The sequence below is a fragment of the Saimiri boliviensis genome, chromosome 11, assembly GCF_048565385.1.
Source record: "Saimiri boliviensis isolate mSaiBol1 chromosome 11, mSaiBol1.pri, whole genome shotgun sequence".
Classification (NCBI taxonomy): Eukaryota; Metazoa; Chordata; class Mammalia; order Primates; family Cebidae; genus Saimiri; species Saimiri boliviensis.
This window is the reverse complement of record NC_133459.1, coordinates 12,022,908-12,092,479: the sequence shown is the minus strand read 5'-3', so window position 1 is coordinate 12,092,479 and position 69,572 is coordinate 12,022,908. Positions and strand designations below refer to the sequence as shown.

General features: G+C 47.2%; 4 protein-coding genes across 4 annotated transcripts; all 4 read right to left on the bottom strand.

Moving 5' to 3' along the window:
* Nucleotides 1-7,004: 7,004 nt before the first annotated feature.
* LOC141580376 (PRAME family member 20-like) lies at nucleotides 7,005-11,437 on the bottom strand. Its single transcript, XM_074381480.1, has 3 exons — nucleotides 11,067-11,437; nucleotides 9,795-10,376; nucleotides 7,005-7,615 (listed from the first exon to the last, which is right to left on the bottom strand). The coding sequence occupies exons 1-3, from the start codon at nucleotides 11,351-11,353 to the stop codon at nucleotides 7,054-7,056; spliced, it is 1,431 nt and encodes a 476-aa protein (XP_074237581.1). The 5' UTR covers nucleotides 11,354-11,437; the 3' UTR covers nucleotides 7,005-7,053.
* Nucleotides 11,438-19,269: 7,832 nt separating this feature from the next.
* On the bottom strand, nucleotides 19,270-23,952 carry LOC141580209 (PRAME family member 20-like). Its single transcript, XM_074380084.1, has 3 exons — nucleotides 23,582-23,952; nucleotides 22,313-22,894; nucleotides 19,270-20,120 (listed from the first exon to the last, which is right to left on the bottom strand). The coding sequence occupies exons 1-3, from the start codon at nucleotides 23,866-23,868 to the stop codon at nucleotides 19,559-19,561; spliced, it is 1,431 nt and encodes a 476-aa protein (XP_074236185.1). The 5' UTR covers nucleotides 23,869-23,952; the 3' UTR covers nucleotides 19,270-19,558.
* Nucleotides 23,953-31,959: 8,007 nt separating this feature from the next.
* On the bottom strand, nucleotides 31,960-36,311 carry LOC141580210 (PRAME family member 20-like). The gene is made up of 3 exons (XM_074380085.1): nucleotides 35,980-36,311; nucleotides 34,707-35,288; nucleotides 31,960-32,521 (listed from the first exon to the last, which is right to left on the bottom strand). The coding sequence occupies exons 1-3, from the start codon at nucleotides 36,264-36,266 to the stop codon at nucleotides 31,960-31,962; spliced, it is 1,431 nt and encodes a 476-aa protein (XP_074236186.1). The 5' UTR covers nucleotides 36,267-36,311.
* Nucleotides 36,312-59,884: 23,573 nt separating this feature from the next.
* On the bottom strand, nucleotides 59,885-64,240 carry LOC141580375 (PRAME family member 20-like). The gene is made up of 3 exons (XM_074381479.1): nucleotides 63,909-64,240; nucleotides 62,636-63,217; nucleotides 59,885-60,446 (listed from the first exon to the last, which is right to left on the bottom strand). Exons 1-3 carry the CDS (start codon nucleotides 64,193-64,195, stop codon nucleotides 59,885-59,887), a joined length of 1,431 nt encoding a protein of 476 aa, XP_074237580.1. The 5' UTR covers nucleotides 64,196-64,240.
* Between the last annotated feature and the right edge of the window lie 5,332 nt (nucleotides 64,241-69,572).

Below are 69,572 nucleotides of genomic sequence, written 5' to 3'. Positions count from 1 at the left end.
ACGGTGGCTCATGCCTGTAATCCCAGCATTTTGGGAGGCTAAAGTGAGTAGATCTCTTGAGCTCAGGAGCTGGAGACCAGTCTGTGCAATATGACGAAGTCCCAACTCTACCTGAACTACAAATAATTAGCTGGACCAGGTGGCATGCACCTAGACTCCCAGCTACTCTGGGGGCTGAGTGGGGAGGATTGCTTGAGCCCAGGATGCAGAGGTTGGCAGTCAACCAAGATTGCATCACTGTACTCCAGCCTGGGTGATAGAGTGAGACTCTACCTCTTAAAAAAAAAAAAAGAAAAAGAAAAAAAGGCCGGGTGTGGTGGCTTACGCCTGTAATCCAAGCACTTTGGGAGGCTGAGGTGGGCGGATCATGAGGTTAGAATTCAAGACCAGCCTGGCCAACAGGGTGAAACCCCACCTCTAAAAAAAATTAATTAAATTTTTAAAAAAAGGAAAAAAAGAAATCTTTGAGGGCAAACATTGCTCACTCGTGTCCATATTTGATGTGCTTCTGCCAGAAGTGTTTACATATTTTGTAATTATCAATCCCTCCAAAGGCAATCTACTATTTGTAAAATTGTTAACTACTTTGTCTTCGACTATATGACAAGTTCTAGTAGAGGTATATATTACTGTGAGTTGTTCTGATATAAACTCTGAAATAAACACAAAAGAATTGACCAACTTTTAAAAGCAGGAATAATAAGCCAGTGTGGTGGCTCACGCCTGTAATCCCAGGGCTTTGGGAGGCTGAGGTGGGTGGTTCACAAGGTCAGTTCAAGACAGGCCTGGCCAACATGGTGAAACCCCACCTCTGCTGAAAGTACAAAAATTAGCCAGGCGTGTTAGCACGCACCTGTAGGACAAGCTATTCAGGAATCTGAGGCAGGAGAATTGCTTGAACCCAAGAGGCAGAGGTTGCAGTGAGTTGAGATTATGCCATTGCACTCTAGTCTGGGGGATAGAGTGGGACTCCATCTCCAAGAAAAAAAAAAAAAGAATATCAAATGTACCCTGTAAATATGCAAGTTTTATGTATCCATAATAATTTTAAAAATTGTTAAGACTAGGCACGGTGGTCCATGCCTATACTTTCAGCAGTTTGGGAGGCCAGGACAGGAGGAACACTTGAGACTAGGAGTGTGAGATCAACCAGGTCAAGAGTCAGCCCAGGTTCACCTGAGTGAAGCATCAGAGAACTTCCTGGCCCACATGGGCTGCATACATGTAGGTCAGCACCCTGGACAGGTTCCTCTTTTGTTTTATCTCAGTGTAAAGTTTTTTTCTTTTATAAAGACGGGGTGTCACCATGTTGGTCAGGCTGGTCTTGAACTCCCGACCTCTGGTGATCCGCCCACCTTTGCCACCAAAGTGCTTGGATTACAGGTGTGAGCCACCATGCCCAGCCTTTCAGCATGGTTTCTTAATATCTAAAAATGGAGAATTAATATCACTGATACATAATTCATCAAACATATTTTAACCAAAAATATATAATGCTTTTAAGTAAATAAAAACACATACAATATTATAATAAGACTTTTATATTAAGGAATGCTGCATCATGATAACTATCTTTTTTTAAAAATACTTTAAGTTCTGGGCTACATATGCAGAACATGCAGGTTTGTTACATAGGTATACACATGCCATGGTGGTTTGCTGCATCCATCAACCCATCATCAACATTAGGTATTTCTCCTAATGCTATTCCTCCATTATCCTCCCACCCCCTGCTATCCCTTCCCCACCCCTATCCCCCAACCCCACAACAGGCACCTGTGAGTGATGTTCCCCTCCCTGTGTCCATGTGTTCTCATTGCTCAACATGCGCGAGAACATGTTCACACTTATGCGTGAGAACATGCAGTGTTTAGTTTTCCGTTCTTGTCAGCTTGCTGAAAATGACGGTTTACATCTCTCTCCATCACATCTTTGAAAGCCCTGACAAAAACAAGCGATGGGGAAAGGATTTCCTATTTAATAAATGGTGTTAGGAAAACTGGCTAGCCATATGCAGAGAGCTGAAACTGGATCCCTTTCTTACACTTTATGCAAAAATTAACTCCAGATGGATTAAAGATTTAAACATCAGATCTAACCCTATAAAAAAAAAAAAAAACCTAGAAGAAAACCTGGGCAATACCATTCAGGACATAGGCATGGGCAAGGACTTCATGACTCAAACACCAAAAGCAATGGCAACAAAAGCCAAAATAGACAAATGGGATCTAATTGTACTAAAGAGCTCTGTACGACAAAAGAAACTAACATTAGAGTGAACCGACCACTGACAGAATGGGAAAAAATTTTCGAAATCTACCCATCTGATAAAGGGCTAATATCCAGAATCTATAAAGAACTTAAAACAAATTTACAGGAAAAAACAAACCCCTCCAAAAAGTGGGCAAACGATATGAATAGACACTTCTCAAAAATAGGACAGTTATACAGCTAACAAACGTATGAAAAAAGCTCATCATCACTGGTCATTAGAGAAATGTGAATCAAAACAACATTGAGATACCATCTCATACCATTCTAAGTGGTGTTTCTTGATAAGAGAAGGGAGATGTTATTTATGAGAAGATATCTCATTGATACGAATTAGTTTTCCAAAAGATGTATTTTTCTATTAATGTGGGCTAGAAATACTTAGAATATGCTGTATGCATTTTTCCAAAAGGGAAATTGGACCCAAGTGCTTTAATTCAGTAAAACCCACTAGCCATCATGAGGACAGGCATGGGGTGGTGATGTCACGAGGCTCCTGCAATACGCACTATGGCCATTCCCTTCAAGGTCAGGGGGCAGCCCCTTGTGCAGTGAAGCCGTTCCCTGGCAGGGCCAGTGAACAGGAACAGATTCCTCTAGATCTGCCCATTTGGGGTCAGCTGAGTCTCAGTACCTGAGGCGCGGCGAGGGATCCTGAAAAGAGGGTAGACTTCAGTAGCTCACCATTACTGCCCACACAGAATGTTCCAGGCCCCAAGTGTGCATCTTTTGTGGATGAACTTAGTGAACAGGCACGGGAGAATTAAGGAAGAACTAGATGAGAAGTGGAGGAGGGGTGGGAATTAATCAAAATGATCAAATTTCACTCTGGATGCCTTGACTTCCTACAGCTGAACCTCAGTCACAACTTAGTACCTCTCATCAGTAACTAGAGATTTCTGATGTATAAATGGCTGACATTTTTTTAATAACCACCCTCGCAGGGATTAACTCATGCCATCAATCTATAACTTCAGGTTCTATTTCTAACTCTAGGACAAAAGTCCCTGAAGGCCTCATGGACGCCCAGTCACCCAGTACTGCTCCCTGCTGAGTCACTGTTGCTTTATCCACTGACAGTGAGCACCTGCCTGAAACGCACAGCTCTGTCTTCCTTTAAGATGCACCTGACCGGGCTAGGCTGCCCATGCCTGTAAACCCGGCACTGTGGAAGGCCGAGGTGGGCAGATCACTTGAGGTCAGGAGTGACCTCAAGGAGGCCAGCCTTGCCAAGCTCATGAAACCCTGTCTCTACCAAAAAAAAAAAACAAACAAACAAAAAACAATTAACCGGGTGTGGTGGCGCACATCCATAACACCAGCTACTCAGGAGGCTGAGGCAGGAGGATCACTTAAACCCAGGAGGCGAAGGTTGCAGTGAGCTGAGATTCTGCCACTGCACTTGGGCCTGAGTGATAGAGCGAGACCCTGAGTCAAAAAAAAAAAGCACCCACGTCCTTGATTTTAGGGCCCAAGTGTCCGTAAGGGCGAGTATCCAACCCCCTTAACCAGGCCTTCCCTAGGAGCAAGGATGGAACTCCAGTTTCTCAGACGGCCATGCACCACAGGAAGGGCAGGGGTCAAGCCCAAAGAAGACCCTCTGGGGCCGCCTTACTTCTCTGAGGACACGCATCAGCTCAGCCCAAATCAGGGTGAGGATCTCCCAACTGACATGACCCCTGCTGTCAAGACTCTTCAGAGGGGCAGGGTGCGTCTCCTGGCCTGCCTCGCTCAGCCCGCCTGTGTGACACAGCAGGCCTTTCAGAGCCTTCACAGGCCTCATTTCCGTAAAACTAGGAAGTGGTGAGCCGGGAGCCGCGGCTCAGGGCAGACAGGATGACCCTGAGTTGCGTGTCCTGAATCCCACAGTCCTGTAAGAGGAGGCTCTCAAGACTAGCTAGCAGCAGCTTTCTCTAGCAGGGCTCCCAGGGGCTCGAGATAGCTGGTCCACGTTGCTGGTCACCCAAATACAAGTTTGTTCCCATCAGTAGATGATGGTCAGCATTCAAGGTGCTGTATGATGAAGACTCAGATCATTGCTGGGCACAGTGGCTTGCACCTGTAATCCTAGCACTTTGGGAGGCTGAGGCAGGCAGATCACCTGAGGGCGGGAGTTTGAGACCAGCCTGACCAACATGGAAAAACCCCATCTCTACTAAAAACACAGGCCGGGCACAGTGGCTCCAGCCTGTAATCCCAGCACTTTGGGAGGCCGAGGCGGGTGGATCACCAGGTCAAGAGATGGAGACCATCCTGGTCAACATGGTGAAACCCCGTCTTTACTAAAAATACAGAAAATTAGCTGGGCATGGTGGCGCGTGCCTGTAATCACAGCTATTCAGGAGGCTGAGGCAGGAGAATTGCCTGAACCCAGGAAGCAGAGGTTGCGGTGAGCCAAGATCGCGCCATTGCACTCCAGCCTGGGTAACAAGAGCGAAACTCCGTCTCAAATAAATAAATAAATTAAATTAAATTAAATAAAAAGCAGGCAAGATCACTCCTAATCCATGAATTATTAGCCATTGCTCCACTAAACTCTAACAGCACTGTGAAATATTACGGACGGCAATCTCAGATCTCCACTTTTTTGAGAAAAAAAAAAAAAAAAAAAAGTCTTCTCAGCCAGGAGCGGTGGCTCATGCCTGTAATCTCAGCACTTTCAGAGGCGGAGGTGGGTGGATCATAAGGTCAGGAATTGGAGACCAGCCTGGTCAATCAATATGGTGAAACCCGGTCTCAAAAATAATCCCAGCCACTCGGGAGCCCGAGGCAGGAGAATCGCTTGAACCCCAGGGGACAGAAGTGCAGTGAGCTGAGATCATGCCACTTGCACTCCAGCCTGGGGGACAGAGTGAAACTGTCTCAAAATTTAAAAAGGTCTGGTGCAGTGGCTCATGCCTATAAACCTACCACTTTGGGAGGCCAAGATGGGTAGATCACGTGAGGTCAGGAGTTCAAAACAAGCCTGACCAACATGGTGAAACCTGGTCTCTTCTAAAAATGCAAAAAAAATTAGCCGGATGTGATGGTGGGCACCTGTAGACCCAGCTACTGGGGAAGGGGGATGGGGGGGGGCGCTGAGGCCCGAGAATCACTTGAATTCGGTAGGCGGAGCTTGCTGTGAGCCAAGAGCCTGCCACTGCACTCCAGCCTGGGTGACAGAGCGACACTCCTGTCCCCCCAACCCCCACCAAAAAAGAAATGCCTTTGCAACCTAAAGGTTGAAAACAATGGGAATGGGAGTTTCCTATGGTCCCACACAGCCCACAATCTCAGTTCCATCAGTGAACCCAGTTAGGAGACTAAAGGGACTCCCTAAATTAGGTTCCATTGTTGCAGGACTTCCTTAGTTCGGCTGAAGACTGGGTCCTTGTTCGTCCCATGGCCACAAAAATTCAGGCTTGCAGACGGTTTGAAGGGTGAGTAAAGCAGGATTATACGGCATGAAAAGGAAAAAGACGGAACAGGAACTCTCCTCAATGCCAGACTCCACCGCCATGCGGAGAGAGCTACTCCCGAAGCTCCACCCCGCTGCGCGTTCCAACAGTGTGCAGGCTGGTGAGAGATTCTCCAGGCTGGTGGGAGATTCTCCGGGGACCCCCCAACCACATGGCTATCTCACCATTATGTTCATTTAAAAACAGCCGGGAGCAATGGCCTCTCACCCATTTTACAGGTGCACGCCTGTAACCTCAGCACTCTGGGAGGCCAAGGCAGGTGGATCACCTGAGATCAGGAGTTTGAGACCAGCCTGGCCAACATAGCAAAACCACATCTCTACTTAAAAAAAAAAAAAAAAATTAGGCGGGTGTAGTGGTGCCTGCCTGTAATCCCAGCTACTCAGGAGACTGAGGCAGGAAAATTGCTTGAACTCAGGAGGCAGAGGTTGAACTCATGAGGCCATAAGCCGAGATCACGCCATTGCACTCCAGCCTGGGTAACGAGAGCGAAACTCCGTCTCAAAAAAAAAAAAATAAAATAAAAAATTAAAAAATTAAAAATAAAAGAACCAGGCATGGTAGCTCATGCCTATAATCCCAGCACTTTGGGAGGCCCAGGTGGGTGGATTACCTGAGGTCAGGAGTTTAAGACCAGCCTGACCAACATAGTGAAACCCTGTCTCTACTACAAATCCAAAAATTAGCTGGGCGTGGTGGTGCATGCCTGTAATCCCAGCTACTTGGGAGGCTGAGGCAGGAGAATACCCTAAACCCAGGAGGTGGAGGTTGCAGTGAGCCGGGGCAACAAAAGTGAAACTGTCTGCAAACAAACAAACAAGAATGGGAGGAAATTGATTACAGTAACCAAATTTCATTTAAATGCCTTGATTTGCTGGAGCTGAATCTTACTGATTGCAAGACTCAGTGCCTTTTGGTTTTTTTTCATCAATAACTGAAGATTCCTGAGGCTTCAACTGGAAAACAGGTTACTTGATAATAAGGGCACCAGACAGCTTCCACTCAGTTTCCCTTTATTTCTGTTTCTTGGCAACCATCCATGCAAAGGCAACTCCCTCAGGCATTTGCAAGCCTGAATTCCACTCTAGACACTCAGATTCCCGTTTTTGACTCTATAGGATACAGATCCCCGAAGTCTCATCCAATCCATGTCAGTGTTTCCCCAAGTCCAGCCCCTGGTTCATCACTTTTCCTTTTCCACTTTCAGAACCGTGTCTGGAACGATGGGTTCTGTGCTCCCTGGAGGATGTGCCTAAGACCTACGTTTTAGTCTCCAAGTGTCCAGAAGAAAGCATTTGATACATCCACGCAAACAGGCAGATATTCAACAGCTGCATTGATTTACCTCCAGGTCATAAAATGCCCTGTGGCCACAGTGAGGGCAGCAGGTGGTACAGAACAAGACCCTGTTGGTCTGCCTCAAGGCCTTCACTCTCCCCATCAGCTCAGCCCCCAGTTGGGCAAACCTCCACCGGCAGAGAGCACCAGAAGCATCATAACTCTCCCGTGGGGCGGGATACAGCTCCAGGCGTAAGTTGTTCAGTCTGATTGTGTGGGACAGCAGGTTCTCCAGGGTGGCCATGGAGATGGGATTTCCACAAAAGCTGAAGGTGGTGAGCTCAAAGCAGCGGCTTAAGGCAGGCAGGATGGCATTGACTTGGGAGTCTTCGATCCCACAGTCATCTAAGTCCAGGGACTCCAGGGTGACTGCCACTTTTTCTAGCAGAAGTTGGAGAGGCACAAGACTCATATTGGCCAGGCTGATGCCATTCAGGTCCAGGGTCGTTAGTTGACTGATGCTGGGGGACTGGGACAGATGCCTCAAGTCCGATTCCAAAAGCACACAGTTCGTTATTGCGAGGGTCTTTAACGGGGTCTTCAGACAGCTGGGGAGAGAGCAAGAAGTTAGTTCTGGGGAATCATAGGGGTGAGTGAAGGGTGGTGGGGGATGACTTCAAGGTGATGGACGAAGACCATTTTGCCCAAGCCCAAGGTCATTCTGATTGATAGTCAACATTTAGGATGCTGCGTGATGAAGAACTTTGCCACTGAGGTCAAGTCCATCTTAGGCCTGATGCAGTAACTCACACCTGTAATCCGAGCACTTTGGGAGGCTGAGATGGGTGGATCACTTGAGGTCAGGAGTTCGAGAACAGCCTGACCAAATGATGAAACCACATCTCTACTAAAAATGCAAAAATCAGCCAGGCGTGGTGGCAGGCGCCTGTAATTTCAGCTACTTGGGAGGTTGAGGCAGGAGAATCACAAGAACCCAGGAAGTGGAGGTTGCAGTAAGCAGAGATTATGCTGCTGCACTCCAGCCTTTGTAACAGAGTGAGACTGTGTCTAAAAAAAAAAAAGAAAAGAAAAACAAAGAAAAATTTCATTTCCTCCTGAGTCTTTTCACCATCATTTATAGGAATGGATCAAGTTCACAGAATCCCTGAAGCTCCCTTTACTCATCCTTCAGGGATAAAAACACATCTCTGGGCCACGGGAGCCCAGAGGGGACACAGGCTTACGGACAAACCCAGGCGGGATTCTGCAACATCAGCTGGGGTGCCCAGGCTGCAGGGGTCCCTGACACGCCTGTCTAATCCGCAAACCATTTATCAATTTCACCAGTCTTTGTGCCTACTCTCTGACCTTCTGTTTCCTAGGTAATTAATTTACCTGGAGCTCAAAACAATCTATTGTGACCGGGAATTAGAGATGAGGTAATCCTAGCACTTTGGGAGACTGAGGTGGGTGGATCACCTGAGGTCAGGAGTTCAAGACCAGCCTGGCCATCATGGTGAAACCCCACCTTAAAAAAAAAGGGGGAAAAAAAAAAAAGAGATGAGATCATTTGTGTTCCCCAAGCTGTTGAGCACAGAGCTTGTATTATTCTGAAACGTGCAGGTTTGATGAGCATTCCCCTCTTCAGTGCCCACTTCACTTCCCCACTTCCCAACATCTTTTTAAAACTAATCTCGTTTGGCCTGGCATGGTGGCTCAGGCCTGTAATCCCAGCACTTTCGAAGGCCAAGGCCAGGAGTTCGAGACCAACCTGACCAACATGGTGAAACTTGGTCTTTACTTAAAATACAACACTTAGCCGGGTGTGGTGGCGAGTGCCTGTAATCCCAACTACTCAGGAGACTGACAGGAGAATCCTTTGAACCCAGGAGGCGGAGGTTGAAGTGAGCCGAGATTGCACCACTGCATCCAGCCTGGGTGACAGATCGAAACTCTGTCTCAAACATAAATAAGTAAATAAATAAACAAACAAATAAAAATTATCTTGTTTGAGCTGGGCATGTTTGCTCATGCCTGTAATCCCAGCACTTTGGGAGGCTGAAGCAGGGGGATCACGTGAGCTCAGGAGTTTGAGACCAGCCTGGCCAATATGGTAAAGCCTAGTCTCTACTAAAAATACAAAAATTAGCCAGGTGTGGTGGCCCACACCTGTAATCCCAGGTGCTCAGGAGACTGAGGCAGGAGAATCACTTGAACCCGGGAGGTACAGGTTGCAGTAAGCCAAGATCACGCCACTGCACTCCCCCTGGGCAATCAAGTGAAATTTCATTTCAAAAAAAAAAATTTATCTTGTTTGTTTTTATTTTTATTAATTCCTATTTTTAGTTAGCAGTCTTGCTGTGTTACCCAGTCTGCTCTAAAACTTCTGGGCTCAACTTATCCTCTTTCCTCAGGCTCTCAAAGTGCTAGGATTACAGGCATGGGCCACCATGCCTGACCTATTTTTCATCATCTTAACTTAGACACGCGTCCTCAGGAGGAATTCACAAACAGAGCCTCCCTAGAGCTGAACCCTTCAGTAGCCAGCTTCCTAGCATGGCAGCCTCTCCATAGCATCTACCCCCACTGATCCCTCTGCCTTTATTGGAATGGTTGTGTGATACCCATTTCAGGACAGAGCCGCCCACAGGGGAATGCATGGACATTCCACTGTCCCCTTCACCGTCACCTCCTCATAGGCGGTCACAGTAGATGCCCACTAGCGTTTACTGTGACCTGGCAAGGCTCTGCTGCGGTCTGCAGAGAAAGCTCACCATCCTTCCTCACCTGAGCAGCTGGGCCAGATGGCCTTCGAGGAAAGAAACACAGTTCATATACAGCTTTTGTAGGTGGTGCAGCTTGAGGAACTGAGAGGTGACCTGGGTAACAAACTCCTCCTTCTGTTCTGGGGAAAAGTAGAAAGGGACGTCGACGTTGGAGAGAGCGAGCTTGTGAAGATTCCTCATCTGGCCCAGGTATGGGGTAAACTCTGCCAGGTCGGGCAGTCGCCACCTACAATTCACTTCCGCCTCCTGGATACACTCTGGGTTCACCATATTCAGGATGTTTTGGACTTTGTGGAGGGGCGTTCCCAAGACTTTCAGCTTCTTACAGCACAGGTGTAGTAAACCTTCCCTCTGCTTGACCCACAGAAAGAGGCAGGTGAGGCATTCATCCAGAGTCCTGTTCTGGAGGCAAAGGTCTACGAACACAGTCAAGCGCTGCTGTCCTCTCATCACTGAACAGTCCTGAGCTGGTTTTCTCTTCCTCGTGGCATCTGGTAAGTACCCGCTGGCCATGGCCTCAGACCACACCATCCAGAAGTTCTCACTGACATCCCGTAAATCCAGGACTTGAAGTTTCCTTCCTCTGTGGGAAGATAGAGAGGCTGAGAATGTAAGCGGTCACTGCTGAACGTCAGCTTCACATCCTGCACGCCAGCTGCGCCCCTCCCTGCTTTTTTCTTTCCCTGACTTTTCTCCACCCTGCTGTCCCCTTGGAGCCTGTTCAATTCCACTTTCTCTTTATTCTGAGAATAGGTCTCCCTCCGTCGCCCAGGCTGGAGTGCAGTGGTGAGATTTCAGCTCACGGCAACTTCTACCTCCTGGGTTCAAGTGATTCTCCTGCCTCAACCTCCCGAGCACCTGGGATGACAGGTACTCACCACTATGCCCAGCTAATATTTGTATTTTTAGTAGAGTCAGAATTTCACCATGTTGGCCAGGCTGGTTTCAAACTCCTGACCACAGGTGATCCACACTCCTCAGCGTCCCAAATGCTGAGATTACAGGTGTGAGCGTCCGTGCCCTGCTCAGTTCCCACTTTTAGTGGTGCCCTTCATTGCCACTAAGAGAGAGGTTCCTGTGACCTCCACGGACCCTGCGTGATGAGCAGTCCTCTCCCTGAGGAGCTGGGCAATGGCCAAGGCCTCACTGAGCTTTCTCATCAGCCCATCAGAAGCCTGTGGGCTCCCCATTGGGCCTCCCCACTCCTCACAACCTAGCTCTTCCTTCTCTGGACACCTGGGCCCTCCCTACCTGCCCATCTGGGCCACCTCACCTGAGACGAACCCCCTGGGTCAGCAGTGCATCAAGTCCATGGAGCACAGCTTGGAAGGTCTCCAGGCAAGGCGTCTTCATCAGGGACCCCAGAGGGAGGCGGGGGAAGGGCCAGGCCTGCACCATCGCCTTCAGGGCCTCACAGTGTCTCCTGCTGAAGGCCTCCATGAACAGCGGGGGGAAAAGTTCCGTGGGCAGCTCCTCCAGGGTGCAGACGGCCAAGGCCTGGTCCCTCAGCAGCTTCCGTCCCACCAGCTCCAGGAGTCTGGGTGGAGTCCAGATGCTCATCTTCACCAACCTGCAAGGAAAACTTCCAGAGGACAAATCCAGAGAAAGAGCATCACTCTCAGACCAAGCCCATGCAATCTCATCCTCTCCTAGGGCCAAAGTCAGTGCTCTGGCAATGGTGAAAGAGTTTTTCTTCGTTTTCTCCAATTCCACTCTGTGCTCAGTGGCCACAAAGCTAGCGTTCTGTCTCTGCTGGCATTAGCACCAGCTTTTCTCAAGCAGTGAGGAGGCAGGACCACCACTAGCCCTTCCTTTCCAGCCAGTGTTCCATCCACCGAGTAGTGAGTATGGCGGAGCCTGAAGCCTAACCCCTCCCACCGTTGGGGGAAATTTCTAATTACTCAGGGTTCTAAAACAATGAGAATGTTATGTCCCAAGCCCTGCATGCCGACATTCACAGTTCCTACAAATAAGATGGTTGGGAACATTCACTGGTCACTCCTAGAATGGGTTTTTCTATTTGTTTTCTTTGTAGTAGTTAAGCTTACTTCTCTATTTGTCTTTCCCTTTCTCTCTCACTTTCTTCTTTTCCTTTTTTCCTCCCTCTGTCTTCCTTTCTTTTTTTTTCTTTCTTTTTTCTTTTTTTTCTGATAGGGTCTTGCTCTGTCACCCAGGCTGGAGTGGCTGGAGTACAGTGCTGCCATCTCAGCTCAGTGCAGTCGTGACCTCCCAGGCTCTAAGGATTCTTCCACCTCAGTCTCCCGAGTAGCTAGGACCACAGTCCTGCATCAACACTCCAAGCTAATCTTTGATTTTTTGACCTCCTGTAAAGACAGCAGGTTTCGCTATGTTTTCCACGCCGGTCTTGAACTCCTAGACTCAAGCAATTCACTCACATTGGCCTCCCAAAATTCTGGGATTATAGGCCTGAGCCTCCACGCCTGGCCTCATTATTTAAAATTTCAGTGAGAAATTTTTAAAGCTATGTGACAGTATTATGGATCATTTGCAAGACAGAGATGTTTCCAGTACACATCTCTTAGACATGTTAAAAATGACCCACTTTAGATAGGCGCAGTGACTCACACCTGTAATCCCGACACTTTGGGAGGCTGAGGCAGGTGGATCATGAGGTCAGGAGTTCAAGATCAGCCTGGCCAACACAATGAAACCTCATCTCTACTAAAAATACCAAAAAAAAAAAAAAAAAAAAGTTAGCGTGGCATGGTGGCAGGCGCCTGTAGTCCAAGTTACTTGGGAGGATGAGGTAGGACAATCACTTAAACCAGAGAGTCAGAGGTTTCAGTGAGCCGAGATCATTCCATTGCACTCCAGCCTGGGCAACAGAGCGAGATTCTGTCTCAAGAAAAAAGAAAAAACTTCTGAATGTTGAAATGACAGAAACCAAGGCACAAATCAACATTTTTGGAATAAAGACAAAACTGCATTTAGAGGAAAATTCAAAGCCCAGATCCTTTCATCTGGAAAAATAGGCATGAGCCACTGCACCTAGCCTGCTCTAAACATATTATTAAGGAATAGAATGGGGTTGGGAATCGCGTCTCACTCCCACAATCCCAACTTGTTGGGAGGCTGAGCTGGGTGGATCATCTGAGGTCAAGAGTTCAAGGCCTCCATGAACAGCGGTGGGGAAAACCCTGGCCAAAATGACGAAACCTCATGTCCACTAAAAAGACACAATTTAGCTGTGTGTGGTGGGCAGCACCTTTAATCCCAGCTATTGGAGAGGCTGAGGAGGAAGAATCGGGAGGAGGAGGTTGTATTGAGCCAATCATGCCATTGCACTTTAGCCAGGAGACAAGAGCAAAACTGGTCTCAAAAAAAAAAAAAAAAAAAAAAAAAAAATTGAAGGTCTGGCATGAGTGGCTTATGCCTGTAATCCCAGCACTTTGGGAGGCAAAGGTGGGTGGATCACCTGAGGTTGGGAGTTCAAGGCCTGGCCAACATGGAGAAACCCCATCTCTATTAAAAATACAAAAACTTAGCCAGGTGTAGTGGTACATGCCTGTAATCCCAGCTACTCTGGAGGCTGAGGCAGGAGAATCACTTGAACCCGGGAGGTGGAGGTTGCAGTGAGCCAAGATCGAGCCACTGTGCTCCAGCCTGGGTGATACAGTGAAACTCCATCGCAAAAAAAAAAAAAAAAAAAAAAAAGGAAAAAGAAAATATTTGATTAGATTCCTTAAGTTTTCCCAACCCCAGTTAATCCTGATTGAATTGTTGGCTTTCTTACAGATTAACTGAACAAATTAGATTTTCATTCATTAAAGTGAAAGAATTAGGGATAGGGTGAAAGTCTAGGACTCATTCACTGATTTGCTCCACAAACATGGAGTTTTACTAATATGTGACCTTCATAGTCCTAACTGTGAGATAGGGAGGGGTTTAACCTCTTTCTGACAGAAGACCATTCAGATTTCATGGTCATTCTCATGTGGCCATGTTTAAACTGATGGTAAAATTACACCCAGAATAATTTATGGCCACTGTGGGAATTATTGGAAACCTTTAACACTGTTTTTCTAACAAAACCACAACTGCCGGATTAAACTGTCTAAATGGGATGTTGGCATGTAGAGGCTTCTAAACTCTCTTTCTCCCCCTTTTTGTGGGGGTTGGGATTGGCCTACTGATTTCAATTGCTTGGATTTTCTTAACTGTTTGGTTAAGATTTTTTTGGTGGGGTTTTTTTTGGACAGGATCTCATTGTATTGCCCAGGCTAGAGTACAGCAGTGCTGTGAGCACGGCTCACTGCAACCTCAATTTTCCAGGCTCAAGGGATTCTCCCATGTGAGCCACCCAAACAGCTGGGACTACAGATGCATGCCATCATGACTAATATTTTAAAGAAGTTTTTGTAGAGGCCGGGCACCGGTGGCTCATGGCTATAATCCCAGCATTTTAGGAGGCCAAGACGGGTGGATAACTTGAGGTCAGGAGTTCGAGACCAACCTGGTCAACATGGTGAAACTCCACCTCTACTAAAAACCCAAAAATTAGCTGAGCAATGTGGCAGGTGGCTGTAATCCCAGCTACTCGGGAGATTGAGGCAAGAGAATAGCTGGAGCCTGGGAGGCAGAGTGAGACTGCAGTCTCACTTCCAGTGAGCCGAGATCACACCACTGTGATCCAGCCTGGGCAACAGAGTGAGACTCTAACCCCTCAACGCCCCAAAAAATATTTTGTAGAGATGGGGGTTTGCCATGTTGCCCAGATTGGTCTTGAATCCCTAGGCTGAAATGATCCTCCCACCTTGGCCTCGCAAACTTCTGGGTTATAAGCATGAGTTTCTGCTCCCACCAAGAATTTTTTTTTTTTTTTTTTTTGGTCCCCCAGGCTAGAGTGCAATGACAGGATCTCGGCTCACTGCAACCTACGCCTCCCAGGTTCAAGGGATTCTCTTGCCTCGACCTCTTGAGTAGGGATAACAGGCACCCACCACTGTGCCCAGCTAATTTTTGTATTTCTAGTAAAGACAAGATTTTGCCAAGTTGGTCAGGCTGGCCTCAGCCTCCCAAAGTGCTGAAATTACAGGCATGAGCCACCATGCCCAGCTTTTTTTTCTTTTTCACATGGAGTTTTGCTCTTGTTGCCCAGGCTGGAGTGCAATGGCAAGATCTCGGCTCACACAACCTCTGCCTCCCAGGTTCAAGTGACTCCTCTTCCTCAGCTTCCCGAGTAGCTGGGATTACAGGCATGTGCCACCAGGCCCAGCAAATTATATATTATTATTATTATTTTTTAGTAGAGACGGGGTTTTGCCCTGTTGACCAGGCTGGTCTAGAACACCCAACCTCAGGTGATCTGCTTGCCCCGGCCTCCCAAAGTGCTAGGATTACGGGTGTGAGGCCTGAGCCTACCCTGTAAGAATTTTGAAATGACATAAACCATAGCACAAATCAAAATTTTTGAAATAAAGACAAAACTGCATTGTTTTTTTTTTTTTTGAGACGGATGCTCAGTCTGTGGCCCAGGCTGGAGTACAGTGGCACCGTGTCAGCTCACTGCCACCTCTGTCTTCTGGGTTCAAATAATTCTGCTTCAGCCTCCCTAGTAGCTGGAATTACAGGTGACTACCACCATGCCTGGCTAATTTTTATATTTTTAGTAAAGATGGGGTTTCCCCCTTTTGACCAGGCTTTAAAACTCCATTTAGAGGAAGAAATCAAAGCTGTTTTTCATACTGTTCGTATGAAAAAAGTAAAAACAAAAACAAAAACAAAAACAAAAAATGACAAGATATAACTCTGTGCCATCTTAGGCTGAATTCTCCCCATGCCAGACGGGCTGACTGTAGATCAGGTGGAAGGGGCCGTACAGGAGGGGCCTTACAGAGATTAGTGACTTACCAGATCTGGACTCAGTTTGCAGGGAGCTCAGACCTCAAGAAACAAGCAGTAACTCCAGGTTCGAAGACTTATGGTCTCTCCCGTGGGTCTTTTGAAGCTTTTATTGACCTTTGTAATCACCACTCCCATCCCCTCCCCTCCAAGTATCCACTGCTAGCTTCCAATCAAAAACTGATATCTGATTGGGTTTCTGAATCTCCACCCAATTAATCCTGATTGGGATTTTGGCTCTCTGAAGATTAATTGATTGAATCAGAACTCTATTAATATCAGATATTCATATTCATTTCCTGAATCAAGAAATTGAAAGCGTTAGGGATCGGGTGGAAGTGAATTCATTCATTCAAGGCCAGCCAGGGTGGCTCACCTGAGGTCAGGAGCCCAAGACCAGCCTAGCCAACATGGTGAAACCCCGTCTCTAAAAATACAAAAATGTCTGTATTCCAGCTACTCTGGAGGCTGAGATGGGAAAATCTCTTGAATCCAGGAGGCAGAGGTTGCAGTGAGCTGAGATTGTGCCATTGCACTCCAGCCTGGGTGATAGAGGGAGAGGCTGTCAAAAAAAAAAAAAAAAAAAAAAGAATTCATTCATTAATGAACTCCACAAACACTCATGAAATTTTACTAATATGTGACCTGTATAGTTCTGAGTGTGAGGCAGGGACGGCTTCAATCTGTTCTGGACAACAGACAGAAAAATAAAACCTGAAAGTAGTGTTGTCAGGAGAACACATGAAAATTATAAAAATATTTTATCGTTAAAATAGCGTTATAGGCCAGGCACAGTGGCTCACACCTGTAATCCTAGCACTTTGGGAGGCTAAAGTAGGTGGATGACCTGAGGATGGGAGTTCCGGACCAGCCTGACCAACATGGAGAAAACCCATCTCTGCTGAAAGTACAAAATTAGCCAGCTGTGGCAGCGCCTGCAATGCCAGCTACTGTGGAGGCTGATGCAGAATTGCTTGAACCCAGGAGGCGGAGGTTGCAGTGAGCCAAGATCATGCCACTGTACTCCAGCCTGGGAGACAGACAGGACTCCATCTCAGAAAAAAAAAAAAAAAAAAAAAAAAAAAAAAAAAAAAAAAAAAGTTTTATAAAAACTGAGGTATCATCCCTACAAAATCAGAATAAAACTGTCATGTATCAGATGGTCTTGTGGGTTTTACATCACCTAATGTACCAGTTTATTCACTCATTCAGGTGGAAGAGAGGTGCCACTGAGGGTGTGATTGGTCTCAGGGCTTAGGTTAAGGCTTCTCTGGAAGAAACTGAAACAATACCTAGGCCGGGCGCGGTGGCTCAAGCCTGTAATCCCAGCACTTTGGGAGGCTGAGGCAGGTGGATCACGAGGTCAAGAGATCGAGACCATCCTGGTCAACATGGTGAAACCCCGTCTCTACTAAAAATAGAGAAAATTAGCTGTGCATGGTGGCACACGCCTGTAATCCCAGCTACTCAGGAGGTTGAAGCAGGAGAGTTGCCTGAACCCAGGAAGCGGAGGTTGCGGTGAGCCGAGATCGCACCATTGCATTCCAGCCTGGGTAACAAGAGCGAAACTCCGTCTCAAATAAATAAATAAATAAAATAAAATAAAATAAAAAGCAGGCAAGATCACTCCTAATTCATGAATTATTAGCCATTGCTCCACTAAACTCTAACAGCACTGTGAAATATTACTGACGGCGATCTCCGAAGCTCAGATCTCCACTTTTTTGAGGAAAAAAAAAAAAAAAAAGTCTTCTCAGCCAGGAGCGGTGGCTCATGCCTGTAATCTCAGCACTTTCAGAGGCGGAGGTGGGTGGATCATAAGGTCAGGAATTGGAGACCAGCCTGGTCAATCAACATGGTGAAACCCGGTCTCAAAAATAATCCCAGCCACTCGGGAGCCCGAGGCAGGAGAATCGCTTGAACCCCAGGGGACAGAGGTGCAGTGAGCTGAGATCATGCCACTTGCACTCCAGCCTGGGGAACAGAGTGAAATTGTCTCAAAATTTAAAAAGGCCTGGTGCAGTGGCTCATGCCTATAAACCTACCACTTTGGGAGGCCAAGACGGGTAGATCACGTGAGGTCAGGAGTTCAAGACAAGCCTGACCAACATGGTGAAACCTGGTCTCTACTAAAAATGCAAAACAATTAGCCGGATGTGATGGTGGGCACCTGTAGACTCAGCTACTGGGGGAGAGGGGTTGGGGGGGTGGCGCTGAGGCCTGAGAATCGCTTGAATTCGGCAGGCGGAGCTTGCTGTGAGCCAAGAGCCTGCCACTGCACTCCAGCCTGGGTGACAGAGCGAGACTCCTGTCCCCCCAACCCCCACCAAAAAAGAAATGCCTTTGCAAACTAAAGGTTGAAAACAATGGGAATGGGAGTTTCCTATGGTCCCACACAGCCCACAACCTCAGTTCCATCAGTGAACCCAGTTAGGAGACTAAAGGGACTCCCTAAATTAGGTTCCATTGTTGCAGGACTTCCTTAGTTCGGCTAAAGACTGTGTCCTTGTTCGTCCCATGGCCACAAAAATTCAGGCTTGCAGACGGTTTGAAGGGTGAGTAAAGCAGGATTATACTGCATGAAAAGGAAAAAGACGGAACAGGAACTCTCCTCAATGCCAGACTCCTCCCCGCTGCGGAGAGCGCTACTCCCGAAGCTCCACCCCGCTGCGCATTCCCACAGTGTGCAGGCTGGTGGGAGATTCTCCGGGGACCCCCCAACCACATGGCTAGCTCACCATTATGTCCATTTAAAAACAGCCGGGAGCAATGGCCTCTCACCTATTTTACAGGTGCACGCCTGTAACCTCAGCACTCTGGGAGGCCAAGGCAGGTGGATCACCTGAGATCAGGAGTTTGAGACCAGCCTGGCCAACATAGCAAAACCCCATCTCTACTTAAAAAAAAAAAAAAAAAAAAATACAAAAATTAGCCGGGTGTAGTGGTGCCTGCCTGTAATCCCAGCTACTCAGGAGACTGAGGCAGGAGAACCGCTTGAACTCAGGAGGCAGAGGTTGCCATAAGCCGAGACCGCGCCATTGCACTCCAGCCTGGGTAACAAGAGCGAAACTCCATCTCAAAAAAATAAAAATAAAATAAAAAATTAAAAAATTAAAAATAAAAGAACCAGGCATGGTAGCTCATGCCTATAATCCCAGCACTTTGGGAGGCCCAGGTGGGTGGATTACCTGAGGTCAGGAGTTTAAGACCAGCCTGACCAACATAGTGAAACCCTGTCTCTACTACAAATCCAAAAATTAGCTGGGCGTGGTGGTGCATGCCTGTAATCCCAGCTACTTGGGAGGCTGAGGCAGGAGAATACCCTCAACCCAGGAGGTGGAGGTTGCAGTGAGCCGGGGCAACAAAAGTGAAACTGTCTCAAAACCAACAAACAAGAATGGGAGGAAATTGATTACAGTAACCAAATTTCATTTAAATGCCTTGATTTGCTGGAGCTGAATCTTACTGATTGCAAGACTCAGTGCCTTTTGGGTTTTTTTTTCATCAATAAGTGAAGATTCCCTGAGGCTTCAACTGGAAAACAGGTTACTTGATAATAGAGGGCACCAGACAGCTTCCACTCGGTTTCCCTTTATTTCTGTTTCTTTGCAACCATCCATGCAAGGGTAACTCCCTCAGGCATTTGCAAGCCTGAATTCCACTCTAGACACTCAGATTCCCGTTTTTGACACTATGGGATACAGATCCCCGAAGTCTCATCCAATCCATGTCAGTGTTTCCCCAAGTCCAGCCCCTGCTTCATTACTTTTCCTTTTCCACTTTCAGAGCCGTGTCTGGAACGATGGGTTCTGTGCTCCCTGGAGGATGTGCCTAAGACCTACGTTTTAGTTTCCAAGTGTCCAGAAGAAAGCATTTGATACATCCACGCAAACAGGCAGATATTCAACCGCTGCATTGATTTACCTCCAGGTCATAATATGCCCTGTGGCCACAGTGAGGGCAGCAGGCGGTAGAGAACAAGACCCTCTTGGTCTGCCTCAAGACCTTCACTCTCCCCATCAGCTCAGCCCCCAGTTGGGCAAACCTCCACCGGCAGAGAGCACCAGAAGCATCATAACTCTCCCGTGGGGCGGGATACAGCTCCAGGCGTAAGTTGTTCAGTCTGATTGTGTGGGACAGCAGGTTCTCCAGGGTGGCCATGGAGATGGGATTTCCACGAAAGCTGAAGGTGGTGAGCTCAAAGCAGCGGCTTAAGGCAGGCAGGATGGCATTGACTTGGGAGTCTTCGATCCCACAGTCATCTAAGTCCAGGGACTCCAGGGTGGCTGCCACTTTTTCTAGCAGGAGTTGGAGAGGCACAAGACTCAGATTGGCCAGGCTGATGCCACTCAGGTCCAGGGTCATTAGTTGACTGATGCTGGGGGACTGGGACAGATGCCTCAAGTCCGATTCCGAAAGCACACAGTTCGTTATTGCGAGGATCTTTAACGGGGTCTTCAGACAGCTGGGGAGAGAGCAAGAAGTTAGTTCTGGGGAATCATAGGGGTGAGTGAAGAGTGGTGGGTGATGACTTCAAGGTGATGGACAAAGACCATTTTGCCCAAGTCCAAGGTCATTCCGATTGTCTGATAGTCAACATTTAGGATGCTGCGTGATGAAGAACTTTGCCACTGAGGTCAAGTCCATCTTAGGCCTGATGCAGTAACTCACATCTGTAATCCGAGCACTTACGGAGGCTGAGATGTGTGGATCACTTAAGGTCAGGAGTTGGAGAGCAGCCTGGCCAAATGGTGAAACCACATCGCTACTAAAAATGCAAAAATCAGCCAGGCGTGGTGGCAGGCACCTGTAATTTCAGCTACTTGGGAGTTTGAGGCAGGAGAATCACAAGAACCCAGGAAGTGGAGGTTGCAGTAAGCAGAGATTATGCTGCTACACTCCAGCCTTTGTAACAGAGTGAGACTGTGTCTAAAAAAAAAAAAGAAAAGAAAAACAAAGAAAAATTTCATTTCCTCCTGAGTCTTTTCACCATCATTTATAGGAATGGATCAAGTTCACAGAATCCCTGAAGCTCCCTTTACTCATCCTTCAGGGATAAAAACACATCTCTGGGCCACGGGAGCCCAGAGGGGACACAGGCTTACGGACAAACCCAGGCGGGATTCTGCAACATCAGCTGGGGTGCCCAAGCTGCAGGGGTCCCTGACAGGCCTGTCTAATCCGCAAACCATTTATCACTTTTACCAGTCTTTGTGCCTACTCTCTGACCTTCTGTTTCCTAGGTAATTAATTTACCTGGAGCTCAAAACAATCTCTTGTGACCGGGAATTAGAGATGAGGTAATCCTAGCAATTTGGGAGACTGAGGTGGGTGGATCACCTGAGGTCAGGAGTTCAAGACTAGCTTGGCCATCATGGTGAAACCCCACCTTAAAAAAAAGAAAAAAAAAAAAAAAAAAAAAAAGAGATGAGATCATTTGTGTTCCCCAAGCTGTTGAGCACAGAGCTTGTATTATTCTGAAACGTGCAGGTTTGATGAGCATTCCCCTCTTCAGTGCCCACTTCACTCCCCCACTTCCCAACATCTTTTTAAAACTAATCTCGTTTGGCCTGGCATGGTGGCTCACGTCTGTAATCCTAGCACTTTCAAAGGCCAAGGCCAGGAGTTCGAGACCAACCTGACCAACATGGTGAAACTTGGTCTTTACTTAAAATACAACACTTAGCCGGGTGTGGTGGCGAGTGCCTGTAATCCCAACTACTCAGGAGACTGACAGGGGAATCGCTTGAACCCGGGAGGCGGAGGTTGCAGTGAGCCGAGATTGCACCACTGCATCCAGCCTGGGTGACAGATCGAAACTCTGTCTCAAACAGAAATAAATAAACAAACAAACAAACAAACAAATAAAAATTATCTTGTTTGAGCTGGGCGTGTTTGCTCACGCCTGTAATCTCAGCACTTTGGGAGGCTGAAGCAGGGGGATCACGTGAGCTCAGGAGTTTGAGACCAGCCTGGCCAATATGGTGAAGACGAGTCTCTACAAAAACACAAAAATTAGCCAGGTTGGTGGCCCACACCTGCAATCCCAGGTGCTCCGGAGACTGAGGCAAGAGAATCACTTGAACCCGGGAGGTACGGGTTGCAGTAAGCCGAGATCACGCCACTGCACTCCCTGTGGGCAATCAAGTGAAATTTCATTTCAAAATAAAAAAAATTATCTCGTTTGTTTTTATTTTTATTAATTCCTATTTTTAGTCAGCAATCTTGCTGTGTTACCCAGACTTCTCTAAAACTTCTGGGCTCAACTTATCCTCTTTCCTCAGGCTCTCAAAGTGCTAGGATTACAGGCATGAGCCACCATGCCTGACCTATTTCTCATCATCTTAACTTAGACGCGCGTCCTCAGGAGGAATTCACTAACTCACCCTCCCTAGAGCTGAACCCTTCAGTAGCCAGCTTCCTAGCATGGCAGCCTCTCCATAGCATCTACCCCCACTGATCCCTCTGCCTTTATTGGAATGGTTGTGTGATACCCATTTCAGGACAGAGCCGCCCACAGGAGAATGCATTGACATTCTAGTGTCCCCTTCACCGTCACCTCCTCATAGGCGGTCGCAGTAGATGCCCACTAGCATTTACTGTGACCTGGAAAGGCTCTGCTGCGGTCTGCAGAGAAAGCTCACCATCCTTCCTCACCTGAGCAGCTGGGCCAGATGGCCTTCGAGGAAAGAAACACAGTTCATATACAGCTTTTGGAGGTGGTGCAGCTTGAGGAACTGAGAGGTGAACTGGGTAACAAACTCCTCCTTCTGCTCTGGGGAAAAGTAGCAAGGGACGTCGACGTGGGAGAGAGCGAGCTTGTGAAGATTCCTCATGTGGCCCAGGTATGGGGTAAACTCTGCCAGGTCGGGCAGTCGCCACCTGCAATTCACTTCCACCTCCTGGATACACTCTGGGTTCACCATATTCAGGATGCTTTGGACTTTGTGGAGGGGCGTTCCCAAGACTTTCAGCTTCTTACAGCACAGGTGCAGTAAACCTTCCCTCTGCTTGACCCACAGAAAGAGGTAGGTGAGGCATTCATCCAGAGTCCTGTTCTTGAGGCAAAGGTCTACGAACACAGTCAAGCGCTGCTGTCCTCTCATCACTGAACAGTCTTGAGCTGGTTTTCTCTTCCTCATGGCATCTGGTAAGTACCCGCGGGCCATGGCCTCACACCACACCATCCAGAAGTTCTCACTGACATCCCGTAAATCCAGGACTTGAAGTTTCCTTCTTCTGTGGGAAGATAGAGAGGCTGAGAATGTAAGCGGTCACTGCTGAACGTCAGCTTCACATCCTGCATGCCAGCTGCGCCCCTCCTTGCTTTTTTCTTTCCCTGACTTTTCTCCACCCTGTTGTCCCCTTGGAGCCTGTTCAATTCCACTTTCTCTTTATTCTGGGAATAGGTCTCCCTCCGTCGCCCAGGCTGGAGTGCAGTGGTGAGATTTCAGCTCACGGCAACTTCTACCTCCTGGGTTCAAGTGATTCTCCTGCCTCAACCTCCCGAGCACCTGGGATGACAGGAACTCACCACTATGCCCAGCTAATATTTGTATTTTTAGTAGAGTCAGAATTTCACCATGTTGGCCAGGTTTCAAATTCCTGACCACAGGTGATCCACCCTCCTCAGCCTCCCAAATGCTGAGATTACAGGTGTGAGCGTCCGCGCCCTGCTCCGTTCCCACTTTTAGTGGTGCCCTTCATTGCCACTAAGAGAGAGGTTCCTGTGACCTCTACGGACCCTGCGTGATGAGCAGTCCTTTCCCTGAGGAGCTGGGCAGTGGCCGAGGCCTCACTCAGCTTTCTCATCAGCAGCATCAGAAGCCTGTGGGCTCCCCATTGGGCCTCCCCACTCCTCACAACCTAGCTCTTCCTTCTCTGGACACCTGGGCCCTCCCTACCTGCCCATCTGGGCCACCTCACCTGAGACAAACCCCCTGGGTCAGCAGTGCATCAAGTCCATGGAGCACAGCTTGGAAGGTCTCCAGGCAAGGCGTCTTCATCAGGGACCCCAGAGGGAGGCGGGGGAAGGGCCAGGCCTGCACCATCGCCTTCAGGGCCTCACAGTGTCTCCTGCTGAAGGCCTCCATGAACAGCGGGGGGAAAAGTTCCGTGGGCAGCTCCTCCAGGGTGCAGACGGCCAAGGCCTGGTCCCTCAGCAGCTTCCGTCCCACCAGCTCCAGGAGTCTGGGTGGAGTCCAGATGCTCATCTTCACCAACCTGCAAGGAAAACTTCCAGAGGACAAATCCAGAGAAAGAGCATCACTCTCAGACCAAGCCCATGCAATCTCATCCTCTCCTAGGGCCAAAGTCAGTGCTCTGGCAATGGTGAAAGAGTTTTTCTTCGTTTTCTCCAATTCGACTCTGTGCTCAGTGGCCACAAAGCTAGCGTTCTGTCTCTGCTGGCATTAGCACCAGCTTTTCTCAAGCAGTGAGGAGGCAGGAGCACCACTAGCCCTTCCTTTCCAGCCAGTGTTCCATCCACCGAGTAGTGAGTATGGGGGAGCCTGAAGCCTAACCCCTCCCACCGTTGGGGGAAGTTTCTAATTACTCAGGGTTCTAAAACAATGGGAATGTTATGTCCCAAGCCCTACATGCCGACATTCACAGTCCCTACAAATAAGTTGGTTGGGAACATTCACTGGTCATTCCTAGAATGGGTTTTTCTATTTGTTTTCTTTGTAGTAGTTAAGCTTACTTCTCTATTTGTCTTTCCCTTTCTCTCTCACTTTCTTCTTTTCCTGTTTTTCTCTCTTCTGTCTTCCTTTCTTTCTTTTTTCTTTTTTTTCTGATAGGGTCTTGCTCTGTCACCCAGGCTGGAGTGGCTGGAGTACAGTGCTGCCATCTCAGCTCAGTGCAGTCGTGACCTCCCAGGCTCTAAGGATTCTTCCACCTCAGTCTCCCAAGTAGCTAGGACCACAGTCTTGCATCAACACTCCCAGCTAATCTTTGATTTTTTGACCTCTTGTAAAGACAGCGGGTTTCGCTATGTTGTCCATGCTGGTTTTGAACTCCTAGACTCAAGCAATTCACTCACATTGGCCTCCCAAAATCCTGGGATTATAGGCCTGTGCCTCCACGCCTGGCCTCATTATTTAAAATTTCAGTGAGAAACTTTTAAAGCTATGTGACAGTATTATGGATCATTTGCATGACAGAGATGTTTCCAGTACTCATCTCTTACACATATTAAAAATGACCCACTTTGGATAGGCGCAGTGACTCACACCTGTAATCCCGACACTTTGGGAGGCTGAGGCAGGTGGATCATGAGGTCAGGAGTCCAAGCTACTTGGGAGGATGAGGTAGGAGAATCACTTAGACCAGAGAGTCAGAGGTTTCGGTGAGCTGAGATCATGCCGTTGCACTCCAGCCTGGGCAACAGAGCGAGATTCTGTCTCAAGAAAAAAGAAAAAACTTCTGAATTTTGAAATGACAGAAACCAAGGCACAAATCAACATTTTTGGAATAAAGACAAAACTGCATTTAGAGGAAAATTCAAAGCCCAGATCCTTTCATCTGGAAAAATAGGCATGAGCCACTGCACCTAGCCTGCTCTAAACATATTATTAAGGAATAGAATGGGGTTGGGAATGGCGTCTCACGCCCACAATCCCAGCTTGTTGGGAGGCTGAGCTGGGTGGATCATCTGAGGTCAAGAGTTCAAGGCCTCCATGAACAGCGGTGGGGAAAACCCTGGCCAAAATGACGAAACCTCATCTCCACTAAAAAGACACAATTTAGCTGTGTGTGGTGGGCAGCACCTTTAATCCCAGCTATTGGAGAGGCTGAGGAGGAAGAATCAGGAGGAGGGGGTTGTATTGAGCCAATCATGCCATTGCACTTTAGCCTGGAGACAAGAGCAAAACTGGTCTCAAAAAAAAATAAAAAATAAATAAATAAATAAATAAAAATTGAAGGCCTGGCATCAGTGGCTTATACCTCTAATCCCAGTATTTTGGGAGGCAAAGGTGGGTGGATCACCTGAGGTTGGGAGTTCGAGGCCTGGCCAACATGGAGAAACCCCATCTCTATTAGAAATACAAAAACTTAGCCAGGTGTAGTGGTACATGCCTGTAATCCCAGCTACTCTGGAGGCTGAGTCAGGAGAATCGCTTGAACCCGGGAGGTGGAGGTTGCAGTGAGCCAAGATCGAGCCACTGTGCTCCAGCCTGGGTGATACAGTGAAACTCCATCTCAAAAAAAAAAAAAAAAAAAAAAAAAGAAAAAAAGGAAAAAGAAAATATTTGATTAGATTCCTTAAGTTTTCCTAACCCCAGTTAATCCTGATTGAATTTTTGGCTTTCTTACAGATTAACTCAACAAATTAGATTTTCATTCATTAAAGTGAAAGAATTAGGGATAGGGTGAAAGTCTAGGACTCATTCACTGATTTGCTCCACAAACATGGAGTTTTACTAATGTGTGACCTTCATAATCCTAACTGTGAGATAGGGACGGGTTTAACCTCTTTCTAACAGAAGACCATTCAGATTTCACGGTCATTCTCATGTGGCCATGTTTAAACTGATGGTAAAATTACACCCAGGATAATTTATGGCCACTGTGGGAATTATTGGAAATCTTTAACACTGTTTTTCTAACGAAACCACAACTGCCGGATTAAACCGTCTAAATGGGATGTTGGCATGTAGAGGCTTCTAAACTCTCTTTCTCCCCCTTTTTGTGGGGGTTGGGATTGGCCTACGGATTTCAATTGCTTGGATTTTCTTAACTGTTTGGTAAAGACTTTTTTGGTGGGGTTTTTTTTGGACAGGATCTCATTGTATTGCCCAGGCTAGAGTACAGCAGTGCTGTGAGCACGGCTCACTGCAACCTCAATTTTCCAGGCTCCAGGGATTCTCCCATGTGAGCCACCCCAACAGCTGGGACTACAGATGCCTGCCATCATGACTAATATTTTAAAGAAGCTTTTTGTAGAGGCTGGGCACCGGCGGCTCATGGCTATAATCCCAGCATTTTAGGAGGCCAAGACGGGTGGATAACTTGAGGTCAGGAGTTCGAGACCAGCCTGGTCAACATGGTGAAATTCCACCTCTAATAAAAACACAAAAATTAGCTGAGCATGGTGGCAGGTGGCTGTAATCCCAGCTACTCGGGAGATTGAGGCAAGAGAATAGCTGGAGCCTGGGAGGCAGAGTGAGACTGCAGTCTCACTTCCAGTGAGCCGAGATCACAGCACTGTGATCCAGCCTGGGCAACAGAGTGAGACTCTAACACCTCAACCTCCCAAAAAATATTTTGTAGAGATGGGGGTTTGCCATGTTGCCCAGATTGGTCTTGAATCCCTAGGCTGAAATGATCCTCCCGCCTTGGCCTCCCAAACTTTTGGGTTATAAGCATGAGTTTCTGCTCCCACCAAGAATTTTTTTTTTTTTTTTTTTTGGTCCCCCAGGCTAGAGTGCAATGACAGGGTCCCGGCTCACTGCGACCTACGTCTCCCAGGTTTAAGGGATTCTCTTGCCTCAACCTCTTGAGTAGGGATAACAGGCACTCACCACTGTGCCCAGCTAATTTTTGTATTTCTAGTAAAGACAAGATTTTGCCAAGTTGGTCCGGCTGGCCTCAGCCTCCCAAAGTGCTGAAATTACAGGCATGAGCCACCATGCCCAGCTTTTTTTTTTTTTTTTTGACATGGAGTTTCGCTCTTGTTGCCCAGGCTGGAGTGCAATGGCAAGATCTCGGCTCACACAACCTCTACCTCCCAGGTTCAAGTGACTCTTCTTCCTCAGCTTCCCGAGTAGCTGGGATTACAGGCATGTGCCACCAGGTCTGGCTAATTATATATTATTATTATGATGTTTTAGTAGAGACGGGGTTTTGCCCTGTTGACCAGGCTGGTCTAGAACACCCAACCTCAGGTGATCTGCTTGCCTCGGCCTCCCAAACTGCTGGGATTACGGGTGTGAGGCCTGAGCCTACCCTGTAAGAATTTTGAGATGACATAAACCATAGCACAAATCAAAAATTTGAAATAAAGACAAAACTGCATTTTTTTTTTTTTTTTTTGAGACGGATGCTCAGTCTGTGGCCCAGGCTGGAGTACAGTGGCATCGTGTCGGCTCACTGCCACCTTTGTCTTCTGGGTTCAAATAATTCTGCTTCAGCCTCCCTAGTAGCTGGAATTACAGGTGACTACCACCATGCCTGGCTAATTTTTATATTTTTAGTAAAGCTGGGGTTTCACCCTTTTGACCAGGCTTTAAAACTCCATTTAGAGGAAGAAATCAAAGCTGTTTTTCATACTGTTCATATGAAAAAAGTAAAAAAACAAAAACAAATACAAAAAATGACAAGATATAGCTCTGTGCCATCTTAGGCTGAATTCTCCCCATTCTAGACGGGCTGAATATAGATCAAGTGGAAGGGACCGTACAGGACGGGCCTTACAGAGATTAGTGACTTACCAGATCTGGACTCAGTTTGCAGGGAGCTCAGACCTCAAGAAACAAGCAGTAACTCCAGGTTCGAAGACTTACGGTCTCTCCCGTGGGTCTTTTGAAGCTTTTATTGACCTTTGTAATCACCACTCCCATCCCCTCCCCTCCAAGTATCCACTGCTAGCTTCCAATCAAAAACTGATATCTGATTGGGTTTCTGAATCTCCACCCAATTAATCCTGATTGGGATTTTGGCTCTCTGAAGATTAATTGATTGAATCAGAACTCTATTAATATCAGATATTCATTTTCATTTCCTGAATCAAGAAATTGAAAGCCTTAGGGATCGGGTGGAAGTGAATTCATTCATTCATGGCCAGACAGGGTGGCTCACCTGAGGTCAGGAGCCCAAGACCAGCCTAGCCAACATGGTGAAACCCCGTCTCTAAAAATACAAAAACGTCTGTATTCCAGCTACTCTGGAGGCTGAGATGGGAAAATCTCTTGAACCCAGGAGGCAGAGGTTGCAGTGAGCTGAGATTGTGCCATTGCACTCCAGCCTGGGTGATAGAGGGAGATGCTGTCAAAAAAAAAAAAAAAAAAAAAAAAAAAAAGAATTCATTCATTAATGAACTCCACAAACACTGATGAAATTTTACTAATATGTGACCTGTATAGTTCTGAGTGTGAGACAGGGAAGGGTTCAATCTGTTCTGGACATTAGACAGAGAAATAAAACCTGAAAGTAGTGTTGTCAGGAGAACACATCAAAAATATAAAAATATTTCATAGTTAAAATAACTTTATAGGCCAGGCGCAGTGGCTCACACCTATAATCCTAGCACTTTGGTAGGCTAAAGCAGGTGGATGACCTGAGGATGGGAGTTCCAGACCAGCCTGACCAACATGGAGAAAACCCATCTCTGCTGAAAATACAAAATTAGCCAGCTGTGGTAGTGCCTGTAATGCCAGCTACTTGGGAGGCTGAGGCAGAATTGCTTGAACCCAGGAGGCAGAGGTTGCAGTGAGCCAAGATCATGCCACTGTACTCCAGCCTGGGAGACAGACAGGACTCCATATCAGAAAAAAAAAAAAAAAAAAAAAAAAATTTATAAAAACGGAGGCATCATCCCTACAAAATCAGAATAAAACTGTCATGTATCAGATGGTCTTGTGGGTTTTACATCACCTAATGTACCAGTTTATTCACTCATTCAGGTGGAAGAGAGGAGCCACTGAGGGTGTGATTGGTCTCAGGGCTTAGGTTAAGGCTTCTCTGGAAGAAACTGAAACAATACCTAGGCCAAGCGGGGTGGCTCAAGCCTGTAATCCCAGCACTTTGGGAGGCTGAGGCAGGTGGATCACGAGGTCAAGAGATCGAGACCATCCTGGTCAACATGGTGAAATCCCGTCTCTACTAAAAATACAGAAAATTAGCTGTGCATGGTGGCACACGCCTGTAATCCCAGCTACTCAGGAGGTTGAAGCAGGAGAGTTGCCTGAACCAAGGAAGAAGAGGTTGCGGTGAGCCGAGATCGCACCATTGCATTCCAGCCTGGGTAACAAGAGTGAAACTCCGTCTCAAATAAATAAATAAATAAAATAAAATAAAATAAAAAGCAGGCAAGATCACTCCTAATTCATGAATTATTAGCCATTGCTCCACTAAACTCTAACAGCACTGTGAAATATTACTGACGGCGATCTCCGAAGCTCAGATCTCCACTTTTTTGAGGAAAAAAAAAAAAAAGTCTTCTCAGCCAGGAGCTGTGGCTCATGCCTGTAATCTCAGCACTTTCAGAGGCGGAGGTGGGTGGATCATAAGGTCAGGAATTGGAGACCAGCCTGGTCAATCAACATGGTGAAACCCGGTCTCAAAAATAATCCCAGCCACTCAGGAGGCTGAGGCAGGAGAATCGCTTGAACCCCAGGGGACAGAGGTGCAGTGAGCTGAGATCATGCCACTTGCACTCCAGCCTGGGGAACAGAGTGAAACTGTCTCAAAATTTAAAAAGGCCTGGTGCAGTGGCTCATGCCTATAAACCTACCACTTTGGGAGGCCAAGACGGGTAGATCACCTGAGGTCAGGAGTTCAAGACAAGCCTGACCAACATGGTGAAACCTGGTCTCTACTAAAAATGCAAAAAAAGTTAGCCGGATGTGATGGTGGGCACCTGTAGACCCAGCTACTGGGGGAGGGGGATTGGGGGGGCGCTGAGGCCTGAGAATCACTTGAATTCGGCAGGCGGAGCTTGCTGTGAGCCAAGAGCCTGCCACTGCACTCCAGCCTGGGTGACAGAGCGAGACTCCTGTCTCCCCAACCCCCACCAAAAAAGAAATGCCTTTGCAACCTAAAAGTTGAAAACAATGGGAATGGGAGTTTCCTATGGTCCCACACAGCCCACAATCTCAGTTCCATCAGTGAACCCAGTTAGGAGACTAAAGGGACTCCCTAAATTAGGTTCCATTGTTGCAGGACTTCCTTAGTTCGGCTAAAGACTGGGTCCTTGTTCGTCCCATGGCCACAAAAATTCAGGCTTGCAGACGGTTTGAAGGGTGAGTAAAGCAGGATTATACTGCATGAAAAGGAAAAAGACGGAACAGGAACTCTCCTCAATGCCAGACTCCTCCCCGCTGCGGAGAGCGCTACTCCCGAAGCTCCACCCCGCTGCGCGTTCCCACAGTGTGCAGGCTGGTGGGAGATTCTCCGGGGACCCCCCAACCACATGGCTATCTCACCATTATGTCCATTTAAAAACAGCCGGGAGCAATGGCCTCTCACCTATTTTACAGGTGCACGCCTGTAATCTCAGCACTCTGGGAGGCCAAGGCAGGTGGATCACCTGAGATCAGGAGTTTGAGACCAGCCTGGCCAACATAGCGAAAACCCATCTCTACTTAAAAAAAAAAAAAAAAAAATACAAAAATTAGCAGGGTGTAGTGGTGCCTGCCTGTAATCCCAGCTACTCAGGAGACTGAGGCAGGAGAACCGCTTGAACTCAGGAGGCAGAGGTTGCCATAAGCCGAGACCGTGCCATTGCACTCCAGCCTGGGTAACAAGAGCGAAACTCCGTCTCAAAAAAATAAAAATAAAATAAAAAATTAAAAAATTAAAAACAAAAGAACCAGGCATGGTGGCTCATGCCTATAATCCCAGTACTTTGAGAGGCTCAGGTGGGTGGATCACCTGAGGTCAGGAGTTTAAGACCAGCCTGACCAACATAGTGAAACCCTGTCTCTACTACAAATACAAAAATTAGCTGGGCGTGGTGGTGCATGCCTGTAATCCCAGCTACTTGGGAGGCTGAGGCAGGAGAATACCCTAAACCCAGGAAGTGGAGGTTGCAGTGAGCCGGGGCAACAAAAGTGAAACTGTCTCAAAACAAACAAACAAGAATGGGAGGAAACTGATTACAGTAACCAAATTTCATTTAAATGCCTTGATTTGCTGGAGCTGAATCTTACTGATTGCAAGACTCAGTGCCTTTTGGTTTTTTTTCATCAATAACTGAGGATTCCTGAGGCTTCAACTGGAAAACAGGTTACTTGATAATAGAGGGCACCAGACAGCTTCCACTCAGTTTCCCTTTATTTCTGTTTCTTGGCAACCATCCATGCAAAGGCAACTCCCTCAGGCATTTGCAAGCCTGAATTCCACTCTAGACACTCAGATTCCCATTTTTGACTCTATAGGATACAGATACCCAAAGTCTCATCCAATCCATGTCAGTGTTTCCCCCAAGTCCAGCCCCTGGTTCATCACTTTTCCTTTTCCACTTTCAGAGCCGTGTCTGAAACGATAGGTTCTGTGCTCCCTGGAGGATGTGCCTAAGACCTACGTTTTAGTTTCCAAGTGTCCAGAAGAAAGCATTTGATACATCCACGCAAACAGGCAGATATTCAACAGCTGCATTGATTTACCTCCAGGTCATAAAATGCCCTGTGGCCACAGTGAGGGCACCAGGCGGTAAAGAACAAGACCCTGTTGGTCTGCCTCAAGGCCTTCACTCTCCCCATCAGCTCAGCCCCCAGTTGGGCAAACCTCCACCGGCAGAGAGCACCAGAAGCATCATAACTCTCCCGTGGGGCGGGATACAGCTCCAGGCGTAAGTTGTTCAGTCTGATTGTGTGGGACAGCAGGTTCTCCAGGGTGGCCATGGAGATGGGATTTCCACAAAAGCTGAAGGTGGTGAGCTCAAAGCAGCGGCTTAAGGCAGGCAGGATGGCATTGACTTGGGAGTCTTCGATCCCACAGTCATCTAAGTCCAGGTACTCCAGGGTGGCTGCCAACTTTTCTAGCAGAAGTTGGAGAGGCACAAGACTCATATTGGCCAGTCTGATGCCATTCAGGTCCAGGGTCGTTAGTTGACTGATGCTGGGGGACTGGGACAGATGCCTCAAGTCTGATTCTGAAAGCACACAGTTCGTTATTGCGAGGGTCTTTAACGGGGTCTTCAGACAGCTGGGGAGAGAGCAAGAAGTTAGTTCTGGGGAATCATAGGGGTGAGTAAAGGGTGGTGGGGATGACTTCAAGGTGATGGACGAAGACCATTTTGCCCAAGCCCAAGGTCATTCCGATTGTCTGATAGTCAACATTTAGGATGCTGCGTGATGAAGAACTTTGCCACTGAGGTCAAGTCCATCTTAGGCCTGATGCAGTAACTCACACCTGTAATCCGAGCACTTTGGGAGGCTGAGATGGGTGGATCACTTGAGGTCAGGAGTTCGAGAACAGCCTGGCCAACATGGTGAAACCACATCGCTACTAAAAATGCAAAAATCAGCCAGGCGTGGTGGCAGGGGCCTGTAATTTCAGCTACTTGGGAGGTTGAGGCAGGAGAATCACAAGAACCCAGGAAGTGGAGGTTGCAGTAAGCAGAGATTATGCTGCTACACTCCAGCCTTTGTAACAGAGTGAGACTGTGTCTAAAAAAAAAAAAGAAAAGAAAAACAAAGAAAAATTTCATTTCCTCCTGAGTCTTTTCACCATCATTTATAGGAATGGATCAAGTTCACAGAATCCCTGAAGCTCCCTTTACTCATCCTTCAGGGATAAAAACACATCTCTGGGCCACGGGAGCCCAGAGGGGACACAGGCTTACGGACAAACCCAGGCGGGATTCTGCAACATCAGCTGGGGTGCCCAGGCTGCAGGGGTCCCTGACTCGCCTGTCTAATCAGCAAACCATTTATCACTTTCACCAGTCTTTGTGCCTATTCTCTGACCTTCTGTTTCCTAGGTAATTAATTCACCTGGAGCTCAAAACAATCTATTGTGACCGGGAATTAGAGATGAGGTAATCCTAGCACTTTGGGAGGCTGAGGTGGGTGGATCACCTGAGGTCAGGAGTTCAAGACCAGCCTGGCCATCATGGTGAAACCCCACCTTAAAAAAAAAGGAAGAAAAAAAAAAAAAAAGAGATGAGATCATTTGTGTTCCCCAAGCTGTTGAGCACAGAGCTTGTATTATTCTGAAACGTGCAGGTTTGATGAGCATTCCCCTCTTCAGTGCCCACTTCACTCCCCCACTTCCCAACATCTTTTTAAAACTAATCTCGTTTGGCCTGGCATGGTGGCTCACGCCTGTAATCCTAGCACTTTCAAAGACCAAGGCCAGGAGTTCGAGACCAACCTGACCAACATGGTGAAACTTGGTCTTTACTTAAAATACAACACTTAGCCGGGTGTGGTGGTGAGTGCCTGTAATCCCAACTACTCAGGAGACTGACAGGAGAATCGCTTGAACCCGGGAGGCGGAGGTTGCAGTGAGCCGAGATTGCACCACTGCATCCAGCCTGGGTGACAGATCGAAACTCTGTCTCAAACATAAATAAATAAATAAATAAACGAACAAATAAAAATTATCTTGTTTGAGCTGGGCATGTTTGCTCACGCCTGTAATCCCAGCACTTTGGGAGGCTGAAGCAGGGGGATCACGTGAGCTCAGGAGTTTGAGACCAGCCTGGCCAATATGGTGAAGCCTAGTCTCTACTAAAAATACAAAAATTAGCCTGGTGTGGTGGCCCACACCTGTAATCCCAGGTGCTCAGGAGACTGAGGCAGGAGAATCACTTGAACCCGGGAGGTACGGGTTGCAGTAAGCTGAGATCACGTCACTGCACTCCCCCTGGGCAATCAAGTGAAATTTCATTTCAAAATAAAAAAATTTATCTTGTTTGTTTTTATTTTTATTAATTCCTACTTTTAGTCAGCAGTCTTGCTGTTACCCAGACTGCTCTAAAACTTCTGGGCTCAAGTTATCCTCTTTCCTCAGGCTCTCAAAGTGCTAGGATTACAGGCATGAGACACCATGCCTGACCTATTTCTCATCATCTTAACTTAGACGCGCGTCCTCAGGAGGAATTCACTGACACACCCTCCCTAGAGCTGAACCCTTCAGTAGCCAGCTTCCTAGCATGGCAGCCTCTCCATAGCATCTACCCCCACTGATCCCTCTGCCTTTATTGGAATGGTTGTGTGATACCCATTTCAAGACAGAGCCGCCCACAGGGGAATGCATGGACATTCCAGTGTCCCCTTCACCGTCCCCTCCTCATAGGCGGTCACAGTAGATGCCCACTAGCGTTTACTGTGACCTGGAAAGGCTCTGCTGCGGTCTGCAGAGAAAGCTCACCATCCTTCCTCACCTGAGCAGCTGGGCCAGATGGCCTTCGAGGAAAGAAACACAGTTCATATACAGCTTTTGGAGGTGGTGCAGCTTGAGGAACTGAGAGGTGAACTGGGTAACAAACTCCTCCTTCTGCTCTGGGGAAAAGTAGCAAGGGACGTCGACGTGGGAGAGAGCGAGCTTGTGAAGATTCCTCATCTGGCCCAGGTATGGGGTAAACTCTGCCAGGTCGGGCAGTCGCCACCTGCAATTCACTTCCACCTTCTGGATACACTCTGGATTCACCATATTCAGGATGTTTTTGACTTCGTGGAGGGGCGTTCCCAAAACTTTCAGCTTCTTACAGCACAGGTGTAGTAAACCTTCCCTCTGCTTGACCCACAGAAAGAGGCAGGTGAGGCATTCATCCAGAGTCCTGTTCTGGAGGCAAAGGTCTACGAACACAGTCAAGCGCTGCTGTCCTCTCATCACTGAACAGTCCTGAGCTGGTTTTCTCTTCCTCGTGGCATCTGGTAAGTACCCGCGGGCCATGGCCTCAGACCACACCATCCAGAAGTTCTCACTGACATCCCGTAAATCCAGGACTTGAAGTTTCCTTCTTCTGTGGGAAGATAGAGAGGCTGAGAATGTAAGCGGTCACTGCTGAACGTCAACTTCACATCCTGCACCCCAGCTGCGCCCCTCCTTGCTTTTTTCTTTCCCTGACTTTTCTCCACCCTGCTGTCCCCTTGGAGCCTGTTCAATTCCACTTTCTCTTTATTCTGAGAATAGGTCTCCCTCCGTTGCCCAGGCTGGAGTGCAGTGGTGAGATTTCAGCTCACGGCAACTTCCATCTCCTGGGTTCAAGTGATTCTCCTGCCTCAACCTCCCGAGCACCTGGGATGACAGGTACTCACCACTATGCCCAGCTAATATTTGTATTTTTAGTAGAGTCAGAATTTCACCACGTTGGCCAGGCTGGTTTCAAACTCCTGACCACATTTGATCCACCCTCCTCAGCCTCACAAATGCTGAGATTACAGGTGTGAGCGTCCGTGCCCTGCTCAGTTCCCACTTTTAGTGGTGCCCTTCATTGCCACTAAGAGAGAGGTTCCTGTGACCTCCACGGACCCTGCGTGATGAGCAGTCCTTTCCCTGAGGAGCTGGCCAATGGCCAAGGCCTCATTGAGCTTTCTCATCAGCACCATCAGAAGCCTGTGGGCTCCCCCTTGGGCCTCCCCACTCCTCACAACCTAGCTCTTCCTTCTCTGGACACCTGGGCCCTCCCTACCTGCCCATCTGGGCCACCTCACCTGAGACGAACCCCCTGGGTCAGCAGTGCATCAAGTCCATGGAGCACAGCTTGGAAGGTCTCCAGGCAAGGCGTCTTCATCAGGGACCCCAGAGGGAGGCGGGGGAAGGGCCAGGCCTGCACCATCGCCTTCAGGGCCTCACAGTGTCTCCTGCTGAAGGCCTCCATGAACAGCGGGGGGAAAAGTTCCGTGGGCAGCTCCTCCAGGGTGCAGACGGCCAAGGCCTGGTCCCTCAGCAGCTTCCGTCCCACCAGCTCCAGGAGTCTGGGTGGAGTCCAGATGCTCATCTTCACCAACCTGCAAGGAAAACTTCCAGAGGACAAATCCAGAGAAAGAGCATCACTCTCAGACCAAGCCCATGCAATCTCATCCTCTCCTAGGGCCAAAGTCAGTGCTCTGGCAATGGTGAAAGAGTTTTTCTTCGTTTTCTTCAATTCGACTCTGTGCTCAGTGGCCACAAAGCTAGCGTTCTGTCTCTGCTGGCATTAGCACCAGCTTTTCTCAAGCAGTGAGGAGGCAGGAGCACCACTAGCCCTTCCTTTCCAGCCAGTGTTCCATCCACTCAGTAGTGAGTATGGCGGAGCCTGAAGCCTAACCCCTCCCACCGTTGGGGGAAATTTCTAATTCCTCAGGGTTCTAAAACAATGGGAATGTTATGTCCCAAGCCCTACATGCCGACATTCACAGTCCCTACAAATAAGATGGTTGGGAACATTCACTGGTCATTCCTAGAATGGGTTTTTCTATTTGTTTTCTTTGTAGTAGTTAAGCTTACTTCTCTATTTGTCTTTCCCTTTCTCTCTCACTTTCTTCTTTTCCTGTTTTCCTCCCTTCTGTCTTCCTTTCTTTTCTTTTCTTTCTTTTCTCTTTTTTTTCTGATAGGGTCTTGCTCTGTCAGCCAGGCTGGAGTGGCTGGAGTACAGTGGTGCCATCTCAGCTCAGTGCAGTCGTGACCTCCCAGGCTCTAAGGATTCTTCCACCTCAGTCTCCCAAGTAGCTAGGACCACAGTCCTGCATCAACACTCCCAGCTAATCTTTGATTTTTTGACCTCTTGTAAAGACAGTGGGTTTCGCTCTGTTGTCCACGCCGGTCTTGAACTCCTAGACTCAAGCAATTCACTCACATTGGCCTCCCAAAATTCTGGGATTATAGGCCTGAGCCTCCACGCCTGGCCTCATTATTTAAAATTTCAGTGAGAAATTTTTAAAGCTATGTGACAGTATTATGGATCATTTGCAAGACAGAGATGTTTCCAGTACACAACTCTTACACATATTAAAAATGACCCACTTTGGATAGGTGCAGTGACTCACACCTGTAATCTCAACACTTTGGGAGGCTGAGGCAGGTGGATCATGAGGTCAGGAATTCAAGATCAGCCTGGCCAACACAATGAAAGCTCATCTCTACTAAACATACCAAAAAAAAAAAAAAAAAAAAAAAAAAAAAATTAGCGGGGCTTGTTAGCAGGCGCCTGCAGTCCAAGCTACTTGGGAGGATGAGGGAGGAGAATCACTTAAACCAGGGAGTCAGAGGTTTCAGTGAGCCGAGATCATGCCGTTGCACTCCAGCCTGGGCAACAGAGCGAGATTCTGTCTCAAGAAAAAAGAAAAAACTTCTGATTTTTGAAATGACAGAAACCAAGGCACAAATCAACATTTTTGGAATAAAGACAAAACTGCATTTAGAGGAAAATTCAAAGCCCAAATCCTTTCATCTGGAAAAACAGGCATGAGCCACTGCACCTAGCCTGCTCTAAACATATTATTAAGGAATAGAATGGGGTTGGGAATGGCGTCTCTTGCCCACAATCCCAACTCGTTGGGAGGCTGAGCTGGGTGGATCATCTGAGGTCAAGGGTTCAAGGCCTCCATGAACAGCGGGGGGAAAAGCCTGGCCAAAATGACGAAACCTCATGTCCACTAAAAAGACACAATTTATCTGTGTGTGGTGGCTAGCACCTTTAATCCCAGCTATTGGAGAGGTTGAGGATGAAGTATCACTTGAACTTGGGAGGAGGAGGTTGTATTGAGCCAATCATGCCATTGCACTTTAGCCTGGAGACAAGAGCAAAACTGGTCTCAAAAAAAATAAAAAAAAATTGAAGGTCTGGCATGAGTGGCTTATGCCTGTAATCCCAGCACTTTGGGAGGCAAAGGTGGGTGGATCACCTGAGGTTGGGAGTTCCAGGCCTGGCCAACATGGAGAAACCCCATCTCTATTAAAAATACAAAAACTTAGCCAGGTGTAGTGGTACATGCCTGTAATCCCAGCTACTCTGGAGGCTGAGGCAGGAGAATCACTTGAACCCGGGAGGTGGAGGTTGCAGTGAGCCAAGATCGAGCCACTGTGCTCCAGCCTGGGTGATACAGTGAAACTCCATCTCAAAAAAAAAAAAAAAAAAAAGGAAAAAGAAAATATTTGATTAGATTCCTTAAGTTTTCCCAACCCCAGTTAATCCTGATTGAATTGTTGGCTTTCTTACAGATTAACTGAACAAATTAGATTTTCATTCATTAGAGCGAAAGAATTAGGGATAGGGTGAAAGTCTAGGACTCATTCACTGATTTGCTCCATAAACATGGAGTTTTACTAATATGTGACCTTCATAGTCCTAACTGTGAGATAGGGAGGGGTTTAACCTCTTTCTGACAGAAGACCATTCAGATTTCACGGTCATTCTCATGTGGCCATGTTTAAACTGATGGTAAAATTACACCCAGGATAATTTATGGCCACTGTGGGAATGACTGGAAACCTTTAACACTGTTTTTCTAACAAAACCACAACTGCCGGATTAAACCGTCTAAATGGGATGTTGGCATGTAGAGATTTCTAAACTCTCTTTCTCCCCCTTTTTGTGGGGGTTGGGATTGGTCTACTGATTTCAATTGCTTGGATTTTCTTAACTGTTTGGTTAAGATTTTTTTTTGTGGCGTTTTTTTTGGACAGGATCTCATTGTATTGCCCAGGCTAGAGTACAGCAGTGCTGTGAGCACGGCTCACTGCAACCTCAATTTTCCAGGCTCAAGGGATTCTCCCATGTGAGCCACCCAAACAGCTGGGAGTACAGATGCATGCCACCATGACTAATATTTTAAAGAAATTTTTTGTAGAGGCCGGGCAGCGGTGGCTCATGGCTATAATCCCAGCATTTTAGGAGGCCAAGACGGGTGGATAAATTGAGGTCAGGAGTTCGACACCAGCCTGGTCAACATGGTGAAACTCCACCTCTACTAAAAACACAAAAATTAGCTGAGCATGGTGGCAGGTGGCTGTAATCCCAGCTACTCGGGAGATTGAGGCAAGACAATAGCTGGAGCCTGGGAGGCAGAGTGAGACTGTAGTCTCACTTCCAGTGAGCCGAGATCACACCACTGTGATCCAGCCTGGACAACAGAGTGAGACTCTAACCCCTCAACCCCGCAAAAAATATTTTGTAGAGATGGGGGTTTGCCATGTTGCCCAGATTGGTCTTGAATCCCTAGGCTGAAATGATCCTCCCGCCTTGGCCTCCCAAACTTTTGGGTTATAAGCATGAGTTTCTGCTCCCACCAAGAATTTTTTTTTTTTTTTGGTCCCCCAGGCTAGAGTGCAATGACAGGATCTCGGCTCACTGCAACCTACGCCTCCCAGGTTCAAGGGATTCTCTTGCCTCAACCTCTTGAGTAGGGATAACAGGCACCCACCACTGTGCCCAGCTACTTTTTGTATTTCTAGTAAAGAGAAGATATTGCCAAGTTGGTCAGGCTGGCCTCAGCCTCCCAAAGTGTTGAAAGTACAGGCATGAGCCACCATGCCCAGCTTTTTTTTTTTTTTTGACATGGAGTTTCGCTCTTGTTTCCCAGGCTGGAGTGCAATGGCAAGATCTCGGCTCACACAACCTCTGCCTCCCAGGTTCAAGTGACTCCTCTTCCTCAGTTTCCCGAGTAGCTGGGATTACAGGCATGTGCCACCAGGTCTGGCTAATTATATATTATTATTATTATTATTTAGTAGAGACGGGGTTTTGCCCTGTTGACCAGGCTGCTCTAGGACACCCAACCTCAGGTGATCTGCTTGCCTCGGCCTCCCAAAGTGCTGGGATTACGGGTATGAGGCCTGAGCCTACCCTGTAAGAATTTTGAAATGACATAAACCAAAGCACAAATCAAAATTTTTGAAATAAAGACAAAACTGCAATTTTTTTTTTTTTGAGACGGATGCTCAGTCTGTGGCCCAGGCTGGAGTACAGTGGCACCGTGTCGGCTCACTGCCACCTCTGTCTTCTGGGTTCAAATAATTCTGATTCAGCCTCCCTAGTAGCTGGAATTACAGGTGACTACCACCATGCCTGGCTAATTTTTATATTTTTAGTAAAGGTGGGGTTTCACCCTTTTGACCAGGCTTTAAAACTCCATTTAGAGGAAGAAATCAAAGCTGTTTTTCACACTGTTCATATGAAAAAAGTAAAAACAAAAACAAAAAGAAAAACAAAAATGACAAGATATAACTCTGTGCCGTCTTAGGCTGAATTCTCCCCATGCCAGACGGGCTGACTGTAGATCAGGTGGAAGGGGCCGTACAGGAGGGTCCTTACAGAGATTAGTGACTTACCAGATCTGGACTCAGTTTGCAGGGTGCTCAGACCTCAAGAAACAAGCAGTAACTCCAGGTTCGAAGACTTATGGTCTCTCCCGTGGGTCTTTTGAAGCTTTTATTGACCTTTGTAATCACCACTCCCATCCCCTCCCTTCAAAGTATCCACTGCTAGCTTCCAATCAAAAACTGATATCTGATTGGATTTCTGAATCTCCACCCAATTAATCCTGATTGGGATTTTGGCTCTCTGAAGATTAATTGATTGAATCAGAAATCTATTAGTATCAGATATTCATATTCATTTCCTGAATCAAGAAATTGAAAGCGTTAGGGATCGGGTGGAAGTGAATTCATTCATTCAAGGCCAGCCAGGGTGGCTCACCTGAGGTCAGGAGCCCAAGACCAGCCTAGCCAACATGGTGAAACCCCGTCTCTAAAAATATAAAAATGTCTGTATTCCAGCTACTCTGGAGGCTGAGATGGGAAAATCTCTTGAACCCAGGAGGCAGAGGTGGTTGCAGTGAGCTGAGATTGTGCCATTGCACTCCAGCCTGGGTGATAGAGGGAGATGCTGTCAAAAAAAAAAAAAAAAAAAAGAATTCATTCATTAATGAACTCCACAAACACTGATGAAATTTTACTAATGTGTGACCTGTATAGTTCTGAGTGTGAGGCAGGGAAGGGTTCAATCTGTTCTGGACATTAGACAGAAAAAGAAAACCTGAAAGTAGTGCTGTCAGGAGAACACATGAAAATTATAAAAATATTTCATAGTTAAAATAGCTTTATAGGCCAGGCACAGTGGCTCACACCTGTAATCCTAGCACCTTGGGAGGCTAAAGTAGGTGGATGACCTGAGGAGGGGAGTTCCAGACCAGCCTGACCAACATGGAGAAAACCCATCTCTGCTGAAAATACAAAATTAGCCAGCTGTGGCAGTGCCTGTAATGCCAGCTACTTGGGGGGCTGAGGCAGAATTGCTTGAACCCAGGAGGCGGAGGTTGCAGTGAGCCAAGATCATGCCACTGTACTCCAGCCTGGGAGACAGACAGGACTCCATATCAGGAAAAAAAAAAAAAAAAAAAAAAAAAAAGATTTATAAAAACTGAGGCATCATCCCTACAAAATCAGAATAAAACTGTCATGTATCAGATGGTCTTGTGGGTTTTACATCACCTAATGTACCAGACTATTCACTCATTCTGGTGGAAAAGAGGTGCCACTGAGGGTGTGATTGGTCTCAGGGCTTAGGTTAAGGCTTCTTTGGAAGAAACTGAAACAATACCTAGGCCGGGTGCCGTGGCTCAAGCCTGTAATCCCAGCACTTTGGGAGGCCGAGGCAGGTGGATCACGACGTCAAGAGATCCAGACCATTCTGGTCAACATGGTGAAACCCTGTCTCTACTAAAAATACAAAAATTAACTGGGCATGGTGGCACACGCCTGTAATTCCAGCTACTCAGGAGGCTGAGGCAGGAGAATTCCTTGAACCCAGGAGGCAGAGGTTGCAGTGAACCGAGATCGCGCCACTACACTCCAGCCTGGGTAACAAGAGTGAAACTCCATCTCAAAAAAAAAAAAAAAAAAAAAAAAAAAAGAAACAATACCTGTAAACCTTATCAATTTAATCAGTGGAGAAGGGAGGGGGAGAAACAAAAATAAACCAAGCTTGCAGCCCATTCCGAATTCATCATGAGGTTAGTTTGCTCTCTGGTCTGCTTCCTCATGGTTGATGGCAGCCTACCATCCCAAAATCATGTAGACCTTAGATTACAGTTCACCTTAACTGCACTGCAGACAATTTAAACATTGTAAAACATTGACTTTTTCATTGGAGATATTCTTCCAGGTTCTGCATGTCAGTAAAACTATTGATGCCAGCCGATTTGAAGGGCCCTGTAAGGCACCAACTCACCAAGAATGCAGTTTCTACATCCTGTTGACTTCATACCTCTCCCTGCCACCAAAGTACTCCAAATTTCCAGCTCCTTGCTATCCATGATCTCCTGAAAACCCTCAGTACTCCTTGGGAGATGAATTTGAAGGTCTCCTCCCAGCTTCTCATTCAGTCATCCTGTGAACATTAAACTCTCTGCTGCAAACCCTGCTGTCTCAGAATAGTGCTGTGCTACTGTGCACCAGGCTTAGGAACCTGATGGTCCTGTAATAGAGTCATGTGAAAATTACCAAGGGAAGTGAGAGTGGGGGCTGGGCAGGGTTGAGGTGGGTGTTTTAATAGGATTCTGCGAGTGAGTCAAGACTTGGTAAACATGTTGGGGTCATTGAGGGGGTGGAGGAGGAATCTATCCAACCTTGCACTGATGCCTCCTTGGTTTATGTTCTTTTTTTTTTTTTTTTTTTTCTTGAGACAGTCTTGCTCTGTCGTCAGGCACCAGGCTGGAGTACAGTGGCATAATCGTGGCTCACTGCAACTTCCACCTCCTGGATTCAAGCGATTCTCCTGCCTCAGCCTCTCGATTAGCTGGGACTAGAGATGCACGCCACCATGCCCACCTTAATTTTTTTATTTGTTTTTAAGATGGGGTTTCACCATGTTGGTCAGGCTAGTCGTGAACTCCCGACCTCAGGTGATCTGCCCACCTTGGCCTCCAAAGTACTTGGATTACAGGCCTGAGCCACCACATCCGACCATTTTTTTTTTTTTTTAATTTTTAGTAGAGACGGGGTTCCACTATGTTGGCCAGGATGGTCTTGATCTCTTGACCTGGTGATCCGCCTGCCTTGGCCTCCCAAAGTGCTGGGATTACAAGTGTGAGCCACTGCGCCTGGTGGTTTTTATTCTTATGAGCAAGGATGAGTCTTTCAAAACAATTTATGTAATCCTCCTTATTTGTCTTTCAAAACCTTTGTCTTTCTTTACCTCCCTGAATAATATCACATTTATTTCCATTGCTTTGCTCATTTCTTTTCTTTTTCTTTTTTATTTTGAGATGGAGTTTTGTTCTTGTTACCCATGCTGGAGTGCAATGGCATGATCTTGGCTCACCGCAACCTGCGCCTCCTGGGTTCAGGCAATTCTCCTGCCTCAGCCTCCTGAGTAGCTGGGATTACAGGCACAAGCCACCATGCCCAGCTAATTTTTCGTATTTTTAGTAGAGACTGGGTTTCACCATGTTGACCAGGATGGTCTTGATCTCTTGACCTCGTCATCCACCCACCTCGGCCTCCCAAAGTGCTAGGATTACAGGCTTGAGCCACCGCGCCCGGCCCTTTTTTATTTCTTTTTAAGAGACAGGGTCTCTCTATGTTGCCCAGGCTGGAGTGCAGTGGCACTTCAAAGGCGTGCACTACTGATCAGCACGGGAGTTTTGGCCTGCTCTGTTTTTGACCTGAGCCAGTTCACCCCTCCTTAGGCAACCTGGGGGTCCCCCACTCCCAGGAGGTCACCATATTGATGCCAAACTTAGTGTGGACATCCGATAGGCAAAGCATACTATAGCCCAGAACTCCTAGGCTCAAGCGATCCTCCCACCTCAGCCTCTCAAGTAGCTGGGACTACAGGCACGTGCCACCATGCCCAGCTGCTTTGCTTATGTCATAATAATTTTTTTTTTCCACAGAGTCTCTTTCTTCATTAAGTAGACTATATATTTTGTTGCTACACAAGATGAGTGACCTGGTTTTATGTAGAGAAAAGGTCAAAAGATTCCATTACTCACCAGGTGGGGGTGATATGAAGGTCATGGTTATTCTTTGTCATATCTGTACCTGCATCTTGCCAGTGGAAACCTACAGGTCACATTAGGCAGGCTTCCAAATTAACCGCCTGTGGAAGGTCTTATGATTGGCTTATATCCTGTCCCTAAGTAAAGAATGATTAGCCGGGCGTGGTGGCTCCCGTCTATAATCCAAGCACTTTGGAGGCCAAGGTGGGTGGATCACCTGATGTCCGGAGTTCAAGACCAGCCTGACCAACATGGTGAAACCCCGTCTTTAAAACAAAAAATTATAAAATAAAAAATTAAATTAAAAAAAAAAGAATCTGTCATGAGTTCACAAGAGCCTCAAACTCTTCAAGTACTGATGAAGCCTTCACCTTCTGACAGTGAGGACACTGATCTGATTCTGATCATGAAGTTTTGCTGGCTGTCTTGCAAGTAAATGTTCTAGCCTGTTATGTTGTCATCTAAAGCCAATAACTGTAACCTCCTTATTGCACCTTCCAGTGAAAAACACAGAAACAAAACTCTATTGGACCCTTGCCAGGTCAATAAGACAAAAGAAAATTTTTAGAAAGCTGATATGAGGAGTCCCATTCCCTTCTTTTAACCTTTCTCACAAAAGCATTCCAACTTCTGACAGACGTTGGAACACACCCCCTTTGTCGGTGTGTGTCTTCCAGGTCAATCCTCACATTTAGCATTCAATGAAGCTTTATGTATTTCTGCCTCAACAGCCTTGACTTCCATTGACACCAGGTTGCATGATAATGGTTTGAATTGGGGTGGGAAGAAAAAAATACTTCTATGAATTGTATAAAGTAATCCTGGCAGGCCATCTCCATTGAAGAATAAATAGGTTCCTCTCCAAACATGCCCTGAGTATTGATGCATCCAATAAATAAAACTATTATTTATTGCATATAGTAGACCTATAGAGGCATTCTATTTGCCTCTAGAATTTCCAATGAACCTATATCTCATTTCAGTAAGTTCTCTGATTATATGGCAGAGAGTAACATGGTCATGTACTGATTCTATGTCTACTGGCATTCTAATTGCTACTAGAGCATCCAGTCTTCATAATGTATGTCAGACCAAAGAGTGATTATAAGGGAGGCCGGGACACTACCTAGATAAGACCCAGTTACGCTAATGCTTCCTATGCATACAGATAAATTATCAGTAATGAAATCAACAAAAGTCATAGGCCACGCATTTACATCTATAGCTTCTTCTCAGTGCCAAGTCATTTGACTGAAAATATTAGGGCCGGGGGCTGTGGTTCAAGCCTGTAATCCCAGCACTTTGGGAGGCCGAGGCGGATGGATCATGAGATTGGGAGATGGAGACCATCCTGGCTAACACAGTGAAATCCTGAATCTACTAAAAATACAAAATATTAGCTGGGCACGGTGGCGGGTGCCTGTAGTCCCAGCTACTTGGGAAGCTGAAGCAGAATTGCTTGAATCCAGAAGGCTGCAGTGAGCCAAGATCGTGCCACCATACTCCAGCCTGGGCCACAGAGCGAGACTATCTCAAAAAAAAAATTAAAAAAAAAATTGACCAACTTGCCAAAGGAAGGATAACAAACCTTATCATGAAGTTAGCGTCCTCAGTTGCTACCCAACTGTGTATGAGAGCAGGTCCTACCATTAGTTGTGACCCTTCCCATTCATCTAAATGACTCTGTAGCCAGCAATTGCTTTGGTAAGTGATAGTGGCTAAATTTTGAACAGGAGACCTTAGAAAGTGTTGGCTTTGAGTGCTGAAAGTACCTGACAAAATAAAATATAGGTTTGAGCATTTCGTGTTAATGCAAAATAAACCCAAGTCTCAGTCCAGGGAAGAAGATCGAATGGAGTCTTGTTCCATTGTCTGGGAAAATCTGTTTACTGTGTGATGGGGTCTGCTTCTAGGGAAGGTTTTTCCTTGGATGTCCTTAATTTTAAGTCACCTGGTATGGTCCCATTGAATGATGCACATGGGCAGATTTCCCTTGGTGTCATTTCTAAAAGATGCAATCTCCCAACACTAGGGCATGGAGGTCTAACCATCATTGAAAGTCTCCTTCCCCTACTGGAAATATTCTTTCAACTACTGCGTCAAGGTCTTGCAGTACTGAGTCATATTGAGAGCAAGTCCTAGGTGCATAAAAGCTAATACTATGATACCATCTTTTGAGAAAAGAAAAGATTAGGCAAGGTGTGGTGGCACACGCCTGTAATCCCAGCACTTTGGAAGGCTGAGGTGCAGATCACCTGAGGTTGGGAGTTTGAGACCAGCCTGACCAACATGAAAAACCCTGTCTCTACTAAAAGTACAAAAAAGTAGCCGGGAGTGGTGGTGCATGCCTGTGATCCCAGCTATTTGGGAGGCTGAGGCAGGAGAAACGCTTGAACCTGGGAGGCAGAGGTTGCAGTGAGTCACGATCACACCATTGCACTCCAGCCTGGGCACCCAGAGCAAAACTCTGTCTCAAAAAAAATGAAAAGAAAGAAGGTTTCTTTAGCTTTCTTATTTCAATTAGTTTGGGCATTGTGGCTAACGCCTATAATCCCAGCACTTTGGGAGGCTGAGGTGGTTGGATCATGAGGTCAGGGTTTCTAAACCGGCCTGGCCAACATGGTAAAACCCTGTCTGTACTGAAAATACAAAAATTAGCCAGGTGTTGTGTGCACACCTGTACTCCCTGCTGCTCAGGAGGCTGAGGCAGGAGAATCACTTGAACCTGGGAGGCGGAGGTTGCAGTGAGCTGAGATCATGCCTTTGCGCTCTAGCCTGGGCAACAAGAACAAAACTCCATCTCAAAAAACATAAGATGAAGAATGCTGGGGATTCTGCTAAAAGAGAAAAGAAGTAAAAGATGCATTTATTGAGCTAGCAGATTGTAGGCCCCATGCCCAGCCTTCAACGTGCATCATGTCATTGAATCTTACGGGGGTCTCATAAGCTGGGTGGGAATGCTTCCCCTGCAGGGAAACTGGCCTCTTACCTAAGGTTTCTGCCCAACATCAGGCCCTGATCCTCAGCAGGGTCCTTCACTTGGGTGCCCTTTGTGTAAAGTTCTTAGCACAGGGAAGGTCACTTGTCATTTAGAGGCACTTGATCATTATCCACCCTCTGATGATGTGTGATTCCAAAGCACCCTGCGCTAGTCTTCCCTGATAGAGAAGGGAGGTGTTGTGGAAAGATCTCTCACCAATATGGTCCGGTTACACTGAAAAAGAATCACACTGTAATTGGAATGACGAATAGAAATATTTTACAAGTGTTATGAAACCCCATCTCTACTGAAAATACAAAAATTAGCTGGGCATGGTGGTACACGCCTTTAGTCCCAGCTACTCAGGAGGCTGAGGCAGAAGAATGGCTTTACCCTGGGAGGCAGAGATTGCAGTGAGCTGAGATCAAGCCATTGCACTCCAGGCACCAGAGTGAGACTCCAACTCAAAAAGAAAAAAAAAAAAAAAAAAAAAAATGCTGGTCACCGTGTACACCTATAATCCCAGCTGAGATGGGCAGATCTCGAGGTCAGGGGTTTTGAGACAAGTCTGGCCAACATTGTGAAACCCCATCTCTACTAAAAATACAAAAATTAGCATAATGGCTCATGCCTGTAATCCCAGCTGCTTGACAGGCTGAGGCAGGAGAATTGCTTGAACCCAGGAAGGGGAGGTTGCAGTGAGCCAAAATTGCCACTGGACTCCAGCCTGGGCAATAGAGCGAGACTCCATCTCAATAAAATAAAGTATCCCAGCCTTTGGTTAGTTTAGCTCATTTTTGATTCAAGATAACATTTGTTTGTTCAACTTTTGGAGAGGACAAATAATGATAAGGTCGGCCAGGCGCGGTGGGTCAAGCCTGTAATCCCAGCACTTTGGGAGGCCGAGGCGGGTGGATCACCAGGTCGAGAGATCGAGACCGTCCTGGTCAACATGGTGAAACCTCATCTCTACTAAAAATACAAAAAATTAGCTGGGCATGGTGGCTCGTGCCTGTAATCCCAGCTACTCAGGAGGCTGAGGCAAGAGAATTGCCTGAACCCAGGAGGCGGAGGTTGCGGTGAGCCGAGATCCCGCCATTGCACTCCAGCCTGGGTAACAGGAGCGAAACTCCGTCTCAAAAAAAAAAAAAAAAAAAAAAAAAGATAAGGTCATATCGCTGATTTTGTAAAATCTTATTTAACTCTTTGATAAACTGTTGAGCCAACGGAGTTTTCCTATCACTGGAGATTTCTCTAGGAATGTCCCACCAGAGAAATATTTTTTAGTGAATTTTTTCGCTACTGTTGCAACAGTCTTTCTATAAGGCAAAGCCTCCATACATCCTGAAAACAGGCATACAATTGCAGGAATTTGATATCGCCTTGAGCATGGCAATTGAAGGAAATCCACCTGCAGATCTTCAAATGCTCTAGCAGGTAGTAGAAATATACCACATGAAAGCTTATGAATCTTTTGGCTGTTGTGAGTTTCATTTGCCAGACACTGGTTATAATCCAAAAGTACAGGTTAACACCAATCATCCCAGGCCGGGCGCAGTGGCTCACCCCTGTAATCCCAGCACTTTGGGAGGCAGAGGCAGGTGGATTACGAGGTAAGGAGTTCGAGACCAGCCTGACCAACATGGTGAAACTGTCTCTACTAAAAATAAAAAAATTAGCTGGGCATGGCTCTGTACACCAGTAATCCCAGCTACTCAGAAGGCTGAGTCAGGAAAATTGCTTGAACCCGGGAGGCAGAGGTTACAGTGAGCTGAGATTGAGCCACTGCACTCCAGCCTGGGCGACAGAGCAAGACTCCATCTCAATTAAAAACAAACAAGCAAAAACCAATCATCCCAACACCAGTTTTCACAAATTCGACAATTTTTTCTACAACGTGATGGACTGTGGAGTACAGAGCCTTTAATAGTGGCAACTTCAGGAACTCGGGAAGGATAAGGTGGCCATTGAGGCCATCAGTGAGTCCTCATTCGGGATTAAATGTGAATCCTTTCAGATACTATTTTGGTTATTCCAATTCAGGTGCACAGTATTGTTTACGGCACAAATTGTCATAAATAATTTGACATGAAACAACTTAATCCAATTTCTTAAAACTCTGGTGGTAGCTGAGTTCACATAGAAGTCTGCTAATGCATTTCCTTGACATTTAGGTTCAATGTTATGAGTAGAAGCTTTAATTTTAACAACAGCCTTTGGCCAGGCACGGTGGCTCATGCCTGTAATCCCAGCATTTTGGGAGGCTAAAGTGCGTAGATCTCTTGAGCTCAGGAGCTGGAGACCAGTCTGTGCAATATGACGAAGTCCCACCTCTACCTGAACTACAAATAATTAGCTGGACCAGGTGGCATGCACCTAGACTCCCAGCTACTCTGGGGGCTGAGTAGGGAGGATTGCTTGAGCCCAGGACACAGAGGTTGGCAGTCAACCAAGATTGCATCATTGTACTTCAGCCTGGGTGATAGAGTGAGACTCTACCTCTTAAGAAAAAAAAAGAAGAAAAAGAAAAAAAAGGCCGGGTGTGGTGGCTTACGCCTGTAATCCAAGCACTTTGGGAGGCTGAGGTGGGCGGATCATGAGGTTAGAATTCAAGACCAGCCTGGCCAACAGGGTGAAACCCCACCTCTAAAAAAAATTAATTAAATTTTTTAAAAAAGGAAAAAAATCTTTGAGGGCAAACATTGCTCACTCGTGTCCATATTCGATGTGTTTCTGCTAGAAGTGTTTACATATTTTGTAATTATCAATCCCTCCAAGGGCAATCTACTCTTTGTAAAATTGTTAACTACTTTGTCTTCGACTATATGACAAGTTCTGGTAGAGGTATATATTACTGTGAGTTGTTCTGATATAAACTCTGAAATAAACACAAAAGAATTGACCAACTTTTAAAAGCAGGAATAATAAGCCAGTGTGGTGGTTTACACCTGTAATCCCAGGGCTTTGGGAGGCTGAGGTGGGTGGTTCACAAGGTCAGTTCAAGACAGGCCTGGCCAACATGGTGAAACCCCACCTCTGCTGAAAGTACAAAAATTAGCCAGGCGTGTTAGCACGCACCTGTAGGACAAGCTATTCAGGAATCTGAGGCAGGAGAATTGCTTGAACCCAAGAGGCAGAGGTTGCAGTGAGTTGAGATTATGCCATTGCACTCCAGTCTGGGCGATAGAGTGGGACTCCATCTCCAAGAAAAAAAAAAAAAGAATATCAAATGTACCCTTTAAATATGCAAATTTTATGTATCCATAAAAATTTTAAAAATTGTTAAGACTAGGCACGGTGGTCCATGCCTATACTTTCAGCAGTTTGGGAGGCCAGGAAAGGAAGAACACTTGAGACTAGCAGTGTGAGATCAACCAGGTCCACAGTCAGCCCAGGTTCACCTGAGTGAAGCATCAGAGAACTTCCTGGCCCACATGGGCTGCATACATGTAGGTCAGTACCCTGGACAGGTTCCTCTTTTGTTTTTTCTCAGTGTAAAGTTTTTTTCTTTTATAAAGACGGGGTATCACCATGTTGGTCAGGCTGGTCTTGAACTCCCGACCTCTGGTGTATCCACCCGCCTTCTCCACCAAAGTGCTTGGATTACAGGTGTGAGCCACCACGCCCAGCCTTTCAGCATGGTCTCTTAATATCTAAAAATGGAGAATTAATATCACTGATACATAATTCATCAAACATATTTTAACCAAAAATATATAATGCTTTTAAGTAAATAAAAACACATACAATATTGTAATAAGACTTTTATATTAAGGAATGCTGCATCATGATAATTATCTTTTTTAAAAAATACTTTAAGTTCTGGGCTACATATGCAGAACATGCAGGTTTGTTACATAGGTATACACATGCCATGGTGGTTTGCTGCATCCATCAACCCCTCATCAACATTAGGTATTTCTCCTAATGCTATTCCTCCATTATCCCCCACCCCCTGCTATCCCTTCCCCACCCCTATCCCCCAACCCCACAACAGGCACCTGTGAGTGATGTTCCCCTCCCTGTGTCCACGTGTTCTCATTGCTCAACATGCGCGAGAACATGTTCACACTTATGCGTGAGAACATGCAGTGTTTAGTTTTCCGTTCTTGTCAGCTTGCTGAAAATGACGGTTTACAGCTCTGTCCATCACATCTTTGAAAGCCCTGACAAAAACAAGCGATGGGGAAAGGATTTCCTATTTAATAAATGGTGTTAGGAAAACTGGCTAGCCATATGCGGAGAGCTGAGACTGGATCCCTTTCTTACACTTTATGCAAAAATTAACTCCAGATGGATTAAAGATTTAAACATCAGATCTAACACTATAAAAATGAAACCTAGAAGAAAACCTGGGCAAAACCATTCAGGACATAGGCATGGGCAAGGACTTCATGACTCAAACACCAAAAGCAATGGCAACAAAAGCCAAAATAGACAAATGGGATCTAATTGTACTAAAGAGCTCTGTATGACAAAAGAAATTAACATTAGAGTGAACCGGCAACCGACAGAATGGGAAAAAATTTTCGAAATCTACCCATCTGATAAAGGGCTAATATCCAGAATCTATAAAGAACTTAAAACAAATTTACAGGAAAAAACAAACCCCTCCAAAAAGTGGGCGAACGATATGAATAGACACTTCTCAAAAATACGACAGTTATGCAGCCAACAAACGTATAAAAAAAGCTCATCATCACTGGTCATTAGAGAAATGTGAATCAAAACAACATTGAGATACCATCTCACACCATTCTAAGTGGTGTTTCTTGATAAGAGAAGGGAGATGTTATTTATGAGAAGATATCTCATTGATACGAATTAGTTTTCCAAAAGATGTATTTTTCTATTAATGTGGGCTAGAAATACTTAGAATATGCTGTATGCATTTTTCCAAAAGCGAAATTGGACCCAAATGCTTTAATTCAGTAAAACCCACTAGCCATCATGAGGACAGGCATGAGGTGGTGATGTCACGAGGCTCCTGCAATACGCACTATGGCCATTCCCTTCAAGGTCAGGGGGCAGCCCCTTGTGCAGTGAAGCCGTTCCCTGGCAGGGCCAGTGATCAGGAACAGATTCCTCTAGATCTGCCCATTCGGAGTCAGCTGAGTCTCAGTACCTGGGGCGCGGCGAGGGCTCCTGAAAAGAGGGTAGACTTCAGTAGCTCACCATCACTGCCCACACAGAATGTTCCAGGCCCCAAGTGTGCATCTTTTGTGGATGAACTTAGTGAAAAGGCACGGGAGAATTAAGGAAGAATTAGATGAGAAGTGAAGGAGGGGTGGGAATTAATCAAAATGATCAAATTTCACTCTGGATGCTTTGACTTCCTACAGCTGAACCTCAGTCACAACTTAGTACCTCTCATCAGTAACTAGAGATTTCTGATGTATAAATGGCTAAGACATTTTTCTAATAACCACCCTCGCAGGGATTAACTCATGCCATCACTCTGTAACTTCAGGTTCTATTTCTAACTCTAGGACAAAAGTCCCTGAAGGCCTCATGGACGCCCAGTCACCCAGTACTGCTCCCTGCTGAGTCACTGTTGCTTTATCCACTGACAGTGAGCACCTGCCTGAAACACACAGCTCTGTCTTCCTTTAAGATGCACCTGACCGTGTTGGCTGCCCATGCCTGTAAACCCGGCACTGTGGAAGGCCGAGGTGGGCAGATCACTTGAGGTCAGGAGTGACCTCAAGGAGGCCAGCCTTGCCAAGCTCATGAAACCCTGTCTCTACCAAAAAAAAAAAAAAAAACAATTAACCGGGTGCGGTGGCGCACATCCATAACACCAGCTACTCAGGAGGCTGAGGCAGGAGGATCACTTAAACCCAGGAGGCAAAGGTTGCAGTGAGCTGAGATTCTGCCACTGCACTTGGGCCTGAGTGATAGAGCGAGACCCTGAGTCAAAAAAAAAAGCACCCACGTCCTTGATTTTAGGGCCCAAGTGTCCGTAAGGGCGAGTATCCAACCCCCTTAACCAGGCCTTCCCTAGGAGCAAGGATGGAACTCCAGTTTCTCAGACGGCCATGCACCACAGGAAGGGCAGGGGTCAAGCCCAAAGAAGACCCTCTGGGGCCGCCTTACTTCTCTGAGGACACGCATCAGCTCAGCCCAAATCAGGGTGAGGATCTCCCAACTGACATGACCCCTGCTGTCAAGACTCTTCAGAGGGGCAGGGTGCGTCTCCGGGCCTGCCTCGCTCACCCGCCTGTGTGACCCAGCAGGCCTTTCAGAGCCTTCACAGGCCTCATTTCCGTAAAACTAGGAAGTGGTGAGCCGGGAGCAGCGGCTCAGGGCAGACAGGATGACCCTGAGTTGCGAGTCCTGAATCCCACAGTCCTGTAAGAGGAGGCTCTCAAGACTAGCTAGCAGCAGCTAGCAGGGCTCCCAGGGGCTCGAGATTGCTGGTCCACGTTGCTGGTCACCCAATACAAGTTTGTTCCCATCATCATATTATGGTCAGCATTCAAGGTGCTGCATGATGAAGACTCAGATCATTGCCGGGCACAGTGGCTTGCACCTGTAATCCTAGCACTTTGGGAGGCTGAGGCAGGCAGATCACCTGCGGGCGGGAGTTTGAGACCAGCCTGACCAACATGGAGAAACCCCATCTCTACTAAAAACACAAAATTAGCCGGGTGTGGTGGTGAGCACCTGTAATCCCTGCTACTCGGGAGGCTGAGACGGGAGAATAGCTTGAATCAAGGAGGCAGAGGTTGCAGTGAGCCAAGATTGCGCCATTGCACTCCAGCCTGGGCAACAAGAGCGAAACTTTTGTCTCAAAAGAAAAAGACTCAGATCATTCAGAGGCAGTCCCATTTTAGGCTCAATCCTTTCATCCTCGCTGGTGTGATTGGTTCAAGCCCACAATATCTATAAAGCCTCTTTACTTCATCTTTCAGCAGACAACCTCATCTAGTGGGAGACGTGCACAAAGAACTCAACTGAGCAAGGTCTGGGGACATCAGCTGTGGCTTCCTGCCTGCAGACGTTCCGACATGCCTGCATCTGCAAACCAGCTATCACTTTGCACCATTCCCATGCCTACTCCTCACCCTGTTCCAGAAGCATGCATGTCCCAAATCAATTTCCTTTCCCGGAGTTTAAAACAATCTTTTACAGACAGTGAATTAGGGACAGGATTATCGGCATTTACTAAGCTGTGAGGACAGAGCTTCTACTGTGAAACGCACAGGTTTGATGCTACTTCCTTCTTGTATACTCTCCTCTGTATGATGAGTAAGTTTTCATCATGTTAACTTTATGGTTTTTATTTGTTTCTTTTTTGAGACAGAGTCTCGCTCTGTCACCAAGCGCCAGGCTGGAGTGCAGTGGCGCAATCTCGGTTCACTGCAATCTCTGCCTCCTGGGTTCAAGCAATTGTTCTGCCTCAGCCTCCCAAGCAGCTGGGACTACAGGCGCACACCACCACGCCCAGCTAATCTTTGTATTTCAGCGGAGATGGGGTTTCCCCATGTTGGCCAGGATGGTCTTCATCTCTTGACCTCATGATCCGCCCTCCTCAGCCTCCCAAAGTGCTTGGATTACATGCATGAGCTACCACGCCTGGCCCATCATATTAACTTTAAACAAAATTCCTAACAAGGAATTCACAATTGCACCCTGCTAGATCTGAGCTTGACTAACCAGCTGCCTACACATCTCTCTGTAGCATCTACCCCAGGCCATCCCTCTGCCCTTATTTGAGTGGTCTTGTGTTACTCCCTTTAGGATATAGAGCACTGAGGAGCATAATGCATTGACATTCTAGTGCCCCATTATCTGTGACACCACTAGTGACTGGCACACAGTAGATGCCCACTGGTGTTTACTGTAAAAAAGAAAAAGGCAGTGGTATAGTATGCGGAGAAAGCTCACCATCCTTTCTCACCTGTGCAGGTGGTCCTGGTGTTCATTGATATAATCGGCAATTCTCATAAAAAAAACTCTCAGGGCGGCCCAGGCTGAGGGACGGAGTTTCCAAGTCAGGAATGAACTGCTGCTGGGCGCACATGGATAACTCATGATCATAACCGAAGGCTACCAAGACTCTGTGAAGCTCGCTTAACTGGCTCAGGTAAGGGGCAAACCTTCCTGGTGGTCTATTCAGCGAGGGCTTTCTCTGGACTTCCGACTCCTGGATACTGTCTGGGTATACCATTTCCACTAATCTTCTGAAATGTGAAGCGGGCATTGGGTAATTCTGCACCTTACGACAACACAGCTGTACTAAACGTCTTCTGCGGTGAATCCAGTCGCAGACGTAGCTCAGCCACTCATCCAGGGTAGCTTCCTTGAGGCCGACGTCTATGAACACCTTTGAGGGCTCATGTATGAACATCCACAACAGCCTTCGCCCTCCCGTCCTTGGATGGTCCTCCACTGTCTGCCTCTTACTCGTGGCCTCTGGGGAGCACGACAGGGCCCTGGATCCAGACCACGTGGTCCAGAAATTCTCATTCACATTCCCCAAATCCAGTACTTGAAGTTTCCACCTCCTGTGGGTAAAATAGGGGAAAGGCTTAGAATGCAGGCAAGGCCCCAGCACTGATGGGGATGGGTCTTTAGAAACGGGAGCTCCATCTTTGCTCCCGGGGAAGACCTGAGCTTTCACTCCACATTCAAGATGTCAATCAGCTGTTCCTGTCCCCTTCTGTCACTTCTCCACCCTTTTCCCTTTGATTACTCCTGATATCCACTTGTAGTTCCTTAACCTTCCACTGGGAGGAGGCAGATTCCTGTTTGCTCAGTGGACTCTGCATGGTGGGAGCTACCAAGGAGCTGGGCAATGACCAAGGCCTCTCATCACCGGCACCATCTGAGCCATCCTGGCTCCCCAACCCCACCACTCCTCCCGAGCCAGCTGTCCCTTCTCTGGATGTCTGGGCCCTTCCCACCAGGCCACCTAGTCACCTCACCTGGGGCGAAGCTTCACGTACACCACTGGATCAAGTCCCTCCAGCACGGCTCGCAAGGTCTCCAGAGGAGGTGTCTTCATCAGGGACCCCAGAGGGAGGCAGGGGAAGGGCCAGGTCCGCACCATGGCCTGTAGAATCTCATAGTGCCTGCTGCTGAAGACCTCCGTGAACATCAGGGGGAAGACTTCCCCTGGCAGCTTATCCAGAGTGGAGGTGTCCAAGCACGGGTCCCTCAGCAGGCTCTGCACTGCCAGCTCCACGAGTCTGCGTGGGGCCTGCAGGCTCATTCTGATAAATCTGCACGGAAAACTCTAGAGGGCAGTCCAGCTTTGAAAAAGCAAGCTTCTGGGCCGGGCGCAGTGGCTCACGCCTGTAATCCCAGCACTTTGGGAGGCCGAGGCGGGTAGATCACGAGGTCAAGAGATCGAGACCATCCTGGTCAACATGGTGAAACCCCATCTCTACTAAAAATACAGAAAATTAGCTGGGCATGGTGGCGCGTGCCTGTAATCCTAGCTACTCAGGAGGCTGAGGCAGGAGAATTGCCTGAACCCAGGAGGCGGAGGTTGCAGTGAGCTGAGATCGCGCCATTGCACTCCAGCCTGGGTAACAAGAGCGAAAGTCCGTCTCAAATAAAAAAGAAAGAAAGAAAGAAAAAGCAAGCTTCTCAGGCCAATCTGCGCAACCCCCACTTCTCCCAGGGCCAAAGTCATTTCTCCAGCATGTGTAAAAACAGAGCGCTCGGTTTACCCGAAATCCATTCTACAGTAAGTGGCCACAGAGGCACAGTTCCTCCCTTCTGATACCAAGAAGAGTATGTCCCAACCACTAAAGAGCAGGCAAGGCCGGGCGCGGTGGCTCAAGCCTATCAATTCTAACACTTTGGGAGGCCAAGGTGGGTGGATCACCTGAGGTCAGAAGTTCAAGACCAGCCTGGCCATCTTGGTGAAACCCCATCTTTTTTAAAAAATAAAATAAAAGCCTGGCGCGGTGGCTCTCGCCTGTAATCCTAGCAATTTGGGAGGCCTAAGTGGTTGGATAACCTGAGGTCAGGAGTTCAAAACCAGCCTGGCCATAATGGTGAAACCCCATCTTAAAATAAATAAGCCAGGAGCAGTGGCTCATGCCTGTAATCCCAGCACTTTGGGAGGCCGAGGTGAGTGGATCACGAGGTCAAGAGATCGAGACCATCCTGGTCAACATGGTGAAACCCCGTCTCTACTAAAAAATACAGAAAATTAGCTGGGCATGGTGGTGCGCGCCTGTAATCCCAGCTACTCAGGAGGTTGAGGCAGGAGAGTTGCCTGAACCAAGGAAGCGGAGGTTGCGGTGAGCCGAGATCGCGCCATTGCACTCCAGCCTGAGTAACAAGAGTGAAACTCCGTCTCAAATAAATAAATAAATAAAATAAAATAAAAAGCAGGCAAGATCACTCCTAATTCATGAATTATTAGCCATTGCTCCACTAAACTCTAACAGCACTGTGAAATATTACTGACGGCGATCTCCGAAGCTGAGATCTCCACTTTTTTGAGAAAAAAAAAAAGTCTTCTCAGCCAGGAGCGGTGGCTCATGCCTGTAATCTCAGCACTTTCAGAGGCGGAGGTGGGTGGATCATAAGGTCAGGAATTGGAGACCAGCCTGGTCAATCAACATGGTGAAACCCGGTCTCAAAAATAATCCCATCCACTCAGGAGGCTGAGGCAGGAGAATCGCTTGAACCCCAGGGGACAGAGGAGCAGTGAGCTGAGATCATGCCACTTGCACTCCAGCCTGGGGGACAGAGTGAAACTGTCTCAAAATTTAAAAAGGCCTGGTGCAGTGGCTCATGCCTATAAAGCTACCACTTTGGGAGGCCAAGACGGGTAGATCACCTGAGGTCAGGAGTTCAAGACAAGCCTGACCAACATGGTGAAACCTGGTCTCTTCTAAAAATGCAAAAAAAATTAGCCGGATGTGATGGTGGGCACCTGTAGACCCAGTTACTGGGGAAGGGGGATTGGGGGAGGGCGCTGAGGACCGAGAATCACTTGAATTCGGTAGGCGGAGCTTGCTGTGAGCCAAGAGCCTGCCACTGCACTCCAGCCTGGGTGACAGAGCGAGACTCCTGTCCCGCCAACCCACACCAAAAAAGAAATGCCTTTGCAACCTAAAGGTTGAAAACAATGGGAATGGGAGTTTCCTATGGTCCCACACAGCCCACAATCTCAGTTCCATCAGTGAACCCAGTTAGGAGACTAAAGGGACTCCCTAAATTAGGTTCCATTGTTGCAGGACTTCCTTAGTTCGGCTGAAGACTGGGTCCTTGTTCGTCCCATGGCCACAAAAATTCAGGCTTGCAGACGGTTTGAAGGGTGAGTAAAGCAGGATTATACGGCATGAAAAGGAAAAAGACGGAACAGGAACTCTCCTCAATGCCAGACTCCTCCCCGCTGCGGAGAGCGCTACTCCCGAAGCTCCACCCCGCTGCGCGTTCCCACAGTGTGCAGGCTGGTGGGAGATTCTCCAGGCTGGTGGGAGATTCTCCGGGGACCCCCCAACCACATGGCTATCTCACCATTATGTCCATTTAAAAACAGCCGGGAGCAATGGCCTCTCACCCATTTTACAGGTGCACGCCTGTAACCTCAGCACTCTGGGAGGCCAAGGCAGGTGGATCACCTGAGATCAGGAGTTTGAGACCAGCCTGGCCAACATAGCGAAACCCCATCTCTACTTAAAAAAAAAAAAAAAAAAATTAGGCAGGTGTAGTGGTGCCTGCCTGTAATCCCAGCTACTCAGGAGACTGAGGCAGGAAAATTGCTTGAACTTGAACTCAGGAGGCAGAGGTTGAACTCAGGAGGCCATAAGCCGAGATCACGCCATTGCACTCCAGCCTGGGTAACAAGAGCGAAACTCCGTCTCAAAAAAATAAAAATAAAATAAAAAATTAAAAAATTAAAAATAAAAGAACCAGGCATGGTAGCTCATGCCTATAATCCCAGCACTTTGGGAGGCCCAGGTGGGTGGATTACCTGAGGTCAGGAGTTTAAGACCAGCCTGACCAACATAGTGAAACCCTGTCTCTACTACAAATACAAAAATTAGCTGGGCGTGGTGGTGCATGCCTGTAATCCCAGATACTTGGGAGGCTGAGGCAGGAGAATACCCTCAACCCAGGAGGTGGAGGTTGCAGTGAGCCGGGGCAACAAAAGTGAAACTGTCTCCAAACAAACAAACAAGAATGGGAGGAAACTGATTACAGTAACCAAATTTCATTTAAATGCCTTGATTTGCTGGAGCTGAATCTTACTGATTGCAAGACTCAGTGCCTTTTGGGTTTTTTTTCATCAATAACTGAAGATTCCTGAGGCTTCAACTGGAAAACAGGTTACTTGATAATAAGGGCACCAGACAGCTTCCACTCAGTTTCCCTTTATTTCTGTTTCTTGGCAACCATCCATGCAAGGGTAACTCCCTCAGGCATTTGCAAGCCTGAATTCCACTCTAGACACTCAGATTCCCGTTTTTGACTCTATAGGATACAGATCCCCAAAGTCTCATCCAATCCATGTCAGTGTTTCCCCCAAGTCCAGCCCCGGGTTCATCACTTTTCCTTTTCCACTTTCAGAGCCGTGTCTGGAACGATGGGTTCTGTGCTCCCTGGAGGATGTGCCTAAGACCTACGTTTTAGTTTCCAAGTGTCCAGAAGAAAGCATTTGATACATCCACGCAAACAGGCAGATATTCAACAGCTGCATTGATTTACCTCCGGGTTATAAAATGCCCTGTGGCCACAGTCAGGGCAGCAGGCGGTACAGAGCAAGACCCCCTTGGTCTGCCTCAAGTCCTTCACTCTCCCCATCAGCTCAGCCCCCAGTTGGGCAAACCTCCACCGGCAGAGAGCACCAGAAGCATCATAACTCTCCCGTGGGGCGGGATACAGCTCCAGGCGTAAGTTGTTCAGTCTGATTGTGTGGGACAGCAGGTTCTCCAGGGTGGCCATGGAGATGGGATTTCCACGAAAGCTGAAGGTGGTGAGCTCAAAGCAGCGGCTTAAGGCAGGCAGGATGGCATTGACTTGGGAGTCTTCGATCCCACAGTCATCTAAGTCCAGGGACTCCAGGGTGGCTGCCACTTTTTCTAGCAGAAGTTGGAGAGGCACAAGACTCAGATTGGCCAGGCTGATGCCACTCAGGTCCAGGGTCGTTAGTTGACTGATGCTGGGGGACTGGGAGAGATGCCTCAAGTCCGATTCTGAAAGCACACAGTTCGTTATTGCGAGGGTCTTTAACGGGGTCTTCAGACAGCTGGGGAGAGAGCAAGAAGTTAGTTCTGGGGAATCATAAGGGTGAGTGAAGGGTGGTGGGGGATGACTTCAAGGTGATGGACTAAAACCATTTTGCCAAAGCCCAAGGTCATTCCGATTGTCTGATAGTCAACATTTAGGATGCTGCGTGATGAAGAACTTTGCCACTGAGGTCAAGTCCATCTTAGGTCTGATGCAGTAACTCACACCTGTAATCTGAGCACTTTGGGAGGCTGAGATGGGTGGATCACTTGAGGTCAGGAGTTCGAGACCAGCCTGGCCAACATGGTGAAACCACATCGCTACTAAAAATGCAAAAATCAGCCAGGCGTGGTGGCAGGGGCCTGTAATTTCAGCTACTTGGGAGGTTGAGGCAGGAGAATCACAAGAACCCAGGAAGTGGAGGTTGCAGTAAGCAGAGATTATGCTGCTACACTCCAGCCTTTGTAACAGAGTGGGACTGTGTCTAAAAAAAAAAAAGAAAAGAAAAACAAAGAAAAATTTCATTTCCTCCTGGGTCTTTTCACCATCATTTATAGGAATGGATCAAGTTCACAGAATCCCTGAAGCTCCCTTTACTCATCCGTCAGGGATAAAAACACATCTCTGGGCCACGGGAGCCCAGAGGGGACACAGGCTTACGGACAAACCCAGGCGGGATTCTGCAACATCAGCTGGGGTGCCCAGGCTGCAGGGGTCCCTGACACGCCTGTCTAATCCGCAAACCATTTATCACTTTCACCAGTCTTTGTGCCTACTCTCTGACCTTCTGTTTCCTAGGTAATTAATTCACCTGGAGCTCAAAACAATCTATTGTGACCGGGAATTAGAGATGAGGTAATCCTAGCACTTTGGGAGACTGAGGTGGGTGGATCACCTGAGGTCAGGAGTTCCAGACCAGCCTGGCCATCATGGTGAAACCCCACCTTAAAATAAAAGGAAAAAAAAAAAAAAGAGAGAGATGAGATCATTTGTGTTCCCCAAGCTGTTGAGCACAGAGCTTGTATTATTCTGAAACGTGCAGGTTTGATGAGCATTCCCCTCTTCAGTGCCCACTTCACTCCCCCACTTCCCAACATCTTTTTAAAACTAATCTCAATTGCCCTGGCATGGTGGCTCACGCCTGTAATCCTAGCACTTTCGAAGGCCAAGGCCAGGAGTTCGAGACCAACCTGACCAACATGGTGAAACTTGGTCTTTACTTAAAATACAACACTTAGTCGGGTGTGGTGGCGACTGCCTGCAATCCCAAGTACTCAGGAGACTGACACGAGAATCGCTTGAACCCGGGAGGTGGAGGTTGCAGTGAGCCGAGATTGCACCACTGCATCCCGCCTGGGTGACAGATCGAAACTCTGTCTCAAACATAAATAAGTAAATAAATAAACAAACAAATAAAAATTATCTTGTTTGAGCTGGGCATGTTTGCTCACGCCTGTAATCCCAGGACTTTGGGAGGCTGAAGCAGGGGGATCACGTGAGCTCAGGAGTTTGAGACCAGCCTGGCCAATATGGTGAAGCCTAGTCTCTACTAAAAATACAAAAATTAGCCAGGTGTGGTGGCCCACACCTGCAATCACAGGTGCTCCGGAGACTGAGGCAAGAGAATCACTTGAACCCGGGAGGTACGGGTTGCAGTAAGCCGAGATCACGCCACTGCACTGCCCCTGGGCAATCAAGTGAAATTTCATTTCAAAATAAAAAAAATTTATCTTGTTTGTTTTTATTTTTATTAATTCCTATTTTTAGTCAGCAGTCTTGCTGTGTTACCCAGACTTCTCTAAAACTTCTGGGCTCAACTTATCCTCTTTCCTCAGGCTCTCAAAGTGCTAGGATTGCAGGCATGAGCCACCATGCCTGACTTATTTCTCATCATCTTAACTTAGACGCGCGTCCTCAGGAGGAATTCACTAACTCACCCTCCCTAGAGCTGAACCCTTCAGTAGCCAGCTTCCTAGCATGGCAGCCTCTCCATAGCATCTACCCCCACTGATCCCTCTGCCTTTATTGGAATGGTTGTGTGATACCCATTTCAGGACAGAGCCGCCCACAGGAGAATGCATTGACATTCTAGTGTCCCCTTCACCGTCACCTCCTCATAGGCGGTCGCAGTAGATGCCCACTAGCGTTTACTGTGACCTGGAAAGTCTCTGCTGCGGTCTGCAGAGAAAGCTCACCATCCTTCCTCACCTGAGCAGCTGGGCCAGATGGCCTTCGAGGAAAGAAACACAGTTCATATACAGCTTTTGGAGGTGGTGCAGCTTGAGGAACTGAGAGGTGAACTGGGTAACAAACTCCTCCTTCTGCTCTGGGGAAAAGTAGCAAGGGACGTCGACGTGGGAGAGAGCGAGCTTGTGAAGATTCCTCATGTGGCCCAGGTATGGGGTAAACTCTGCCAGGTCGGGCAGTCGCCACCTGCAATTCACTTCCACCTCCTGGATACACTCTGGGTTCACCATATTCAGGATGCTTTGGACTTTGTGGAGGGGCGTTCCCAAGACTTTCAGCTTCTTACAGCACAGGTGCAGTAAACCTTCCCTCTGCTTGACCCACAGAAAGAGGTAGGTGAGGCATTCATCCAGAGTCCTGTTCTTGAGGCAAAGGTCTACGAACACAGTCACGCGCTGCTGTCCTCTCATCACTGAACAGTCTTGAGCTGGTTTTCTCTTCCTCATGGCATCTGGTAAGTACCCGCTGGCCATGGCCTCAGACCACACCATCCAGAAGTTCTCACTGACATCCCGTAAATCCAGGACTTGAAGTTTCCTTCTTCTGTGGGAAGATAGAGAGGCTGAGAATGTAAGCGGTCACTGCTGAACGTCAGCTTCACATCCTGCATGCCAGCTGCGCCCCTCCTTGCTTTTTTCTTTCCCTGACTTTTCTCCACCCTGTTGTCCCCTTGGAGCCTGTTCAATTCCACTTTCTCTTTATTCTGGGAATAGGTCTCCCTCCGTCGCCCAGGCTGGAGTGCAGTGGTGAGATTTCAGCTCACGGCAACTTCTACCTCCTGGGTTCAAGTGATTCTCCTGCCTCAACCTCCCGAGCACCTGGGATGACAGGAACTCACCACTATGCCCAGCTAATATTTGTATTTTTAGTAGAGTCAGAATTTCACCATGTTGGCCAGGCTGGTTTCAAATTCCTGACCACAGGTGATCCACCCTCCTCAGCCTCCCAAATGCTGAGATTACAGGTGTGAGCGTCCGTGCCCTGCTCCGTTCCCACTTTTAGTAGTGCCCTTCATTGCCACTAAGAGAGAGGTTCCTGTGACCTCCACGGACCCTGCGTGATGAGCAGTCCTTTCCCTGAGGAGCTGGGCAGTGGCCGAGGCCTCACTCAGCTTTCTCATCAGCACCATCAGAAGCCTGTGGGCTCCCCATTGGGCCTCCCCACCCCTCACAACCTAGCTCTTCCTTCTCTGGACACCTGGGCCCTCCCTACCTGCCCATCTGGGCCACCTCACCTGAGACGAACCCCCTGGGTCAGCAGTGCATCAAGTCCATGGAGTACAGCTTGGAAGGTCTCCAGGCAAGGCGTCTTCATCAGGGACCCCAGAGGGAGGCGGGGGAAGGGCCAGGCCTGCACCATCGCCTTCAGGGCCTCACAGTGTCTCCTGCTGAAGGCCTCTATGAACAGCGGGGGGAAAAGTTCCGTGGGCAGCTCCTCCAGGGTGCAGACGGCCAAGGCCTGGTCCCTCAGCAGCTTCCGTCCCACCAGCTCCAGGAGTCTGGGTGGAGTCCAGATGCTCATCTTCACCAACCTGCAAGGAAAACTTCCAGAGGACAAATCCAGAGAAAGAGCATCACTCTCAGACCAAGCCCATGCAATCTCATCCTCTCCTAGGGCCAAAGTCAGTGCTCTGGCAATGGTGAAAGAGTTTTTCTTCGTTTTCTCCAATTCCACTCTGTGCTCAGTGGCCACAAAGCTAGCGTTCTGTCTCTGCTGGCATTAGCACCAGCTTTTCTCAAGCAGTGAGGAGGCAGGAGCACCACTAGCCCTTCCTTTCCAGCCAGTGTTCCATCCACCGAGTAGTGAGTATGGGGGAGCCTGAAGCCTAACCCCTCCCACCGTTGGGGGAAATTTCTAATTACTCAGGGTTCTAAAACAATGGGAATGTTATGTCCCAAGCCCTACATGCCGACATTCACAGTCCCTACAAATAAGATGGTTGGGAACATTCACTGGTCATTCCTAGAATGGGTTTTTCTATTTGTTTTCTTTTAATATTTAAGCTTACTTCTCTATTTGTCTTTCCCTTTCTCTCTCACTTTCTTCTTTTCCTGTTTTTCTCCCTTCTGTCTTCCTTTCTTTCTTTTTTCTTTTTTTTCTGATAGGGTCTTGCTCTGTCACCCAGGCTGGAGTGGCTGGAGTACAGTGGTGCCATCTCAGCTCAGTGCAGTCGTGACCTCCCAGGCTCTAAGGATTCTTCCACCTCAGTCTCCCGAGTAGCTAGGACCACAGCCCTGCATCAACACTCCCAGCTAATCTTTGATTTTTTGACCTCTTGTAAAGACAGCGGGTTTCGCTATGTTGTCCATGCTGGTCTTGAACTCCTAGACTCAAGCAATTCACTCACATTGGCCTCCCAAAATCCTGGGATTATAGGCCTGTGCCTCCACGCCTGGCCTCATTATTTAAAATTTCAGTGAGAAACTTTTAAAGCTATGTGACAGTATTATGGATCATTTGCATGACAGAGATGTTTCCAGTACACATCTCTTACACATATTAAAAATGACCCACTTTGGATAGGCGCAGTGACTCACACCTGTAATCCCGACACTTTGGGAGGCTGAGGCAGGTGGATCATGAGGTCAGGAGTCCAAGCTACTTGGGAGGATGAGGTAGGAGAATCACTTAAACCAGAGAGTCAGAGGTTTCGGTGAGCTGAGATCATGCCGTTGCACTCCAGCCTGGGCAACAGAGCGAGATTCTGTCTCAAGAAAAAAGAAACAACTTCTGAATTTTGAAATGACAGAAACCAAGGCACAAATCAACATTTTTGGAATAAAGACAAAACTGCATTTAGAGGAAAATTCAAAGCCCAGATCCTTTCATCTGGAAAAACAGGCATGAGCCACTGCACCTAGCCTGCTCTACACATATTATTAAGGAATAGAATGGGGTTGGGAATGGCATCTCACGCCCACAATCCCAGCTTGTTGGGAGGCTGAGCTGGGTGGATCATCTGAGGTCAAGAGTTCAAGGCCTCCATGAACAGCGGGGGGAAAAGCCTGGCCAAAATGACGAAACCTCATCTCCACTAAAAAGACACAATTTAGCTGTGTGTGGTGGGTAGCACCTTTAATCCCAGCTATTGGAGAGGCTGAGGAGGAAGAATCAGGAGGAGGGGGTTGTATTGAGCCAATCATGCCATTGCACTTTAGCCTGGAGACAAGAGCAAAACTGGTCTCAAAAAAAAATAAAAAATAAATAAATAAATAAATAAAAATTGAAGGCCTGGCATCAGTGGCTTATACCTGTAATCCCAGCACTTTGGGAGGCAAAGGTTGGTGGATCACCTGAGGTTGGGAGTTCGAGGCCTGGCCAACATGGAGAAACCCCATCTCTATTAAAAATACAAAAACTTAGCCAGGTGTAGTGGTACATGCCTGTAATCCCAGCTACTCTGGAGGCTGAGGCAGGAGAATCGCTTGAACCTGGGAGGTGGAGGTTGCAGTGAGCCAAGATCGAGCCACTGTGCTCCAGCCTGGGTGATACAGTGAAACTCCATCTCAAAAAAAAAAAAAAAAAAAAAAAAAAAAAAAAAGGAAAAAGAAAATATTTGATTAGATTCCTTAAGTTTTCCCAACCCCAGTTAATCCTGATTGAATTGTTGGCTTTCTTACATATTAACTCAACAAATTAGATTTTCATTCATTAAAGTGAAAGAATTAGGGATAGGGTGAAAGTCTAGGACTCATTCACTGATTTGCTCCACAAACATGGAATTTTACTAATGTGTGACCTTCATAATCCGAACTGTGAGATAGGGAAGGGTTTAACCTCTTTCTGACAGAAGACCATTCAGATTTCACGGTCATTCTCATGTGGCCATGTTTAAACTGATGGTAAAATTACACCCAGGATAATTTATGGCCACTGTGGGAATTATTGGAAATCTTTAACACTGTTTTTCTAACAAAACACAACTGCCGGATTAAACCGTCTAAATGGGATGTTGGCATGTAGAGGCTTCTAAACTCTCTTTCTCCCCCTTTTTGTGGGGGTTGGGATTGGCCTACTGATTTCAATTGCTTGGATTTTCTTAACTGTTTGGTTAAGATTTTTTTGGTGGGGTTTTTTTTGGACAGGATCTCATTGTATTGCCCAGGCTAGAGTACAGCAGTGCTGTGAGCACGGCTCACTGCAACCTCAATTTTCCAGGCTCAAGGGATTCTCCCATGTGAGCCACCCCAACAGCTGGGACTACAGATGCCTGCCATCATGACTAATATTTTAAAGAAGCTTTTTATAGAGGCCGGGCACCGGTGGCTCATGGCTATAATCCCAGCATTTTAGGAGGCCAAGACGGGTGGATAACTTGAGGTCAGGAGTTTGAGACCAGCCTGGTCAACATGGTGAAACTCCACCTCTACTAAAAACACAAAAATTAGCTGAGCATGGTGGCAGGTGGCTGTAATCCCAGCTACTCGGGAGATTGAGGCAAGAGAATAGCTGGAGCCTGGGAGGCAGAGTGAGACTGCAGTCTCACTTCCAGTGAGCCGAGATCACAGCACTGTGATCCAGCCTGGGCAACAGAGTGAGACTCTAACACCTCAACCCCCCAAAAAATATTTTGTAGAGATGGGGGTTTGCCATGTTGCCCAGATTGGTCTTGAATCCCTAGGCTGAAATGATCCTCCCGCCTTAGCCTCCCAAACTTTTGGGTTATAAGCATGAGTTTCTGCTCCCACCAAGAATTTTTTTTTTTTTTTGGTCCCCCAGGCTAGAGTGCAATGACAGGGTCCTGGCTCACTGCGACCTACGCCTCCCAGGTTCAAGGGATTCTCTTGCCTCAACCTCTTGAGTAGGGTTAACAGGCACCCACCACTGTGCCCAGCTAATTTTTGTATTTCTAGTAAAGACAAGATTTTGCCAAGTTGGTCACGCTGGCCTCAGCCTCCCAAAGTGCTGAAATTACAGGCATGAGCTACCATGCCCAGCTTTTTTTTTTTTTTGACATGGAGTTTTGCTCTTGTTGCCCAGGCTGGAGTGCAATGGCAAGATCTCGGCTCACACAACCTCTGCCTCCCAGGTTCAAGTGACTCCTCTTCCTCAGCTTCCGGAGTAGCTGGGATTACAGGCATGTGCCACCAGGTCCGGCTAATTATATATTATTTTTATTATTTTTTAGTAGAGACGGGGTTTTGCCCTGTTGACCAGGCTGGTGTAGAACACCCAACCTCAGGTGATCTGCTTGCCTCGGCCTCCCAAAATACTGGGATTACGGGTGTGAGGCCTGAGCCTACCCTGTAAGAATTTTGAAATGACATAAACCAAAGCACAAATCAAAATTTTTGAAATAAAGACAAAACTGCATTTTTTTTTTTTTTTTTTTGAGACGGATGCTCAGTCTGTGGCCCAGGCTGGAGTACAGTGGCACCGTGTCAGTTCACTGCCACCTCTGTCTTCTGGGTTCAAATAATTCTGCTTCAGCCTCCCTAGTAGCTGGAATTACAGGTGACTACCACCATGCCTGGCTAATTTTTATATTTTTAGTAAAGATGGGGTTTCACCCTTTTGACCAGGCTTTAAAACTCCATTTAGAGGAAGAAATCAAAGCTGTTTTTCATACTGTTCGTATGAAAAAAGTAAAAACAAAAACAAAAATGACAAGATATAACTCTGTGCCATCTTAGGCTGAATTCTCCCCATGCCAGACAGGCTGACTGTAGATCAAGTGGAAGGGGCCGTACAGGAGGGGCCTTACAAAGATTGGTGACTTACCAGATCTGGACTCAGTTTGCAGGGTGCTCAGACCTCAAGAAACAAGCAGTAACTCCAGGTTCGAAGACTTATGGTCTCTCCCGTGGGTCTTTTGAAGCTTTTATTGACCTTTGTAATCACCACTCCCATCCCATCCCCTCCAAGTATCCACTGCTAGCTTCCAATCAAAAAGTGATATCTGATTGGATTTCTGAATCTACACCCAATTAATCCTGATTGGGATTTTGGCTCTCTGAAGATTAATTGATTGAATCAGAAATCTATTAGTATCAGATATTCATATTCATTTCCTGAATCAAGAAATTGAAAGCGTTAGGGATCAGGTGGAAGTGAATTCATTCATTCAAGGCCAGACAGGGTGGCTCGCCTGAGGTCAGGAGCCCAAGACCAGCCTAGCCAACATGGTGAAACCCCGTCTCTAAAAATAGAAAAATGTTTGTATTCCAGCTACTCTGGAGGCTGAGATGTGAAAATCTCTTGAACCCAGGAGGCAGAGGTTGCAGTGAGCTGAGATTGTGCCATTGCACTCCAGCCTGGGTGATAGAGGGAGATGCTGTCAAAAAAAAAAAAAAAAAAAAGAATTCATTCATTAATGAACTCCACAAACACTGATGAAATTTTACTAATATGTGACCTGTATAGTTCTGAGTGTGAGGCAGGGAAGGCTTCAATCTGTTCTGGACAACAGACAGAAAAATAAACCCTGAAAGTAGTGTTGTCAGGAGAACACATCAAAATTATAAAAATGTTTTCTAGTTAAAATAGCTTTATAGGCCAGGCACAGTGGCTCACACCTGTAATCCCAGCACTTTGGGAGGCTAAAGCAGGTGGATGACCTGAGGATGGGAGTTCCAGACCAGCCTGACCAACATGGAGAAAACCCAGCTCTGCTGAAAATACAAAATTAGCAGCTGTGGCAGCGCCTGCAATGCCAGCTACTTGGGAGGCTGAGGCAGAATCGCTTGAACCCAGGAGGCGGAGGTTGCAGTGAGCAAAGATCATGCCACTGTACTCCAGCCTGGGAGACAGACAGGACTCTATCTCAGAAAAAAAAAAAAAAAAAAAAAAAAGATTTATAAAAACTGAGGCATCATCCCTACAAAATCAGAATAAAACTGTCATGTATCAGATGGTCTTGTGGGTTTTACATCACCTAATGTACCAGATTATTCACTCA

What these genes read in the sequence shown, in the direction of transcription:
- LOC141580375 (XM_074381479.1), bottom strand. Translation starts at nt 64,195, where the DNA reads ATGAGCATCTGGACTCCACCCAGACTCCTGGAGCTGGTGGGACGGAAG. An exon ending in ACCCAGGGGGTTCGTCTCAG is followed by an intron (nt 63,218 to 63,908) that starts GTGAGGTGGCCC and finishes ATCTTCCCACAG; the next exon opens with AAGAAGGAAACTTCAAGTCC. An exon ending in CATCTGGCCCAGCTGCTCAG is followed by an intron (nt 60,447 to 62,635) that starts GTGAGGAAGGAT and finishes CTCTCTCCCCAG; the next exon opens with CTGTCTGAAGACCCCGTTAA.
- LOC141580376 (XM_074381480.1), bottom strand. Translation starts at nt 11,353, where the DNA reads ATGAGCATCTGGACTCCACCCAGACTCCTGGAGCTGGTGGGACGGAAG. An exon ending in ACCCAGGGGGTTCGTCTCAG is followed by an intron (nt 10,377 to 11,066) that starts GTGAGGTGGCCC and finishes ATCTTCCCACAG; the next exon opens with AGGAAGGAAACTTCAAGTCC. An exon ending in CATCTGGCCCAGCTGCTCAG is followed by an intron (nt 7,616 to 9,794) that starts GTGAGGAAGGAT and finishes CTCTCTCCCCAG; the next exon opens with CTGTCTGAAGACCCCGTTAA.
- LOC141580210 (XM_074380085.1), bottom strand. Translation starts at nt 36,266, where the DNA reads ATGAGCATCTGGACTCCACCCAGACTCCTGGAGCTGGTGGGACGGAAG. An exon ending in ACCCAGGGGGTTCGTCTCAG is followed by an intron (nt 35,289 to 35,979) that starts GTGAGGTGGCCC and finishes ATCTTCCCACAG; the next exon opens with AAGAAGGAAACTTCAAGTCC. An exon ending in CATCTGGCCCAGCTGCTCAG is followed by an intron (nt 32,522 to 34,706) that starts GTGAGGAAGGAT and finishes CTCTCTCCCCAG; the next exon opens with CTGTCTGAAGACCCCGTTAA.
- LOC141580209 (XM_074380084.1), bottom strand. Translation starts at nt 23,868, where the DNA reads ATGAGCATCTGGACTCCACCCAGACTCCTGGAGCTGGTGGGACGGAAG. An exon ending in ACCCAGGGGGTTTGTCTCAG is followed by an intron (nt 22,895 to 23,581) that starts GTGAGGTGGCCC and finishes ATCTTCCCACAG; the next exon opens with AAGAAGGAAACTTCAAGTCC. An exon ending in CATCTGGCCCAGCTGCTCAG is followed by an intron (nt 20,121 to 22,312) that starts GTGAGGAAGGAT and finishes CTCTCTCCCCAG; the next exon opens with CTGTCTGAAGACCCCGTTAA.